The sequence below is a fragment of the Hypomesus nipponensis genome, chromosome 17, assembly GCF_054491055.1.
Source record: "Hypomesus nipponensis isolate SF chromosome 17, ASM5449105v1, whole genome shotgun sequence".
Lineage (NCBI taxonomy): Eukaryota > Metazoa > Chordata > Actinopteri > Osmeriformes > Osmeridae > Hypomesus > Hypomesus nipponensis.
Window position 1 is genome coordinate 16,651,681 of NC_140377.1, and position 62,054 is coordinate 16,713,734.

The 62,054-nt window shown below is 40.3% G+C and overlaps 1 protein-coding gene and 1 pseudogene across 1 annotated transcript; one reads left to right on the forward strand and one right to left on the reverse strand.

The window, feature by feature from the left end:
- Positions 1 to 10,429: 10,429 nt before the first annotated feature.
- Positions 10,430 to 59,894, reverse strand: gdpd3a (glycerophosphodiester phosphodiesterase domain containing 3a). Its single transcript, XM_084678179.1, has 11 exons — positions 59,582 to 59,894; positions 59,208 to 59,375; positions 58,641 to 58,683; positions 52,927 to 53,062; positions 52,637 to 52,682; positions 52,203 to 52,321; positions 33,216 to 33,305; positions 31,006 to 31,139; positions 11,336 to 11,395; positions 11,147 to 11,198; positions 10,430 to 10,938 (listed from the first exon to the last, which is right to left on the reverse strand). Exons 2-11 carry the CDS (start codon positions 59,353 to 59,355, stop codon positions 10,810 to 10,812), a joined length of 957 nt encoding a protein of 318 aa, XP_084534305.1. The 5' UTR covers positions 59,356 to 59,375; positions 59,582 to 59,894; the 3' UTR covers positions 10,430 to 10,809.
- LOC146253733 (uncharacterized) lies at positions 53,227 to 56,323 on the forward strand (annotated as a pseudogene).
- Positions 59,895 to 62,054: the final 2,160 nt, after the last annotated feature.

Genomic DNA, 62,054 nt, shown 5'->3' on the forward strand with positions numbered 1-62,054 from the left:
CCTTTTGTGCTCGTCCCCTGTTTATATCCGCGATCACGTTTCCAGGCAACTTTTCTTGACGTAAGCAAATAAATGGGGTGCTAGTTTACCCATTTCGGATTGGTTTCAAACTTAGCAAAAATCAGGAAAAATTCTTCTATGAAAAAGCTAGTAGTATGAGCCAGGTTCGAGAATCGAAAGAAATGTATTGGGGGAGATGGTTTTAGATATGTTGACTGGAGTTAATAGCATAAAAACGACCGGACGAGTCGGGTAGCAAATCGGAAATGCAATACCACCTACATCCACCGGGGCCATTGCTTCAAGACGAGGGGTGGGGGCTTGGTCGCGTCGCATCGCTACCCACAATGCACCACGCAAGCGTTTCGCCTGGCTCCATAGAAAATTAATGGAAAACATGAAGTCACTCGCATCGCTGCAGTGGACATGCACCATTAGGTTTAGGTGAGCTGAGACAACTGGTTACCTCGGGCAGATATTAAAGCACTTCCAAACATATTTAGCAAGGCTTTTTACCGAGGCTGCGGCCAGACACCACTGATGCATTTTGACAAAGGCAAATGTACGTTTTGTGACCAATATAAAGTAATGATCGTACTGTGAAAAGATAGGCCTACTACAAACATTGTAGTTAGTGGTAACTGATTTAAATTCTTGTAATCGCTGTGAAATATTTGTTACTGTTGCTTGCTTTTCTACAGGTACGGTGATGGTCATTGATCATAACAATGAGATAGCCCCAAAACATTGCGGGTAGCCAAAACATGGAGCATAGCCTACATTGTGAACAACCTAAATAAGTGCCAAAGGGAAGAAACAGCATGTAGGCTAGTTAAACAAGTTACAATTAAACAACATGAATCGCAAAAAGTGCAAGAGTGTACTACAAACATTGTAGTTAGTGGTAACTGATTTAAATTCTTGTAATCGCTGTGAAATATTTGTTACTGTTGCTTGCTTTTCTACAGGTACGGTGACGGTCACTGATCATAACAATGAGATAGCCCCAAAACATTGCGGGTAGCCAAAACATGGAGCATAGCCTACATTGTGAACAACCTAAATAAGTGCCAAAGGGAAGAACCAGCATGTAGGCTAGTTAAACAAGTTACAATTAAACAACATGAATTGCAAAAAGTGCAAGAGTGTACCTGTAGAAAAGCAAGCAACAGTAACAAATATTTCAGTTCCAGCCGGGCTAGCTAGCTAGTTAGTTACTACAAAACGAAGTTACGTAATGTCACAAGACTGAATTAGAAAGTACAAGCACCAACAACTTTGGCAACCTTGCGCCATGCATCGTTTTTTTATTAGTAACATCTCTGTACAAATACAGCTATGTATCGTACGGGACTGGGTAAGCATCCACACAAACCATTAGTTTCTCCTCCACCTCGTAACCTAGCAACCATGGTTGCTAGGTTACGAGAAACAAGAAAACACTCCGATTGGCCTTCGCTAGCAAAAATCACTCCTCATTTGCATAAAGTTGAGAAAATCTCAACTCGTGTCGCTACCCACAATGCACCACGCAAGCGATTCGCCTGGCTCCATAGAAAATGAATGGAAAACATGTTGTCGCTCGCATCGCTGCAGTGGACATGCACTGTAAATGACTCAATTTCCTTTACTATTCGTTGGCTCTATAGGATAAGCCACCGACGTTTGCTGTATTACTGTTTTGCTCAACAGGGATCGAATCCTGGTCGTTGCGATCTTTCTATCAATATATTTTCTAAAATGTGTTTCTTTATACGTTGTTGGGATGTAGTGCTCACTTATACAGTCATGATCGCCGCAATGGATTTGAAATGTAGCTTGAAGACATCCAGTAATATGTTTGTGAATGTGTGACGAATCTGGTGACCGAGACAGACAACCGCCGCAGATGTGAAGGGAACACAGCATGGGGGAACCAGTTGGCTTGAAAACCAGTTGGCTTGTAACCATACCTGTCAACTAGGGCTGGGCGATATGGGTAAAAAATTATCGATATCGATATTTATATTTACATTCGATAACGATAATTAAACGATAGACCACAGATCTATAGTAGTAGCTAAATAAGTCTCCTCCTCAACTTTTTTCCCTACACTCGGCATAAGGTTTAAGCAGAGCAGTGTGAGAGAAATATTTGCAGCCAGGGAGCGTGTACCTGGGGTCAAGTAACTTAAGCTTTATAAAACCTTGCTTTTTATCAATAAACCAATTATTTGTTTGTAAAAATTCGGGATGCGCGCGCAACGTGGTTGCAGAAAACTGGGAACGGATAGCATTTTAAATGTCAAAAGGAACACACGGATAATACAAATAATTAGATTTAAAAAGATCAAAAAGGGCAAGGAGGACAGCCTTTAAGAGAGAAAGCGATTACCCATTGATCTGTCGCATCAGAATTTTGATTTGGGTCACGAAAGTCTTGAAATTTGAGTGAGAATGTCGCCGGTACAGACGCATAGTCGAGCGGCAACCATGTCTTCACGTCATGTCACAAAGTTCATAATTTTACAGTTTTACATTCAATCAACAAGAACTCAACATTTTCTGTTTGTCGTATTACCAGATTTGGTAACCACCTGTTTGTTTACTACACCAATTTGCACCAAACATTGCCTGCTCTTTGTCGGATTTAAAAAAGCCAAACAACTTTCAAATTACTGAACAAGACTAACCCTTTTTATGAACAATTTCTTCATTGGAAGTTGCTCCCTCGCCATGGCTATCGCTGCCACTGTTTTCGGCAATAAGACTAATTGTCCGCGGTTTACATTAGCTACTCCACTCGACGTGCTCAGTATATTTTAGTGAGCGTAGGCTATTTCTCCGCAACTTCCTGCTGCATCACAGAAATGAAATGGACTGCTGTTCCTAATTATTTTCTATCGACATTATTGATATTATTGAAAATGAATTAATGTTACGATATCTTTATCGAGGGAAGTCATTACTTCAATAGTTATTTTTATTGATTTATCGCCCAGCCCTACTGTCAACAGTCCCGTTTTCCCCGGGAGTCTCCCGTATTTCACACCCATCTCCCGCCCCCCTCCCGTTTTGTCATTTCTCCCGTGAAACTCCCGTAATTTGTATGGCCAAACCTCATTATATAAATATTCACAGCAATATATTATTTCAATGTTGTCCAGTTGCCAGATCTTGTATGAAACGCATCCTACTCACATACTACATAGGCTATTATACAATTTTCAACCCATTTGTAACCGCAACCAGAGCCCGTCTATATTAACTACATTCTCTGCCGCAACCTTCAACCCAGTTGCGCTGTTGATATCTCCGCAGGTAGGCGGGAGAATTTGAAAAATACATGGTTGATTTTTGATACAGAATAACTTGTAGAAATGGCAACAGTCTCAGATGGTGCTACGGCAAAAAAGCCGCATCGACAATTCCCCCGAAAAAAATAAAAAAAATTGGTACTCCAATGTTGACAGATATGCTTGTAACACCGTTGTCAAAAGTGGTAGAGCTAACGTGAAACGTCATTATGACACAAAGCATACGCACTTTGAACACAATTACTCCCAGAACTCTGAGGTAAGGGCCAGAAAAATAAACCATTACTGTTCCGGACCCTTGACTGAATGGAAATTTGGTGAGTGGACCTTTTGAGTTTCTAATTGAGTACCCCTGCTATAGAGCATTCCAGATGCATGAATCCCCATCAAGAAAAAGTCTAGGCAGAAGCCAATAGGTACACAGCAGAGTCAAGTACCTGTCGAAACACATGCAAACTCCATTTATGTACAAATGTAGTTATTAATAACTATGTTGAAATTCACAAATATACATGTACATTTTTGACAAGGTCTTTACAAGTAGATGGATACAGTTCAAACATTGTAACTATACAGTATATATATATGACAGAAAATTCGTAAAAGCATAATGGGTCCCCTTTAAATGTACTTCCAACACAATTTTTTTGTGCAATAGACCAATTTTTTGTTTGCAAACATTCGGGGTTGCGCGCGCAATGTGGTTGCAGAAAACCGGGAAAGGATAGCATTTATAATCATAAGGAGCACACAGATAATACAAATAGTTAGATTTAAAAAGACCAAAAAGGTCAAGGAGGACAGCCTTCAAGAGAGACAGCAATTCCCAATTGATCTGTCACATCAGAATTTTCATTTGGGTCACGAAAGTCTTGAAATTTGAGTGAGAATGTCACCTGGTAGACCGCATTGTCTTAGGCGGCAGCCAGTCTCTTGTCTTGGTCGCGTCATGTCACAAAGTTCATAATTTTACAGTTCGGTCAATTCTTCATAAAAAGTTTTACATCAAAAAAAGTCAAGCAGGGCATCATTCAAGAGATATGGGAATTCTGTTTTAAGACAGCTGGTTTGATTATTTGTGTGATTTGTGTAAAACTGGCAATCTGAGTGAGACTGCGTCTCACGGCGTTATACTGTTTTGACGTTTGCCTCAGAGTCAGACTCGGGTCGCTCACTGGCACAATGTTGTATTTCACTCCACCAAAGATGTAAGGGAGGACTGCCTTTTGTACATACGAGCCTGCTGAAGATAGCCAGAATCCCGGATTTCTTTAGCCGAGCCTGTTTGATTCGTCATTTGCCTGAGAAAGCGACCTCCGTTAACCAAGCTAGTTTTGCCCGATCACTTGGTCAGGCTATTTAAAGGTATCGTGGTCAAGTGACTTTTGTGCATGGACAAGTGAAACGTAAATGTACTTGTCCAAATGACAAGTGCCTCAAAAAGTTGATGTCAAGCCCTGCAATCCAGTGGCCAAAGGTATATGATGACCTGATTGACACTCCAAGTGTATTATACCCGGGAGAGGTTCGTCTTTTGCAACCGACATGCGCAGTTGAGCCTGCTTGACAGTCGTGTGACGTAGGGTGAAAATTGGTCTATACAAACATATATATACACAAGTGTCCAAATGTATCTTTCTCTCTCTAATTTTTAAGGACTAAAATGTTCCCTGCTTCATTCAAATCTAAGTGTTTGCATCTCTTCTTGTGTGTGGGTAAAATTGCTACACTGTTTAGCCTTTCTGCAGTCATAGTCGACCTGAGTAATTTTTCAAACGTCTTAGGATTAAAAATGTTCTCTGCAGTACCTGAGGACACAGGGATGACCAAGTGTAACAGGGGTGTAACAGACGTGGTCTTGCTCCGTCAGAAGGTTTTATGGAGCATTTGTTCTTCCCTGCCCTCTCGAACACGCCACCTCTGAACTGCCAAGCGCAAGCGCAACCACTACCAGCTACGCCAAAGAAAAGATAGCTATTCGTTGACGCTGGTGGCCAGTTGCATACCTGAGGAGTGAGTTTCACTGATCCACACCGGTTACACAAGTACAAATGGATTAGTTTTGCGACTTGACTGTACAATTTCCCTGCCAGACCAAGATCTTTCATCTCTCTGATTACATCCCTCACTGAGCTTGTATGTTTCCCAGCCAGCTATTCAGGAAGGAACATAAGCTGTTTCTTAAAACGATCAGAGTCTAAAGCATCTCCAAAGTGACCAATGACAAATTTCAAATCTTGTACATTCAAGCAACTTCTACTTACAGCAGTTCAAATAAGCCATTCTACTGTCACAAATGTCGAAAGTCTTTTGACTAAAACAGGTCTCATTGTTACTCACAAGGAGATCAAGAATTTCAAAGTAACTCGTCCTGTAAAACTCCTCTATGCTAAAAGAGTAAGCTGTGCTAAGCATAGTCTTTTCTTTTGGAAACATGTCTTGGGACATTAGATGGGCTAACATCCCACTCTGCTGATCTGTCAAGGCAGTTTTTCCAAAGAGAAAAAAATTCAGCATCTGACCTTTGGGGGCTCGAACCATTTTAGTTCTTCATGCAGTTTTCTTCACGTTTGCCTGCTGCCAAATGCAACAACATTTTTCCACAGGGTCTAGAGCCCTCTGGCACACAGACCAAACAAAAAATGAAATTTCAACATAAAATTCAGTGGCCTTGAGTAGAGCAGTCTTCAGAGGCACAAGTGCTGAGCATTCACAGATTGCACCCGCACAGCCCACTGTGTCGGGCAAAGTTTTTTCCATGTTCCCATCCTCTTCAACTCCAAGATTCAACTGAGCTTGTTGCAAAACACTTTCCCATTTGGCAGAAACTGTGATGAAGGAACTTATGTCTTCAGTGTACTCTATTGAGTCTCTGGCAAGAGTCACTGCCTTTGTAATGCCCTGTTGTAATGCAAGAGTCAGTGAATAAGCGGTACAATGAACAAAAAGTGCTTTTGGCTGCTCAGCCAACATCTGGGCTTGAACACCATTAATGCTACCAGCCATGTGGCAGCACCATCATAACACTGTCCTTGAAGATTGGAAGAGGAAAAGTTGTAACGGACCATGGCATCTTTGATCATCCTCACAATGCTGTTTGAGTCTTTGGCTGCATTTTCATAAAAGCCAAAGAACTCTTCGTGTATGTCAACATTTTCACTAACATGTCAAATGACAATTGAGTGTTGCTCTTTTGGTAAAATATCAGTAGTACTATCAACAATTAGGCTGAAAAATTGGTCAGTTCTAACCTCGTCCGCAAGTTTCCTAAGTACTTCATTTGACATAATGTTCTCAACAGCTCATTCTGGATGGCATGAGGGCAGAACATATCTTGTCTGCTCAGCCAAGATGCTAGTGATTGACTGTCTTTAGCTCTCAGTTGTAATATCTTGTGGAATGTGCTCTGCTCATCTAAACTATGTCGAAAAGGCAAACCCTGCTCTGCTAGTAGCAGCATTGATTCCAAAACTTTACAAAAAGCTTAATGGGCAGCTATTTGCTCTTTTTGTTTTGATGAGTGCATCTGGGCAGTAACCGACTGGCTTTTTTAATAGAGAAACTACTTAATTGTGGCTTCTGTGTGACATGTTGAGTGCTCATATTTTAGAAAAAAAGGGTCCATGTGCCATGTATCAAAACTTTTCAAAAATAATGCCTCCTTGGCATTTTTAGAAAAAATGAGCAAGTTAGCTGCCTTGCAGTTCTACGTGTATGGCAAAAACCCCTATTGGTCTCACTTCACCGATCCAACCACTCCCATTTCTTAAACCTAGCCACCTGGAAACATCGCTCATCTCCGCTGTTTCATGGGACACTCGCAGGCTGGTATGGCTGCATCCAAATCTGGTTTGGTACTGAAGACCTCTCAAGTGTCCGTCTACAATTAAAGGAAACTAACTATTTACTTGGACATGTAATATTCGCTTATTACAAACCATTCTGTCAATTGTGCTACCCATTACAAATATACAATATTTGTAGAATCTTCACTTCACATCCTCAGCCATCACTGACTTGCTTTTTTATAACACAACCCAGACCGAGTTTACTGTTTCAAACCTTGTTGCTGTGCATTCACAGCTATTTCTGTCTGTTTTTACAATACAGACAGCTACTAACCTGAATAAATCCTCTACAGTGGATCTATGCTCTCTTCTGTACCTCCATGATTGTCCTTTCTGTTTGCAAAAACACCATTACTCATATGCATTCTCATAACTTTGGCTTAATGGCACCCACTGCTGTTATATTTTGTAGAAGGCTACACTTAATTAAGCTGAGTACTTCATGACATTACCCTAACTTACAGTACGAGCTACTAACCTGTTGGTACCTTCTCCCACAACCTGGGCTGGGCAAACTGCAGCGCATCCATACTTATCCTGCCTGTTTGCAAAGACATTTGACCACAGAAACTTCAGACCTGTTGCACAGTCTTCTACTACTAGCTAAGCAGGATTCACATACCCCTAAGTTATGTGAATCTACCTAAGTAGGAAGTCAGGTGGCTGAGCGGGCTAGTAATCAGAAGGTTGCCGGATCAATTCCCGGCCGTGATGTTGTGTCCTTGGGCAAGGCACTTCACCCTACTTGCCTCGGGGGAATGTCCCTGTACTTACGGTAAGTCGCTCTGGATAAGAGCGTCTGCTAAATGACTATATGTAACCTTTGGTTTGGTGATAAAGTTGATTATTGATTACCAATAGCCAATAAATCAATTAAAACACCAATATTTCAGTGTTTCCTAAATATCTTTGTCAAAAATTACCCCAGAAAATTCAAACGTGTTGCACATTCTTCTTCTACTAGCTAACCAAGTTGTCCAACCTTTGGTTTGGTGATAACGTTGATTATTGATTAAACCATAGCCAGTGTTGGGGAGTAACGTAATACATGTACTGGCGTTACGTATTCAGAATACAAATTATGAATAACTGTATTCTGTTAGTTACAATTTAAATAGTTGGTATTTAGACTACAGTTACATTGTTGAAATCAATGGATTACATTCCGATACTTATCTGTTTCACAAGTTTATTCACCCTCTAAATAAATTAAGGCAACTCCATGCATTTCCCAGAACTTCTATCTGGTGGTTTCTACACTGTACGAACACAACTACATCTATCGCTCCCATGTGATTGCCTCTCGTTCTTTCCTTCTGCAATGCTATTGGCTAAACCAATAAACTCAAGTACCATGGTTGGCCAAAGCATGCCTCTCATCCACTCTCAAGTAGTTCTTAAGAGACACATACGAGGGTTCGTTTAGGGAAGGGCTTTGTTCTTGTAATACCTACAAATGGAAAAACAAGGGGAAAATATAAACTTTCAAATTAAAGTAAATACATTTTTTTTTTTCGTGGAAGGATCCTAAAATTGTGTGATTTTGTACTGTGGGACATTCAAACCGAGGATTTTACCTAATTGTGGTATGTGGTAAACCTTACCAGAGAACTGAATTGCTCCCGACTATAATCTTATACAATCATACATAGTTAGGGTTCCTTCGGTAGTAGGGAAACTATTCTTATTGTTGTCTTTTTCTTGTGCAATGGGAGTCAATGGCAGCCCCAAGACCAGTACTGTAAAAAGTTGTGAAATGTGGCATGTTGAAACTGCAGAGCATTAGTAACTACCATACCAAACATGGGCCACGTGAGACAATAGGTGGTGCTGCAGGCCACGCCCTAATATGTCAATTTTCAAAGTGATACCATTTGCATCCCATTTCTCTCAAAATTCTTAAATTCATTACATATGCCTTATTTACCATGAGGAACAAAAAAGCCTCAAGAACCTATAACAGCCGCCATACTGGAATTTATGTACAATAAAGATTTGTCCAAAACTACAAAATTCTTCTCCTTGTGAACTGTAAGTCCGATCGACTCAATTCTGAGCCATACGTGTGTAGAATACATGTCTTTCTATAGTTTGGGAAGCAATAAGGAATATATTACAGAATTGCCAAATTATTAACATTTCCTAAAACTTTACACCTGTTGCACATATTTCATGTGTCCATAAATAAGTGCCACATTGAACTAGGGACTTGATCTGTTACACATACGAGGAAGATACAGCAACATGTTACCATGTCCAAAGGCAACTTCATATCTCCAAAAATGATTGAAATAAAGCAAATCTAATTTATCGCTAACGCTAAAATAATGCTTTGAACATCCGCCGGTCTAAAACTGATTCTCTGATTCAATCAGGTTTATATGAAGACTCTTGAGAATAAAATCTAAGAAGTTGAATGTAAGATGAAAAGTAGATTTATTGTGAAAATTAGAAATATGCATGCTTGCCTAATTGCTAGGGATATTTCCAATGAAATGTCTCCCCTTGATCCTCAGCGCTCACTCCAAATTATCACAGATTTAGGCCGAATCCCAATACTCAACCAGTGTCCAATACATTTAATATTTTCGGCTTAAATAATTGATTAAAAAAATGATGACAGTCGTGTTTTGTGTCCTTACACAGTCCTGTAAATATGTATGTGCAACCATGTTCTGAATTGAAACGTTTTAAAAAATCGCTAGTTTGCTACGCTAACGTTACATTGCTGATTTGCACAACAGTCCCGCATTTCTCTGATTAGCCTTAAATGGACTCCATAAGAGAAGAAACCCTAAACCTATATATGTCTACAGTTTTAACTAAACTCCATTAAGAAAAGGTGAAGCTGTAAATAAACAATTTTTGTGTTGTGCAAGTGAAAATGAATGTGTTGTGCAAGTGGTAGGCCTGGGGCTTATTGAGGGCAATGTTATTACATTGTGGTAGCTGATTGTCAGGAATACACATGGATGTACTTGTCCTTCAAGTCCCACACAGATATTTTGTGGTGTATTTTACATTATCCCTTGCTATTGGAAGTATAATAGTTGTGCATACACTATTAGTCTTCATAACATTAGTTGTGAATAATGACACATCTAAATCTGGTTACACTAAGAAATGTAGTGTGTAGCATTTCAAAAGTTTAATTCAGGGTATTGGAAGCTGCTTGTAATTCTCTTGAGTAACCACAGGAGGAGGTCAAACCAAAGCGTATCACTAGAATAGTGCAAACAAAATTTACCTCAAACATGTCATAATTCATATGTTATTTAACCTTTATTTAACCAGGCAGAATCATTAAGAACAAATTCTCCTTTTCAGTGATGGCGTGGCAAAAAAGCAGTATTTATTATGTCTAATGTGTATAATTCTGATAGGTATATCTAGTGTGATTACATTTTCACTGCTTATTAGAGAGAAAAGAAACCAAATGTATTTTTAAAAGACAAGAACTCTAAGAAACGTCCTTTTTTTTCTTACCCCAAAATCTCCATGGTTGGGATTTAGTCAGACAATCTTTTCATAAATGAACTTAGAAGCAACACTCAACAATAAGGAAATACGTTACACTATGAAACCATGTCATGTGATGAGTGTATCAGACTGCCAGTAAAACACCTTGTTTATAGATCAGTAATTTGATAGTTGATTACATTCTGTTAGTCTTGATTTCTTTGTCTGGAGAGGTAGTTTGACAGGAGGGTGGGATAGTCAGTCATGACTCCTGTGGCTCCTGTTTTAAACGCTGCAGTTATATCTTGCTCCTCATTGCAAACAAACAAGTGTACCTGTGAGATAAGACAAATGACAAACAACCCAATGAGTTATTTTTACTATCTTCACGTCTGTCACAATAAATGCATATAATTCATCTATCTTCCCTAACATGCCAGGAGGGAACATTTTGGTCATCAGGTCTAAACTAATAGACCTGTCAATAGAAGTCAAAAGCACCACTTAAGTCAGTAATAGTGTTGATGATGGTGATTGTAATACCTGAATCCCTCTTGATGCAAGATGTTTGAAAAGGCTCTTTCTCATAGTTAACCTAAAATTAGGTAAAACCATAATTATTAGTATGATGTCCATCTCTTCATAAACCCACATCTGGGCTTCATCAGCTGAAAATCATTCTTGACATGTTGAAAACAGCCATCAATAAAAAAAAAGAGGGAAAATACCAACTTCTCTATGAAAGAGATAACCAGTCTGCTCTTCAGTATGCGTTCCTCTGGAATGTATGTCCTGCACAATATAGATAGATGCCCAGTAGAGAGTGAGAAAGGTATTTGCTCTTTCTCTGTTTACACCAACACATATGTAAATATTAGATAAATACTGTAACATTTAGGATCCAAACACTCATATAATAAAAAAACATAATATATATAGCTGCAAGCAGCAATAGGGTGGCCAAGCAGGTCAGATGACCCAGACAACCCTCTTCCGCACTCTGAGTTCCGTGTACACGCAGCAAGTTTGGTGTGAATCCATCAAAGATCTGGTGAGGTACGACACGACTTTCTGTTTGGTGACTCTGCCGCCGATTTTGATTGTACCGGGCAAACGGTTTTTGAAAAACCGAAAATAATTATGATAGTTTGTGTGAGGATTGCTTTGACTATATACAGCCAGACTACAGGTAGCCAGCGACTGCATTGTACCTAGCTTCCTTTGCAGTGGCTTAGAGTCTCGCTAAACAGATAACCAGTGACATGGCAGGCTTGTTGGCTTTGGCTGGATTCGAACCTCTTACGTTGCCCTTGCCAGGACATCAACTTGTTCTAGTAAGCCATTCTCAGTGCTGGAAATTACTGTTCAGGGACTGTGTAATATAGACTGTGTATATAGCTGCAAGCAGCAATGGAGGGGCCAAGCAGTCCAGAGCAGGACAAGGCCTCCATAGCACTTGCACAACAATTAAGTCACAGCAACCTATTGCACTCATGCAACACACCAAGTTTGGTTGAAATATCTGTTTGCGTTCAAGAGTACTGAGTGTTCCAAAAAAAATTTCTGGTATAAAACCACAGGCCTCCTCTGCTCCTCGTGGGAACGAAGGAACCGAAGTTTGGTGATGATAGTACACATTTTTTCTGAGTTATGCTCTCACGTGTCTTTTGCGTCTTTGCCGCCGCCTTTGATCAGTTCTAACAAACAAACGGTTTTGAAAATGGAAAATCCATGCAACATCTTTGTGAAACTTGGTCTGAAGATCATCTGTGCAAAATGTAGTCAATATTGGACAAAATTTGGGGCGTGCAAAAGGTTTTTACACCTTTCCATGAAATCCAAAATGGCGGCCACGTCAATTCGGTTGTTATGAAATATTATCGATGGTTAAGCTTGATATCTCACAATACATCAACAGACAAAGAAATTACTTTATTAAGGTAAACACTTCAACAGTTATTAGCCAAAACACGTTTATGCTTCCGGCCACGCCCCCTTTTACTCACATACCACCCTTTTTGGAGGACATACTGGTAATAAGGTTGCGAGTAGGCATACCAAATTTGGTGTCACTGCCTCAAAGAACTACTGAGATATGACTTCATTTCCTGTTTGATGGCTATTCTGCTGAATTTGATTGGCTGTCACGGACAAACGGTTGTGGGGATCAAAATGCTCTACCATAACTTTTGTGCGGCTTGGTCTGAAGAGCATATCTGGTCATTTTGAAGGAGATTTGACAAAAATTGTAGGAGGAGTAGGCTTTCAAAGTTTTTTGATAAAACCGGAAATAGCGGAAAATCTATATAACCGGAAATTGACGCCATGGTGTGCGCTGAACTCGGCTTGATCCAGGGAATCCAATGGTTTTTTAGGTCATACGGTTCAAAAGTTGCGTGTGTAAACACAAGTCCAACTTTGACCCATTGGTGGCCCAAGTATGGGACATGAAACTTTGTGAATTGGACCAGGGGACTGTCCCAAATGAGTGTGCCAAATTTCACAACTTTCGACCAAGCGCTTTAAGGGCCTGCCATAGGACCCCATGGCGGAATAATAATAATAATACTACCAATTACAATAGGTGCCTCGCAGCTTTGCTTAAATATAGCTGCAAGCAGCAATGAGGTGGCCAAGCAGTCAAATGACCCATACAACATTTTAGAAAACCTCAGAACAGGGTTCCGAGTGCATGCAGCAAGTTTGGTGTGAATCCATCAAAGATTTGCTGAGATACAACCCAACTTCCTCTTTCCTGGCTTAATGGCACATTTTGACTGCCTGTACCGGGCAAACGGTTCTGAAAATCATAAAATCATGTGAAGGCCTTTGTGAGGCTTGGTCTGAAAATACTCTCTGCCAAATTTGGTGAAGATTGGACAACATGTCTAGGAAGAGTAAAGAAAAAACGTTTTTCAATGAATTCAAAATGGAGGGCCGCATCAATTCGGCTATTATCACAAGTTATCATGTATCACACACGGGATGTCCCAACAAATCATGAGACAAAAGAATCACTTAATAAAAGCAAACAAATCAACAGTTATTGGCCAAAACACATTTTCGCTTCCTGCGGGCACGCCCAGTGATCACATGACACCAAATTAATTGGACATCCTCATACGACGGTTCCGAGTCAACATACCAAGTTTGGTGTTGATTTCTCAAAGAGTTGCAGAGATATGACCCAACTTCCTGTTTGGTTGCTTTGTTGCCAATTTTGATTGGCTGTCCCGGACAAATGGTTTTGAAGATCAAAAATCTTTGGATAACTTCTGTGAGGGTTGCTCTGACGATGATGTGTGCCAATTCTGGGGAAGATTGGAAAAAAAATTGTAGGAGGAGTAGGCTTTCAAAGGTTTTTAATAAAACCGGAAATAGCGGAAAATCTATATAACTAGAAATTGACGCCATGGTGTGCGTTGAACTCGTCTCGATCCAGGGAATCCAACGGTAACTCACTTTTGAAAATCGGTCATACGGTTCAAAAGTTACGTGTGTAAACACAAGTCCAACTTTGACCAGTTAGTGGCGCTAGAGTGCTCCAATGGGTGACATGAAACTTGGTGAATATAAAGAGGGGACTGTGCTTACTGAGTGTGCCAAATTTCACAACTTTTTACCGTACGGTTCTATGGGCTGCCATAGACTACAATGGGAGAAGAAGATGTGTAATAATAATAAATATAACTGCAAGCAGTAATGGCGGATTCCTCCAAACACTGCGAACCATTGAAAAATGTTTATTTTTGACAAATTGTAACTGTATAGAAAAATGTATGCTGCAGAATTACCAATGGCATACCAAATCTGAAATGCAATACCATCAAGATCCACAAGGGCCTTTATTTCAAGCCAGTAAGTGAAGGAAGGGGGCTTGGTGAGCTTATCCATTCCAGAAAGCCTTGTATCTTTATGCATTAAGGCGTGGCCTGTAGCGCCACCTATGGGTAATGGTGGGCCATTTGTGGTGTGGTAGTTACTCTTGGCCTATACTATTAATGTTTCAGGATTTTAAAAACTTTTTACCATTGCATATAAAATCGGAAATGCAATACCAACAGGATCCACATGGGCTTTGGGTAAAGTGTGGTAGTTACTCTTGGCCTGTACTGTCAATGTGTCAGGATTTGGAGACCTTTTTACTATTGCATACAAAGTAGGAAATGCAATGACACCAAGGTCCTCAAGGGCCTATGCTGATATTCAAGGAATGAGTGGGGGCTTGGTCAGCCCACACAGTCCTGATATGTTGCGTGTGTGTCTTGCCAAGCCCGCGCGTGTCAAGGGAAGAATGAGTGTCTGAGAATTTGGAGCATGCGCGGGGAGGAGCAGGGGACACATTTCATTGTAAATTTCCCTAGAAATTAGCCAAGCATGCATGTTTCAAAGATTCACCAAAAATCGACCTTTCATCTTAGAGTCAACTTTTTCTCAGATTTGTGTACTAAACATTCTCAAGAGTCTTCATATGAACTTGTTTGACTGGCTTACGTGTAAAGCATTGCGAACCATTGAAAAATGTATATTCTTGACAAATTGTAACTGTATAGAAAAATCAATGCTGCAGAATTTCCAATGGGATACCAAATCTGAAATGCAATAACATCAACATCCACAAGGGCCTTTATTTCAAGCCAAGAAGTGAAGCGCTTTAATCTTCACAAGAAGTGAAGTGCTTTGTGCTTTAGGGCGTGGCCTGTAGCGACACCTATTGGTAATGGTGGGCCATTTGTGGTGTGGTAGTTACTCTTGGCCTATACTATCAATGTTTCAGGATGTTTTTAACTTTTTACCATTGCATACAAAATCGGAAATGCAATACCAACAAGATCCACATGGGCTTTTGTTAAAGTGTTGTTGTTACTCTTGGCCTTTACTATCAATGTTTCAGGATTTGGAGAACTTTTTACCATGGCAAACAAAATCTGAAATGCAATACCATCAAGATCCACATGGCCTTTGCAAAAGACCAAGGAACACTCTCCTGAAATGTTGCGTGTGCGTCTTGCCAAGCCCGCGCGTGTGTCAAGGGAAGACCTATGGGTAATAGTGGGCCATTTGTGGTGTGGTAGTTACTCTTGGTCTATACTATCAATGTTTCAGGATTTTTATAACTTTTTACCATTGTATACAAAATCGGAAAAGCAATACCAACAAGATCCACATGGGCTTTTTGTTAAAGTGTTTCTTTGCCTATACTATCTATGTTTCAGGATTTTGAGACCTTTTTACCATTGCATACAAAATCGGAAATGCAATACCATCAAGAGCCACATGGGCCTTTTTTTCAAGCCAATAAGTGAAGGGAGGGGGCTTGGTGAGCCTATCCATTCCAGAAAGCCTTGTATATTTGTGCTTTTTGGCGTGGCCTGTAGCGCCACCTATGGGTAATGGTGGGCCATTTGTGGTGTGGTAGTTACTCTTGGTCTATACTATCAATGTTTCAGGATTTTTATAACTTTTTACCATTGCATACAAAATCGGAAATGCAATACCAACAAGATCCACATGGGCTTTTGTTAAAGTGTTTCTCGGCCTACACTATCAATGTTTCAGGATTTGAGACCTTTTTACCATTGCATACAAAATCGGAAATGCAATACCATCAAGAGCCACATGGGCCTTTGCTAAAGACCAAGGAATGAGTGGGGGCTTGGTCAGCCCACACTCTCCTGAAATGTTGCGTGTGCGTCTTGGCCGCGCGTGTGTCAAGGGAAGGCTGAGTGTGTGTGAGATTTTGGAGCACGCGCGGGGAGGAGCAAGGGAGACATTCATTGGAAATTTGCCTAGAAATTAGCCAAGCAAGCATGTTTCAAATATTCACCAAAAATCGACCTTTCATCTTACAGTCAACTTTTTCACAGATTTGTGTTATGAACATTCTCAAGAGTTTTCATATGAACTTGTGATTGAATCAGAGTATCAGTTTTTGAATGGCTGATGTGTAAAGCATAATTTTAGCGTTAGCGATAAGTTCAATTTGCTTTATATCAATCATTTTTTGAGATATGAATTTGCCTTTGCACATGGTAACATGTTGTAGTGTCTTCCTCCGATCTACCAAGTTTAGTGTTGATATCTCAAAGATTTGCTGAGACATGACTTCACATCCTGTTTGGCGGCTTTTCTGATGAATTTGATTGGCTGTACCGGACAGACGGTTATGAGGATCAAAATTCCTTTGATAACTTTTGTGAGGCTTGGTCTGAAGATCATCTCTGGTGATTTTGAAGAAGATATGACAAAAATTGTAGGAGGAGTAGGCTTTCAAAGGTTTTTGATAAAACCGGAAATGGCGGGAAATCTATATAACCGGAAATTAACGCCATGGTGTGCGTTGAACTCGGCTTGATCCAGGGAATCCAATGGTACCTCATTTTTGAAAATGAGTCATACGGTTCAAAAGTTGCGTGTGTAAACACAAGTCCAACTTTGACCCATTGGTGGCGCTAGAGTGGTCTAATGGGAGACATGAAACTTGGTGTAGGTATAGAAGAAACTGTCCTTAATGAGTGTGCCAAATTTCACAAAAAGTTGTCGATGGGGTCTAGGGGCTGCCATTGACTCCCATGGTACAAGAATTACAAAATATAACTGCAAGCAGTAATGGCGGATTCCTCCAAACACTGCGAACCATTGAAAAATATTTATTTTTGACAAATTGTAACTGTATAGAAAAATGTATGCTGCAGAATTACCAATGGCATACCAAATCTGAAATGCAATACCATCAAGATCCACAAGGGCCTTTATTTCAAGCCAGTAAGTGAAGGAAGGGGGCTTGGTGAGCTTATCCATTCCAGAAAGCCTTGTATCTTTATGCATTAAGGCGTGGCCTGTAGCGCCACCTATGGGTAATGGTGGACCATTTGTGGTGTGGTAGTTACTCTTGGCCTATACTATTAATGTTTCAGGATTTTAAAAACTTTTTACCATTGCATATAAAATCGGAAATGCAATACCAACAGGATCCACATGGGCTTTGGGTAAAGTGTGGTAGTTACTCTTGGCCTGTACTGTCAATGTGTCAGGATTTGGAGACCTTTTTACTATTGCATACAAAGTAGGAAATGCAATGACACCAAGGTCCTCAAGGGCCTATGCTGATATTCAAGGAATGAGTGGGGGCTTGGTCAGCCCACACAGTCCTGATATGTTGCGTGTGTGTCTTGCCAAGCCCGCGCGTGTCAAGGGAAGAATGAGTGTCTGAGAATTTGGAGCATGCGCGGGGAGGAGCAGGGGACACATTTCATTGTAAATTTCCCTAGAAATTAGCCAAGCATGCATGTTTCAAAGATTCACCAAAAATCGACCTTTCATCTTAGAGTCAACTTTTTCTCAGATTTGTGTACTAAACATTCTCAAGAGTCTTCATATGAACTTGTTTGACTGGCTTACGTGTAAAGCATTGCGAACCATTGAAAAATGTATATTCTTGACAAATTGTAACTGTATAGAAAAATCAATGCTGCAGAATTTCCAATGGGATACCAAATCTGAAATGCAATAACATCAACATCCACAAGGGCCTTTATTTCAAGCCAAGAAGTGAAGCGCTTTAATCTTCACAAGAAGTGAAGTGCTTTGTGCTTTAGGGCGTGGCCTGTAGCGACACCTATTGGTAATGGTGGGCCATTTGTGGTGTGGTAGTTACTCTTGGCCTATACTATCAATGTTTCAGGATGTTTTTAACTTTTTACCATTGCATACAAAATCGGAAATGCAATACCAACAAGATCCACATGGGCTTTTGTTAAAGTGTTGTTGTTACTCTTGGCCTTTACTATCAATGTTTCAGGATTTGGATAACTTTTTACCATGGCAAACAAAATCTGAAATGCAATACCATCAAGATCCACATGGCCTTTGCAAAAGACCAAGGAACACTCTCCTGAAATGTTGCGTGTGCGTCTTGCCAAGCCCGCGCGTGTGTCAAGGGAAGACCTATGGGTAATAGTGGGCCATTTGTGGTGTGGTAGTTACTCTTGGTCTATACTATCAATGTTTCAGGATTTTTATAACTTTTTACCATTGTATACAAAATCGGAAAAGCAATACCAACAAGATCCACATGGGCTTTTTGTTAAAGTGTTTCTTTGCCTATACTATCTATGTTTCAGGATTTTGAGACCTTTTTACCATTGCATACAAAATCGGAAATGCAATACCATCAAGAGCCACATGGGCCTTTTTTTCAAGCCAATAAGTGAAGGGAGGGGGCTTGGTGAGCCTATCCATTCCAGAAAGCCTTGTATATTTGTGCTTTTTGGCGTGGCCTGTAGCGCCACCTATGGGTAATGGTGGGCCATTTGTGGTGTGGTAGTTACTCTTGGTCTATACTATCAATGTTTCAGGATTTTTATAACTTTTTACCATTGCATACAAAATCGGAAATGCAATACCAACAAGATCCACATGGGCTTTTGTTAAAGTGTTTCTCGGCCTACACTATCAATGTTTCAGGATTTGAGACCTTTTTACCATTGCATACAAAATCGGAAATGCAATACCATCAAGAGCCACATGGGCCTTTGCTAAAGACCAAGGAATGAGTGGGGGCTTGGTCAGCCCACACTCTCCTGAAATGTTGCGTGTGCGTCTTGGCCGCGCGTGTGTCAAGGGAAGGCTGAGTGTGTGTGAGATTTTGGAGCACGCGCGGGGAGGAGCAAGGGAGACATTCATTGGAAATTTGCCTAGAAATTAGCCAAGCAAGCATGTTTCAAATATTCACCAAAAATCGACCTTTCATCTTACAGTCAACTTTTTCACAGATTTGTGTTATGAACATTCTCAAGAGTTTTCATATGAACTTGTGATTGAATCAGAGTATCAGTTTTTGAATGGCTGATGTGTAAAGCATAATTTTAGCGTTAGCGATAAGTTCAATTTGCTTTATATCAATCATTTTTTGAGATATGAATTTGCCTTTGCACATGGTAACATGTTGTAGTGTCTTCCTCCGATCTACCAAGTTTAGTGTTGATATCTCAAAGATTTGCTGAGACATGACTTCACATCCTGTTTTGCGGCTTTTCTGATGAATTTGATTGGCTGTACCGGACAGACGGTTATGAGGATCAAAATTCCTTTGATAACTTTTGTGAGGCTTGGTCTGAAGATCATCTCTGGTGATTTTGAAGAAGATATGACAAAAATTGTAGGAGGAGTAGGCTTTCAAAGGTTTTTGATAAAACCGGAAATGGCGGGAAATCTATATAACCGGAAATTAACGCCATGGTGTGCGTTGAACTCGGCTTGATCCAGGGAATCCAATGGTACCTCATTTTTGAAAATGAGTCATACGGTTCAAAAGTTGCGTGTGTAAACACAAGTCCAACTTTGACCCATTGGTGGCGCTAGAGTGGTCTAATGGGAGACATGAAACTTGGTGTAGGTATAGAAGAAACTGTCCTTAATGAGTGTGCCAAATTTCACAAAAAGTTGTCGATGGGGTCTAGGGGCTGCCATTGACTCCCATGGTACAAGAATTACAAATAATAAAACCACCAATAACAATAGGTTTCCTCCTTACGGAGGAATCCTAAATATAACTGCAAGCAGTAATGGCGGATTCCTCCAAACACTGCGAACCATTGAAAAATGTTTATTTTTGACAAATTGTAACTGTATAGAAAAATGTATGCTGCAGAATTACCAATGGCATACCAAATCTGAAATGCAATACCATCAAGATCCACAAGGGCCTTTATTTCAAGCCAGTAAGTGAAGGAAGGGGGCTTGGTGAGCTTATCCATTCCAGAAAGCCTTGTATCTTTATGCATTAAGGCGTGGCCTGTAGCGCCACCTATGGGTAATGGTGGGCCATTTGTGGTGTGGTAGTTACTCTTGGCCTATACTATTAATGTTTCAGGATTTTAAAAACTTTTTACCATTGCATATAAAATCGGAAATGCAATACCAACAGGATCCACATGGGCTTTGGGTAAAGTGTGGTAGTTACTCTTGGCCTGTCCTGTCAATGTGTCAGGATTTGGAGACCTTTTTACTATTGCATACAAAGTAGGAAATGCAATGACACCAAGGTCCTCAAGGGCCTATGCTGATATTCAAGGAATGAGTGGGGGCTTGGTCAGCCCACACAGTCCTGATATGTTGCGTGTGTGTCTTGCCAAGCCCGCGCGTGTCAAGGGAAGAATGAGTGTCTGAGAATTTGGAGCATGCGCGGGGAGGAGCAGGGGACACATTTCATTGTAAATTTCCCTAGAAATTAGCCAAGCATGCATGTTTCAAAGATTCACCAAAAATCGACCTTTCATCTTAGAGTCAACTTTTTCTCAGATTTGTGTACTAAACATTCTCAAGAGTCTTCATATGAACTTGTTTGACTGGCTTACGTGTAAAGCATTGCGAACCATTGAAAAATGTATATTCTTGACAAATTTTAACTGTATAGAAAAATCAATGCTGCAGAATTTCCAATGGGATACCAAATCTGAAATGCAATAACATCAAGATCCACAAGGGCCTTTATTTCAAGCCAAGAAGTGAAGCGCTTTAATCTTCACAAGAAGTGAAGTGCTTTGTGCTTTAGGGCGTGGCCTGTAGCGACACCTATTGGTAATGGTGGGCCATTTGTGGTGTGGTAGTTACTCTTGGCCTATACTATCAATGTTTCAGGATGTTTTTAACTTTTTACCATTGCATACAAAATCGGAAATGCAATACCAACAAGATCCACATGGGCTTTTGTTAAAGTGTTGTTGTTACTCTTGGCCTTTACTATCAATGTTTCAGGATTTGGAGAACTTTTTACCATGGCAAACAAAATCTGAAATGCAATACCATCAAGATCCACATGGCCTTTGCAAAAGACCAAGGAACACTCTCCTGAAATGTTGCGTGTGCGTCTTGCCAAGCCCGCGCGTGTGTCAAGGGAAGACCTATGGGTAATAGTGGGCCATTTGTGGTGTGGTAGTTACTCTTGGTCTATACTATCAATGTTTCAGGATTTTTATAACTTTTTACCATTGTATACAAAATCGGAAAAGCAATACCAACAAGATCCACATGGGCTTTTTGTTAAAGTGTTTCTTTGCCTATACTATCTATGTTTCAGGATTTTGAGACCTTTTTACCATTGCATACAAAATCGGAAATGCAATACCATCAAGAGCCACATGGGCCTTTTTTTCAAGCCAATAAGTGAAGGGAGGGGGCTTGGTGAGCCTATCCATTCCAGAAAGCCTTGTATATTTGTGCTTTTTGGCGTGGCCTGTAGCGCCACCTATGGGTAATGGTGGGCCATTTGTGGTGTGGTAGTTACTCTTGGTCTATACTATCAATGTTTCAGGATTTTTATAACTTTTTACCATTGCATACAAAATCGGAAATGCAATACCAACAAGATCCACATGGGCTTTTGTTAAAGTGTTTCTCGGCCTACACTATCAATGTTTCAGGATTTGAGACCTTTTTACCATTGCATACAAAATCGGAAATGCAATACCATCAAGAGCCACATGGGCCTTTGCTAAAGACCAAGGAATGAGTGGGGGCTTGGTCAGCCCACACTCTCCTGAAATGTTGCGTGTGCGTCTTGGCCGCGCGTGTGTCAAGGGAAGGCTGAGTGTGTGTGAGATTTTGGAGCACGCGCGGGGAGGAGCAAGGGAGACATTCATTGGAAATTTGCCTAGAAATTAGCCAAGCAAGCATGTTTCAAATATTCACCAAAAATCGACCTTTCATCTTACAGTCAACTTTTTCACAGATTTGTGTTATGAACATTCTCAAGAGTTTTCATATGAACTTGTGATTGAATCAGAGTATCAGTTTTTGAATGGCTGATGTGTAAAGCATAATTTTAGCGTTAGCGATAAGTTCAATTTGCTTTATATCAATCATTTTTTGAGATATGAATTTGCCTTTGCACATGGTAACATGTTGTAGTGTCTTCCTCCGATCTACCAAGTTTAGTGTTGATATCTCAAAGATTTGCTGAGACATGACTTCACATCCTGTTTTGCGGCTTTTCTGATGAATTTGATTGGCTGTACCGGACAGACGGTTATGAGGATCAAAATTCCTTTGATAACTTTTGTGAGGCTTGGTCTGAAGATCATCTCTGGTGATTTTGAAGAAGATATGACAAAAATTGTAGGAGGAGTAGGCTTTCAAAGGTTTTTGATAAAACCGGAAATGGCGGGAAATCTATATAACCGGAAATTAACGCCATGGTGTGCGTTGAACTCGGCTTGATCCAGGGAATCCAATGGTACCTCATTTTTGAAAATGAGTCATACGGTTCAAAAGTTGCGTGTGTAAACACAAGTCCAACTTTGACCCATTGGTGGCGCTAGAGTGGTCTAATGGGAGACATGAAACTTGGTGTAGGTATAGAAGAAACTGTCCTTAATGAGTGTGCCAAATTTCACAAAAAGTTGTCGATGGGGTCTAGGGGCTGCCATTGACTCCCATGGTACAAGAATTACAAATAATAAAACCACCAATAACAATAGGTTTCCTCCTTACGGAGGAATCCTAATAATAAAACCACCAATAACAATAGGTTTCCTCCTTACGGAGGAATCCTAATTAGAGAGGGTACAATTTCTGGGGAAATTGTAGGGTGTGCTTGCTTGCCGGTTGTCGGTTGCACAGGGGTCCGTTTTTTAATGACATTTTTACAACTGATATTTCTGTAGGCTATATTTTATATAAAAAATGCATAGCCTACTTATTATCTATAAAGATTAAATAGATTTAAAAGCATATTTTTTTCTGCTCATTTACAACTCAAAATATTGAGAGTGAATAGTAGAATGAAATAGTTGTCTTCTCATTTCCCCTGCAAGAGGGAGCAGCCTCATAGTTGAATCAAAACAAATACATTTGGCAGACCAGTGTAAAACTGGACCTAATCTCTATGATTTAAACATAATTTTAAGTTTTTCCCTTCTTGTGATATTGTCAGGCATTTAGCCTACTCATGTTGCATTCATTCCTTAATAAAGAACCCCCTTTGAAGCTTATTGTAACAACGACGTTACCGGGCATATAGCTATCTCAGATTGGATCGCGATTCAAACAGTACCATCTGCTAACTGAAAAATATGCCCCCATAAACGTCCCTCATTCAAAAAGCTCAGTGGTAGCGATCATTGTCAGTAAAAACGCAAAATAGCCCTGTGTGGAGAAGCTGCCCTGGTAAATTGTAGTACTACTAGCTACAGTACAGTACTACCGAGTACTTCGTCTCGGTAGCGATTGCGTTGGTTGAATTCGATTTAACGTTCCGTTGTACGGTTTAGGTTGAAATGCATTATTTTCATGAACAGATTGACAAGTTTAGACTGTGGCAATGGAGTTTAGGTTAGAAGTCACTAGTCAGATAGTTTCACCTATTGAAAGACTTTTTAAGTAAGGCTAGTGTCGATTATGAGCCGCCGTTTGACTTCCTGTAAACGGCTGTGCCTGTATGTTTTTGTTAGCTACTAGACTAGGCTACAGCGTTGCAGTGAGCTACTGTACACTGGTTTGAAACCACAGGTAATGATAATTTCACCCGCACATCGTTTACTTGTAATTTAATGTTATAATAAATCCTACAACGAAAATGTATTTGTGAGGAATGTTTATTCAAACGATTGAAAACAGATGCATCATAGACCGCTCTAGTATGTGTTGCCTGGGCAACAGAGGCTAATGTCATGATGCTAATGCTTCAGTGAAATAGTAGACTACTGTTTCCGAAAGTAGATGTACTTCCTTAATAATATTACCTTATATTGTACATTACTCATCACAATAGTGTGTCATATCACGAAGTAAAATGAGCAAATAGTTATCACCCAGGCCTCTTTGCTTGTGGCGTTTCTGCAGTTGCCTTGCAGTAAAGCAGTTAGCCTAGCCAATGCAATGGCCATCTCCCAGAAGTAAACAAGCTGCTAAACTAATGTTCTGCTAGAGATAGTCACGCAAGTTTTCGTGACGTTAGTGGCGTCAGTGACTGTGGCTAGCAAGTTAGCCACCGTTAGCTTCACTTTTCGCCACAAAAACGTAATTTCTACTTAAACCGTGCAACAGAACGTAAATCCCAATACAAGCAACTCAATGGCTACCAAGACGAAACGTTTGACACCTAGGTTGTCTATGTAGTCCAAATATTAACAAAGTTTTAGGGGGGCATAAAGAAATAATAATAATAATATATATGTGAGATAACAATGGTTGTGCCCTTGCCGAAGGCAAAGCACACCCAATAATAGTAAAGAAAAGGTAGAAACACTTAAGTGGCTTCGCCGCTTTGCGGCTTGGCCACCAACAATAGGTTTCCTCCTTACGGAGGAATCCTAATAATAATAATAATAAAACTAACAATAACAATAGGTAATAATAATAATAAGAAAAGGTAGAATCACTTATGTGGCTTCGCGGCTTGGCCACCAATAATAGAAAAACTAACAATTACAACAGGTGCCTCGCAGCTTTGCTGCTTGGCCCCTAAATATAGCTGCAAGCAGCAATCAAAGGGGCCAAGCATCATTCGATATGGAAATTCAGTCGCTAAAGCAGCAAGGCAAAACTTTTCATAAAAAACATTCATGTCATTTTAAGACAAAATGCGCTGGCTACATGTAGCAGCGTTATATCTATAAAGCACAATAACTCTGCTTCTTCTTGACTATAAATCCCCTGACAATGAAACGTTATCGTTACCATTATGATTATACTGCGAGACAGCTACTGTGGCATACCTGGCTTCGCCAAACAGATAATCCAGTGTCACGACATGCTGTGTGGCTGGATTCGATTCTACGACCTTGCATTCCAAAGCAGCCTGTCTTATCCCAGTGAGCTATTCTCGCTGCTGGAAAATGCTGTGTTCGGTTACATTATTAAAAAAAGGAAGCCGTTTCTCCCGTGGCGAGCTTTCTCAGATTTGATCCAAGTATAAACAGCTGTAATTCAGTCATATTTTGACATCGCAAGGTTATTGTGGTAAGAAAATGATTAGATTACATGCTTGTGATGACATTTCCAAAGTTTCGACTCCATACGGTAAACCGTCACAGAGTCAAGGCCTCATGTCCGCTTTGGCGTCCTCTTTGTCAAAATCGTTTGTCCGTCATTCGTGAACGGTTTGACTCATCAATACAATTTTGATAACTTTTTGTCGGCATGGTCTGAAGCTTTGCAGCTTCGCTGCTGCTTGGCCCCTAATAATAAGCAGTTTGTTCTGTGGCAAGCGGTTGTCAGATTTGGCCCAAGTCAATTTTGACATGTCAAGATGATTGTGGTGTGAAGATCATTTGTGCCAAATTTTGTGAATATTTGATAAATTTTGTAGGACGTGTAGGGGAAAAAGGTTTTATTAATTCATTCAAAATTTGGCTGGTGTCACAAGTTAACATGTGTCAGACTCGGGATCGCCCCCTAGAGGTTAGATGACACAACCTTTTTTGGACCTCTTGAGCACCTGTACCAAGTTTGATGTCAATTCGGCAAATATTTCCTGAGATATGATCTCACTTCCTGTTTTGCCGACTTTGATTGTCTTCTTTTATGGTGGCTTGGTTGACAACTTTGATTGGCTGTACCGGACAAACGGTTTAGTAAATAAAAAACCGTGATATATTTTGTGAGGCTTGGTCTAAAGATAATCTGTGCCAAATTTGGTGAGAAATGGACAAACTTAATAGGAGAAAAAAATGTTAAATTCATTCATTCAAAATGGCGGCCACATCAATTCGGCTGGTATCACAAGTCGACATGTGTCAGACACGGGATCTCCTAAGATATCACGAGACAAAGGAATCACTTAAATAAGACAAACAAATCAACAGTTATTGGTAAAAACACAATTTTGCCTATTGTAGCGCCCCCTAGATCAAAAATGACACATTTTCGGACCTCTTAAAAACAGGGTCCTAAGTCCATACTAGGGCCGCACAATTAATCGAATTTTAATCACGATCTCGATTTCGGCTTCCCACAATCAAATATGCGTGATCGAGCGATATTTAAAATGCGTCATTCCGTTCATAGAACGCTCCGTTTAAAAGTTTTTTTTTTTGCAAAGCCAATCTAGCGTTCCGTAAACCAATAGGTGCGTTTGACATCGGCTGTGGCTGCATGAAACGACCAGCGAGAGTTGCCGCTTGCTGTCGGGGAGGAGTTATAAACGTCTCCTTAAGTCGGCAAATTTGTCATTTTATGTATTGGGCTATGGTCAACTCTTTCTCCAATCTGCAGGCTGCAGCCGGCTGCGGTGCTGCATGGAGTCGAATACACCTAAAGTCTGATCACGTGCCTCCATGAGCCAGTTAGAGTTGTTCCCTGCACCATGCAGCTCAGTTTCTAGATGTAGACGGTTACAGACAAGAGTAATGTGAGGAAAATTCTGCAACAGATAGCAGTCGGTCATAAGGCTGCTATCTTAACAAAGAAAACAAAAAAACTACCTGTGACCTGCCTTTACTAATCCCTAAAGCCTTATTTTAGATACAGTATAAATTTAGATAGCTTGCAAATACAGAGGATAGACCGAAGTTTAGTTAGCCAATGTCGTTAGCGATGCTAGCTAACGTTAGTTTGCTAGCTGTATAACATTTAACTGGGTCTTGCAGCGCTGCTTGATTTACTGAAATTATTCTGAAATGTTATGTTCTACTAGCCATTAGCCTACTTGAGCTAGGCACAGTTTTCCAAAGCCCTAGTGTAACTGAGACGACACAGTAAATAATTTCTCTTTCAAGCAATAAGCCCCCGTTCAATTGTTGAGCATTAAATTAGCTGCAAGGTCTGTAGAGATCTTGGGACTAAGCCACTCGAGCGAACACAGATCTGTGTTTTGCTAATGCAGAATTCGGTCAAATAAAATCGGTAAAATAAAGTAATGAGTGGAACATAACATGAAGTAACGTGGCATTTTATTTTGTGTGAGTTTTAACTTGTCCAGTGGGGCAAGTCAATTTCTCTTCCACTTGCCCTACAAAAAAATCCACTTGTCCCGGACAAGCGGACAAGCCTTAATGTAGAGCCCATCCATTATGCAGGTACAATGCATTGTGACCATAAAATTTGATTAGGTTAAAATCAACAAATAATCGTGATAATTAATCGTAATCTCAATATTGATCAAAATAATTGTGATTACCATTTTGGCCATAATCGTGCAGCCCTAGTCCATACACCAAGTTTGGAGTCAATGCATCAAAGATTGGCTCAAATATGACCTCACTTCCTTTTGTCGGATCAGTTGCTGAATTTGAAAGATCCATCCACTTTTGTGAGGCATTGTCTGAAGATCTGGCAATTTTGAAGAAGATTTGACAACAATTGTAGGGGGAGTAGCGAAAAAAAGTTTTTCCTTCAAATTCAAAATGGCGGGGAATCCCCTCATCTTTTGACATATCAAGGTGAAATTGCGTATGGTTCTTCAGAATGAAGTCATCCTGGTCAACTAAACAAAAAATCTGAATTATGCCAGGCCTAAAGGCTGTGGCTGGATTTGAACCTATGACCTTGCATTTTGCAGTACACCATTGACCATTGAGCTTATCTCAGTGTTGGGCATTACTGTGGTCAGTTACTGTATAAAAAAGTAAGCTGTTTCTCCTGTGGCAAGCATTATTAGATTTGGCCGAAGTTTAACCAACTCTAATTCAATCATATTTTGACATACCAAGCTGAATTGTTTATGGTACTTCAGAGTGACATCACCTTGAACCCAATTAGGTTTAAAAAAAACAGTAAAAATTATATTTGATTTATTGACACAAAGATATTGAGGCAATGTGGACAATTACATAAATACACCCCTTTCAGCCATTTAGTGTTCATGAGGAGAATGGTTTTGAAGGTTGTATCAAATTTGGACAGTACAGCAAAATCTATCATGGTGGACCTTATGGGTCCTTTTTGTTCCCCATGAGAAAAAAGCCATGTATACCAATTTTCAGGCATTTTGGAGTAATGGGGCGCTGGGGAAATCACATAGACTTTGGGTATGGCTTATAGTGCCACCTATGGGCATATGTGGACCATTAGCAGTCAGGGAATAGTGAGTGACCTGTTGTATCATTGGGCCAAATTTGAAAAAATCTATTGAGCCATTTCACAGACAAATATAATAATAAGAATACTAACAAAAAAATTGGTTCTCTCCTACCGGAGGAACCGTACTAAAAAGTTAGAAACACGGCTCTACACTAACCTTTTACACTGGTGGCACTTGCACTACTAACTTTTTCAGTTACTGGCACAAAACAATATTTCGTCGCACAGATTATTTATAGTAAGCCGCTCTAGATAATAATGAATAATAATGAACCTGTATTGCATACAGATGTGCACTTTGACTACTTGCCATCTTTCAAACCACATGCCTTCTTGTTTTCTTTAAAGGTCCAATTGCATGCTGTTTTTGAATGCTTTTATAAAGGCCTTAGTGGTCCCCTAATACTGTATCTGAAGTCTATTTCCTGAAATTCAGCCGTGGTGCAGAATTACAGCCACTACGAGCAGTCCCACAATGAGCTTTCCTTGGGGACGTGCCATTTCTGTGTCTGTAGCTTTAAATGCTGAGGAGGAGAGAGGCGGGGCTAACTGTCATGCTTCGGTAGTTTGCAATCCATGATGTCTCTCGAGTAAAAAAAAATATCAGGCTCGCACGGTCGTAGCTCATTTTCTCATAGGCGGGCTAAATTATCTGTGCGTCAAAGCAGAGAAAGGGGAGGTAACCTTTCCTCTTATGACGACATAAGAGGAACATTTTCAAATCGGAGCATTTGAGCTTTCATTTTCTCAAAAGCGGAGAAGAATACCAAGGGCTTGGTTTACACAATTTCTGGGTTAGGGTTAGGCTAACCCTAAAGTGAAATATTCATGTCATGGGACCTTTAACATTGATTGGGATAGATTTATTGCAATAGAAAATACAGTGGGCCTACATTATGAAGTGCATAATGAATTTATTTTAGATTTTAACATGCCATGGTTGGCATAAATGGGCAGACTCCTGAACTCTTAAGGAAAAATAACACCGAAATACAGTCTGGAGTGCTGCTGCGTTACGGGGTATGTAGGCCCTACCTGTCTCTACACGTGCTTCATACTGTAATTGAAGCTTCAATGTTTTGTGTTTGAATTGTTTTGACGCTGTTACAAATTTGGAAAGTCCAGCAATTGAAGGCCAACAGAATTTACAGTGCTCCGTCTTGGTACCTTAACCACTGGCACTGCCGCCGCCGTCAGTATTGCCATGGAAATACCAGGCCTACTTTGAAACAAGTACTGCCTGGCAATAATACTTTTTTGCAGACCTTATGAGGTTTATTTAATTTAGAAGACTTAAGTGAACTGTAATGACAACCACATTTTATGTAGTAAGGAATGTGAAGCGTTAAGAAAACATTCGACTTTTCAATAAGCTGTTACACGTTGCGCCGGCAAAAATGTTTGTCAATAAGCTACTACTTATACGCTGGTGATGGTACCTATGACCACTGGTATTATTCGAGCCACTGGTGTCAAAATTCATATATCCGTATCGTTTTTCCCATGTTTGTTTTCCCTGACAAATCCTTCTCAGACTCATCATTCTCATTCACTGGCTCCATTTGACATGGCAAATCGACATCAAGTGATGGTTTGGTTACACTTGAACGTCGCTTCTTAAAAAAGGAGTCAATTGTCCGTTCAATTTTAACAGATTTGAGTATATATGGGATTGATGCGTGCATCTTAACGAGAGTTTTACATTTTTTTTTTTTATCAACGTTAGGCTACACCATTCTGGGAGGGGGCGGGGGGGAGTCGCCGGGCTAAGCCAACTTGATGTGTTGAAAGCTCAGAGCATGTTATAAAGCGTATTCTTAAAATACACATTAGTGTTTTAATGAATGCTCATAACAAATCATAGCAGATTGCCTAAAACCTAACATAAGCACACAAATAATCAGTGATACATTTACATTTAGTCATTTAGCAGACGCTCTTATCCAGAGCGACTTACAGTAAGTACAGGGAGGGTAGGGTGAAGTGCCTTTCCCAAGGACACAACGTAATTTGACACGGCAGGGAATCGATCCGGCAACCTTCTGATTACTAGCCCGACATTTGCGACCCATTATTAAATTACGGTCGCAATGGCATTTCAAAATGTCCCAAATGCGACCATTTCGGTCGCAGTATAGTGCCCTGCAATTGGTGGCTTTGCAGCTTCTCTGCTTGGCCCCAATAAGAAAAGGTAGACATGTAGTTGGTGGATTTGCAGCTTTGCTGCTTGGCACCCAATAAAGTCATCAATTACAATAGGTTTCCTCCTGATGGAGAAACCGTAATTACAATAGGTTTCCTCCTACCTCCCCCTAACAATACCAATAGGCTTCCTTCTGACGGAGGAATCCTAATGACACCACACACAGACAAACACAAACCTGTTGATGATACGGGGCAGGTAAAACTGCAGGAAGCTTTCTCCTAGTGGTACAAAGGGTAGTAGGCCACTGTAGAAAAGGAGGAGAAGTTGCATGCCTCGACTAATACTGAAGCTGTATGGCATGTTGGTGTTCTAGAAGGGAAAAAAAGGAAGATATAGCAAAGGGAAAGAGAGTGAAAAGAAAAATAAGAAAACATTTAAGGGGCAATGGTGGATTCGGAAAAAAATATTTAGATTTATTGAGTTTAAGAAATAATGTACAAAAAACAACAAACATTTAGTGCTTAAGTAAGTAAACAGTGGGAAGAATAGAATGATAAACAATGGAAAAGGACATAAGAAAGGTTAGCGGGATTAAAAAGTACTGACTAATTAATTTGAGCAATGTGTGACAGGGTCTGGTAAAACAAGTGCTGTTGTCGACATTTAGCATTTTCCGCAACAAGCCAATGTTTTAAATGTCCTTTTTACAGTTTTCCTTTTCTTGCACATTACAAAAGTTTAAGTGTTGAGAAGTCACTCAATATAATATACAACATGTTTAGGATCACTAAATACTAAATTTGTTGCTAGCTTAGCTAAGCTTCCAGACGAGTTGTGGGAGCCTGGGGCCAGTTGCACAAAACACCTGAAGTTATTTCCTTAATTATGACACTTACATACATTTCTCCTTGGCTAAGGGATTTACGTAAGGGTTTTGCACAGAATCCCTTAAATGGTTTCCTAAGCTAAGGACAAACGTTAAGGGATTTACTACATTGAACGTCATTTCACAGCAGTAAAATTTGACAGTTTCAACAGAGACCATGTTTGTTCAGTGGTATCGCTAGTGCATCACCTTACAAAAGCTAGAGCTTGTAAGCTGTAGCTTATAGTTAGCTTATAGTTTGACCTACGAAAACATTTTTATGAAAAGGCAAGAAAACGAAATTGGTCAGAGGAGGAAAATGTTGTGCTTCTACAGGAATACAACAAAAGAAAGCATAAACTAAAAAGTAATTTTGATCCACAGATAACTAATTAGCAAATGTAGGATTCGTTAAAATTGCCACAAAAATAAACTCAAGAAGTTTGGTGAAGTGGTCAATTCAAGAAATTAAAAAAATATATTATAACTTGACTGTTATGTCCAAAAAAGAGATAACCAATTGCAGGAGGGAGTGCAATAAAACTGGTGATATCAACTTTACTTGTAGGTCTAGTTGCTACACAGTAGCTAATGTTTAAGTTACTTCTTCTAACTGTAAATACAAATGAGATCAACAGTTATTCTGCATATACCGTTAGTCTAGGTACTTAAACTAGGCCATGTTGTGGTACAGAATAATTCAGAGGTACTTTAAGTTTTCTTCATTACTTCATTAATTACGTAGGGAGGTGTTTGATTAGCATCTTTGGTTTTTATCTGCTATTGTTTAAAGTTCCAGTCAAGAGCCCTTTCCATAAATAAACCCAATAACAATCACACCCTGTATGAAGGCATGAAAAGGTTTAGAATCTCAGTTAATGGATTACAGGTGTACCAACATTTAAGTAGGCATATCTTCAACTATTTTCAGATTTCAATGTATTGTAAAGTTTATAATCTGCAATTTCAAAATCTGTAAAATTTAGAAATGACCTTGCCCGACAGCAGCACCATTTTACCAGACCCTGAGGATTAATATTCTTCGGGTTAGTTTCTTATTTCTTTTGAACACAATTCATGATTTGTTCTGGGCGATATGTTGCCCCACTTAAGGCCGATTTATACTTCTGCGTTTTTAAGGACACGCACACAGGGAACGCCCTCTCCGTCAAGGAACTCCCTCTCCGAGCCCCTCGCAGAGCTCTGCGTGCTCCTCCTGATTTTCCTGACTATCCGTCCGTCATTTTACGGATACCCCTTGGCTGTGATTGGTCCGTATTAAGAACTGCTTGAGTCAGGGGCGGAGGCGGGGTTGCCATGACCAACAAGAATCCTTTGACCGCCATTGTTGTACGTTTTTACAAATTTGCTTATTTTATTGATGAAACGGCTCATTTGTAAATTTGCTCTGACTTTTCGATAACCTAGCTAGCATCGCAGTGCAGCGCTATCTACTGTTCTCGCAGTGAATTGCTTTCAGCACGCAGAGCCGTCGGAGTAGTATAAATTCAACCAATCTGTCCGTGCGTCTGTCCGTAATGGAGTTGGAGAAGTATAAATCGGCCTTTATGGCCACATACTATTGCACAGCAATTCTTCATGATGCTGGAGTTCTCTGTTGCCCAAACGGTAATCTCCTCCCTGTCATATTGCTTTACAAGGTCTGAGACCTAAAATTTGACAGAGAAAGAAGAACATTGAAGTAAATTGTAAAATGACAAACTTGAATGAATTGTTTTTGACAAATTATGTAGATTTTTGGGGGGATGCACATCTATTTCCTTGTTTTGTAATCTAATAAAATATGTACATTGGGGGGCAAATATTTGGAATAGTGTACAGAGAAAGTGTCATTCAACTGTTGACAAAGTATGGTCAGGATACAGATGTGGAAGATGATCGTCAAGTTTTTCTATCCACAATCCAGAATACAATAAATACATTCCTGTGTTACCTTTTCCGTTGAACATAGAAAGGTCTGCTACAGTAGGCTATCCTCAGGACTTGCAAGCTAGCTAAACTTATACTATATCTAAAATAATTTTGTAGACGTAACAATGGATTTTGCCACTAAATGAGTGACTTGGCTTTATTTCTAGACATACTATCCACAATGTTACACAATTCTGTAAGATCTCCTATACTGCTATATATCGTGCACTGCTTGGTATTGTAGCGACAATGCTCTCGGTACCCAGAATGCACCACGGCAAGCTGAAAGCTACAAAGTTAAGGGCATTAGCTTAGTTAGATAAGCTTTGTTCTGAGTTTTATCAGAGAATGTCTAATATAGGGAGAACTGCCTGTAAAGGTAAGATTTGCTCATATACATAGTATATGGCTCATATACATGGTTTCTCTGCTTTTATTGTGATAACTTCCTGTTTTGAGCTGAAGTAATGCTATACAAACGTTTGCGTGGAGAAGAAGAGAAGAAAAGAAGAAAGGTTAAGAAAGTGACGGCTAATGGTAGAAAGCATAAATTATTGTAAAAGGTTCACAAATTCTTAAATGTCTAGCTACAATCAACAGGGGAACAAGGTTTGTGATATAAATGAATGTATTTTGAGCAATTTGAAATGTGTATGTATGGAATGTATGGTAATACAGTTATGCTAATGTATGGAATGTATTCTAATGTGGTTGGCTAATGTAAGATCTAGCTAGAAATACAGAGAAAATGTACTAAATGGTAATTACGGTGTATTTGTTCTTGTCTAGCTCTTACGTTGGTTGAATGACACGGATGGAAGGAATAAAAGTTTGTTTAACCATGAGTTCTGGCCTTCTCAGTTCGATTGAATGCTACAGTAAGAGCTTGACCCCCGCCGTTTTGCTGCACCACGAGGGCTCAAGGTTTCACAGCAATACCCGCAACGTCCAGCAAATGGCAGAAGCTTGTCCGAGAATACAACAGTTGAATGTGTAAGTCAAATAAAGTCAAAATGGAGGATTTAGAAGCTGAAAATGTAATGGATATTGAGGATCAGATTACAAGTTTGCAAGAAGAATTACATTTCTTAAAAGACTTGCTTCCAAACAAAAGTGAGAATAGACAAGACATAAAGGATGCAATCACAAGAATAATATTAAGTAAATTGCTAAACAAAGTCCATAGCACATTAGTAATATCAAGACGTTCTGAAAGAGTCAAAGCACCAACTGAAAAAATTGTAACTTATCAGAAAGAAGTAAAAGGTAAAAAGGCTATTAACTCTATATGAACAATGGAAAGTGCAAGTGCGTGAAATAAGAGAAAGGCTAAAGTTGGACATTCCAGAAAGGGAAATGGCAGATCTTGCAGACGTACTAGAACAAAGGAGAAATGATCTGTTAAAACTTTATAATGATGTGAGAAGTCACATGGCACCTTCCTCTGACATAAGAAGAAAAACTGATGCATGTTTAGCAGTGACACAGGACATTATGAAAATCATTCTGGAAAGGTTAAGTGGTATAGATGATTTTGATGCAGAGTGTGTAAGAAATCGTTTACGTGGACTATTACAGCATGATTACGCCCAGTCCATATATGGCTCAACTGCAGCATCAAATCACAGCCATCATTCTTCATCTTCACTCCTCGCTTCAAAACGAGCTGACGCAGCAGCCGAACTTGCAGCAAGAGAAGCGGAGTACAAGATCATACAAGAAGAACAACGACAAAAGGAAAAGATCAAAGCTCTAGAAGAGGAGCACAAGAAACATATGGCAATTCAAACATCAGAGCTGGAACGCTTAAAGGCTGAGAAGGATGTGGAAGCAGCTCGTGCCTATAACAGAAAGTTATCACAGTTAGGCGATGCACAGTCAAAGGTGAGCAGGTGAGCCCAGTGCGCACACGCAGAAAGATTACACCGACATCTTCCCCTAGTGTCATACAACTTACACAAGCTGTACAGGACAGCGTTTGAATAAACAGACTCCCCACACCAGAACCAACAACATTAAGTGGTGAGCCGATAAAGTTTATTGAATGGAAATCCACTTTCAGGTCACTTATTGAACAAAATGGCATCTCACAAGCAGATAAACTATACTATCTTAAAAGGTGTGTGACCGGCCCAGCTCGAAAATGCCTTGAAGGGACTTTCTTTAGAAATGATGAAGAGACATATAGAGACGCCTGGGAAAACTGAACCAAAGGTACGGCCGCCATTCGTGATGCAAAGGGCATTTAGAGAAAAACAAATCCAATTGGCCCAAAATACCATCTAAAGATGCGGATGGACTAATGCTGGGGACACACCACAGGATAATCGGGCCGATTTCGGCCCTTCTGACAATCCTAGGTAACATATGTCCTGATTATCTTGATGGTTCCACAGATTTTATCAGATGTTCCTTTGGTGTGAGTTGTGTTAAGAGTGACCACACACTGTAGGAGCAAAAAACTGTAGGAGGATTTTTTGTCCTCATGTTTGTGGTCTCTCACAGTTTGAAAATCTTATAAGATTAAAAAAAAATGATAGTGTGTGTTGAAGCCATTTCTGTGGAAATAATAGTTTTGAATAATAATTGTAAATTGAGAATTTAAGATTGAATAGTGTTTATGAAATGTAGAAATGAAAAATATTGATAGTTTACCAGTGACGCTAAGAATAACGTAATTTGATTTGCTGTTTGATTGATATGAAAGAACAAGAAACACCGCAAAGCAGTCAGAAGCTATTGGACCTTGGAGCAACACAATCTTTTTACCCACACCAGGGGTCCCCAAACTTTTGTCTGCGAGGGCCAGATAATTTAGCCTGGCTCTGCCCTCCTACATACTTCCGCTCAATTTGGATTTCGCTTCAGTAGTAGGTCTGGGCAGTGCTTGAAGGGGAGAAAAAAAGGTGCCTGTACTCTCTTGCATTGGCAAATCATTATGGAATTTTAGATTTCTACAGTGAAAAACTAAACTTGGTGGTACAACATTTATTGTTAGCCTATTTATTAACAACATAAATGCACAGCCTCAGGAACAAATTTTATCAGGGGGTGGCTTAATGTTGCAGGGCGGCAGGGACTTGGAGTAAAAAAAGGCCCTGGACTTTTATCCCAACCAGCCCACCAGAACCGGCCCCCGTATAGCTATAGGCATATGCCACCACAGCTGCCTGCTAATGCATGCATAATCTGTGTTTGATGTGATGCTAGTTTGGGAATTCGATACTTAAAGGACAACTTTTTTGGCCTTTATTTGAGCGCAAAATAGTTTTTTGAGCCTTGTGTAAAATAAAAATGGCTGTTTTTAATTGGTAAAACCTTGTCTAGTGAAAGTCATGTGTTTTTTCTCTTTATTTTTCAGCCCAACCCTTACGTTCCTTATCCTCGTTTTCCATCGTTATTCCTTTCCCGGTGTTCCCGATGGCCAGTCTGCTACTGCGGGGCTATTCCGCAGGGGTGCTTTAAAGTCATATCATTTTAAATTCTCGTGCTGTCAGGACACAGCAAATTCTCGTGCAGCACCCTCCTAGTTCCCACAGCCATACATAGGGCCTGAAGTTATTTATTTAAACAAGTTTGAAGCTCATGATAGCCTACCCAATGTTTCTGGTTGGACTTGGACTTCTGTCAGTGACGTGCGGTGATGTCAGTAAGAGGGCAGGCACTGAGTTATGAAAGCCAGATTACCTAATTTATTGTTTAGGCTAATAGGCAACGTCAAAACAGTACGCACAAGCGCGGCACACATGCACGGTTGATATCAAGAAATGTCCAATCAGGATGACATATCTTACTCTCATGACATGACATATCGTAATCTCTCTCTCTTGCACACGCACGCACGCATGCACACACACCAATGTCCAGCATCAGAATGCAACCATCTTTATCCTTAATTATTGCACAGCGGCCAATTATGTTTGTCAGTCAGCAACAATGAGAACACACACTGCTCAATTGAAGATGAAGGCAAATGGCTTGCAGTCGGCATTAATTCAACCAATTCAAAATTAAACCCAAAATAGTTTCTGACTCACCAATCGGTAGATTATTGTAGATAAAATCCATCCGCCGCTCTTTCCTCGCTAGCACATCCACATAGCCAATATTTTTGTAATACCAGTCCCTTTGAAACGAGCGGACAATTTTTGGTCCCTTTTACTGGTGTAGATCAGGCAAGGTTGGCATAGGCCTCCTTCTTGCTAGCAACTAATTTTTACCATTAAAATCGAGCTTTGAAAAATGTCTTAGTTGTACGATATGGGAAGATACTGCTGCCGTCATTTTTACTTTGAATTTCGCGGGGATTACGCTTAGCTGGTGTAATGACGTCAGCTGCGCAAATGTCCAGTAATATCTCGATTTTAATTGGTCCATGTTTGATACGATGACGTTAATGTTGTGCACTAGTTTGAGTAGTTCAGTAATGGCGGCGGAGAAAGATGCAAGCAAAACTATTCTGCGGTTGTGGCAACGCTGCCGAATATCCATAGGTTAAAGCCGGAGCAAGAACATTCTTTGCTGAGTTTTGTTGGTGGCCATGATGTTGTGGCCCTCCTCCCCACGGGGTTTGAGAACATTTTGATTTTCCAGCTACGGCAGCTAGCTCCGTTACAGTTGTGGTGAAGGAGTTGGCTAAGGCGAACGCTTGCGATTGGTTATGGCAAATCAGAGTGGCTCTGGGCCAATAGTTTTAAACTTCAACATAGGACCCGCCTTCAAGGAAGTTAACGTTTGTCAATGGAGAGATCCCAGACCTAGCCTGACGTTGTCATACTCATAATTCTAGTCAGAATATGAGTCTGAGAACTCTCCGTTGCGCTTTGACTACGGGGCGTGTTTCTAACGAGCCTGGAAAACAAATGCCTCTTCGCTCAATTGGATAGACCTACAACCAACGAGCAACGTAATATGTTGTTTGTTCAAAACAAATTCAACTTAAGCGCTCTTTTGTGATGTGGGTGATTACGTTACTGTTGATCATCTGTCCATCATCGTATAAAGCCTGCCCTGGCAATTTCATTGGTACGCCCAGATTCTGGTTTTCTGTAGTTGTTCCCCAATACTAGCCCCTCCAGACCCAACTTCCCGACCAAATTTTTTTGTGGGCGGGGAGAAGTTGGGCTGGCAGCCAGGCTATCCCAGACCCTTTGTACAAATGAAATGTACGAGGGTCTGGTTAGGACCAGGCTACAGATCATTTTCCTTTCTTTAATGAGGGGCCGGGTCGGAACAGAAAATAACTTGTGCTGGAGTAACTACCAGTATTATTGTGGAGATTTTATTATGATTTTAAATATAGTTATTATGCTAGATTAGTGTATTACTATGTTATGCACCGTACATTCATACATATCAAAGGATTTATACACCCTATTAAAAGAGCATTATTAATATTGTAAATAACTTTTTTCATATTCATTGCTATTGAAATCAAAACATCTACTTAATTTTTGTATTTATATATATCTTTTTTTCATTTTTTTTTTTTTTTTTACTGGCATTGTTCAGAGGGCCGGTCCAAATGCGTTGGCGGGCCGTATTCGGCCCGCGGGCCGTAGTTTGGGGACCCCTGACCTACACTAATGTCAGTTAACTTGTTAGAAAAGTATTATCCTGAATTTTATATTGTATTACTTAAATCATCAAGTAAACTTTCAAAAGAAGAATTTCGGATTACAGACTTTTGTTTCTGAACTTTGGTGTTGAGTAAGAAAGAACTTTGAGGTTCTAAGCTAATGGGCTAAGCTAGGCTTCACCCACATCCAAGTAAAAAGACTTTGCTCAAGTCAAAATACTTCGGTCAAGTCAAAAGACTTCGCTCGTGAAGCCGAGTGCACCAACGACACTGAGGCATTCCACTGGGCTACGCTACTGAAGAGCTAGCGAAGAGCAGTTGTGCTAAACTAGTTGCTAGCGAAGCAATAAGACTGAGACGCTGAAAATGGAATCGGAGATTAATTCATTAAGAAAATTAGACATCAATGCCAACCGTCGGCGGAGTAAAGCTTTCCCAGGAACAGGTCTGACATTTTCTTTTGACTGTATTAGCCTCCTGGCGATGCTAACGCTAACCCGCTAGCGCATCGTCTAAAAGTAAGATTAACTCTAGATACCCAGTCAATATTCTGTTCAGAAAGTCATCGATCTTTAATTCAAGTCCTACACATCCAGTAACTCTTTTCACAAGTGTCTGTGAATGTATTAGAAGAGTAAGAAGCTGTGGATAATTCGAGGAATTGTCACAGTTTGTGTGTGAAGATTTCTTAAGTTAAATGAAATGGCAGCTAAAAGCGGAGCTATGCGTGTCGAGCACAAGAGGGCGCCAAATCCCACAGGAAAGGCTGTAGAAGAGAAAATTAAAAGGCTGACATGCGAACGCAAGGGAAATTTGGCACAGTTAACCAAACAGAAAAATGATTTGGAACAATTTATGGAAAATTAACACAATATTAAATTCATTAAAGGTGAAGCATTACTGATGCTTGAAAGATACTTTGGAGAGTATGATCGCATTAATGAAGAATTGTGTGAATTGATAGATGAAGAGGATAACAAAGTGGATCAAGACACTTTTGTGTATAGATATTCTGAATTCAAGAGATTTATTGAAAAAGTAAATAATTGGATTGCAAAAGTCATGAAAGACCCTCAGGATGTTAGTCCACATGATAGTGTATCCAAGGCTAATTCTGTAGTGAGTCGTACTTCAAGCACTAGTTCTGCAAAGCTGAGAAATAAAGCAGAACGAGAAGCGTTGTTGGCAAGAGCCGCAGCAATGAAAAAGAGAGAAGCAATAGAGCAGGAAGAAACTCGCTTGAAGTTAAGGAAGGAACAATTGTAAATTGAAATCAAGTTTGCCGTTTCAGATGCCAAATTAAAGGTGTATGAAGAATTTGAAGATGTTCATGAGTCAGTGGATGATTTCATTAAGCCAACTACAAGATCTAGAGCTGAAACGCTGATATGTAGGAAAGAAAACCTTGGCAGTGTTGATGATTATGTGAGTTGTGGAGCTGGTAAGCCCTCTATTACTTTCATTCCAAAGCCATCTGTTCAAGTTGGTGCTTCAGATAGAAGAGAGCCATCATCAAGGCTTGTCACAGACAGCAATACTCCACTCCCTGAATGTCATTGTCACACCGGTCCTTCTACAGGCAGCCTGTTTGAAGTGCTACAGCGTCAGAATGAAGTCACTGAGATGCTCATCAAACAGCAGAGTTTGTCTCAATTGCCTCACCAAGACATACCAACGTTTGGAGATCAGGAGATCCTCTGACTTACAAATCATTCACAAAGGCTTTCGAGCATGCCATTGACAGTAAGACAGACAGCCATCAAGATTGGTTGTATTACCTCGAACAGTTCACAAGTGCAGAGCACTTGATCTCATTCGCAACTGTGAGCACATGAGACCTGACAGAGCTTATGAGGAAGGTAGAACGTTGCTTGATTGTCACTACGGAGATAAATTGACCATCGCCACAGCTTATATCAAGAAAGCAATGGAATGGCCTCAGATAAAACCAGAAAACAGGAAGGGATTGAACGCCTTTGCTTTGTTCTTGATTGGATGTTGTAACACAGTGAATGATGTGGATTACATGGACGAAATGAACAATCCCACCAACATGAATTGCGTCTTGTCCAAACTTCCATTCAAATTGAATTGATCATATAGAGCACCTCTTCTCTGGAACAAATTACCTGTCTCAATTAAGGAGGCTGATACTGTTTTGACATTTAAAACTAGATTAAAAACTTTCTTGTTAAGTCAATTCTATGATTGTTTAAGGTAAGTGTGTGTACTTTCTATGTAAACCTGGGGTGTGCGTTTGCCTGTGTGTATCACATGTAACTTTTAAATTGTAATTTTAGCTTATGTTCACACTGCCCATTTAGATGTTACAAATAAAGTAAACCTGTTATTGTACATTGTTACTGTAATAGTTCCTTTGCTGTATATTGTTATAGTTTACTAGTTGGAGACAACGGGGGACTGGTTGTTTTCATCCTTATTCGTATAAATATAACCTATTTTAGAGTTGTTTCCCCCGGAACAGATTTCATGTTTCAACCGAGGGGGGCTGTCGCTGTCTTGGTGTGTGGGGCTGCATCAAATACCCTCTTAGCTTTGTTAAATTGCTGCACTAGTCCACACTTGACCGGTGGGGATCTCATTCTATTAAAACTGTAACTGTTAGCTGCTCCTGGCATTCTCTAATCCCTGCTCTCCTCTCTCTGTCCCCCCCACACATCCCCTGTGGTGTGGGGGGTTTGAGCTGTCAGGACCTGCCTGGTCGTCGGTCTACCAACGCTGGACCAGGTCGTCAACCGGAAACCAGTCTCAATGACGGCCAACAGCGAGTTTCCGGGTCCCATCCAACGTCTATAAAGCCGAACAATGGATTTTGGTGTTTCAAAAGCCATTGACATTGTATGACTATGTTTAGCTTGTGTTCTGCTCCTCTCTCTTACCAACCGTCTCTGAAGGAGGGGATCCCTCTCTGAATTGCTCTTCCCAAGGTTTCTTCCATTTTTTTCTCCCGTTGGGAGTTTTTCCTTGTCTTCCTTGAGGATCTAGGTTGGTTGAGGGGCAGTTCTATGGGCATATGTGAAGACCTCTGTGACATGCTGGCGTGTAAAAAGGGCTATACAAATAGATTTGATTTGAATGAAAGAAGGAGAAGTTATGCGTATGACATCCAAGAAAGAAGAAAAAGAGCCAAATTTCCTGATCTTGTAGAGTTTGTCAATCGTCAAGCAAAAGTTGCCAATGACCCATTGTTTGGAGACATCCTGGACTCCACTGCTGATAGTCAGAAGATCTTCCAGAAGAAACTCAGCAGTGCAAAAGGTGAGCCTAGGAAAATCAGCTTTGCTGTGAACACGTCTGCAGGGGAGAAGGACGTCACTGAAGGCCAGCCTGAGAGGAGAACTCTTTCAGTTAAGTCGTGAGTGTTTTCCAAAGTCCTTGTCTGTACTGTCAGAAAAACCATGCACTTAACGTGTGCAACAAGATCCGTGAACAGCCTCTGAAGAAAAGAATACAGTTCCTGAAAACAAACAGTCTTTGCTTTGGATGTTTGACAGTAGGTCATATGTCCAAGGACTGTAAGAAGAAGGCCTCATGCTCGGATTGTTTCACTCAAGCACCCAGCCATCTTGCACGTTGTGAAGGAAAAAGCTGCTTCAGAGCGGATTGGAGCAGACAATAGCTCGCAGGGCACAAGACAAGCAACAAATGCTCTTGTGTCTGCAGGATGTAGAGGAGATGAACATACCGTGGCCGGGAAAAGTGATGGTATTCTACTTATTGTACCTGTGCAGATAAAACACAGGAAAGGCACAGAGATTATGAAGACCTATGCATTTCTAGATCAAGGAAGCACAGCGACCTTCTGCACTGAAGACTTGGCTAAGAAGTTGAACATCCGAGTTCCTGCTACAAACCATATCCCAAGAACAGAAAGTGAATAGCTATGTACTATCCGATCTGGAGGTGTGTGGCTTAGAGGATCAAGAATATATCCAGCTGCCCAATGTGTATACTCAGCCAGACATACCTGCAAAGAAAGCCAACATACCACAGAAGAAAGATTTGGTGAAGTGGTCTTACCTGAGTCAAGTCCATCTCCCTAAACTAGCAGCGGAAGTTGGTCTTCTCATTGGCGCCAACGCATTCAAAGCCATGGAGCCATGGGAAATCATCAGTAGTAAGAATGACGGACCATACGCTGTGAACACAGCTCTTGGTTGGGTTGTCAATGGGCCAATCAGCAGATGCCAAGAAAACGAATCAGGTGATGGCAGCCAGCAGAGTTTCCTTGTCAATCGAATCTCCGTGATGAACATTGAAGACATGTTGAAGAAACACTACAATGCGGATTTCCCAGAAAGACAGTGTGTTGACCGACAAGAACATTCTCAACATGACAAGCAGTTCATGCACACAACGACAACATCTGCGCAACTCATGGATGTTCACTTTTGCATCAAGCTGCCTTTGAAAGATGACAAGGTGAAGATGCCATGCAACCGTGGTATTGCTGAACAGAGACTTAACTCCTTGAAGAGGAATCTCAGTAGGACTACAGACTGCTTTGAAGAGTACAAGGCTTTCATGAACAACATACTGGAGAAAGGCTATGCAACAAGGGTTCCAAAAGAGCAGTTGAGTCGCAGTGATGGAACAGTATGGTTCATCCCACACCATGGAGTGTACCATCCGAAAAAGAGGAAACTGCGAGTCGTCTTTGACTGCGCGGCAACATATCGAGGGGTGTCGCTGAATGACTAGTTGTTGCAAGGGCATGACCTAACAAACACACTCGTCGGAGTGTTGCTGAGATTCAGACAGGAACCTGTCGCCATGATGGCGGACATCGAATCCATGTTCTACCAGGTGCGGATTCCAGACTCTGATGCAGATCTGCTACGCTTTCTCTGGTGGCCAGACTGCAATCTGAATGTGAAAGCATGACCAGGGTGAGAAACACGTATCCTTCCTAATGGGAAAGTCCAGAGTCGCTCCACTCAAACAGATCACAATCCCGAGAATGGAGTTGACAGCAGCAATGATTGCAGTCAAGATGGATCGGATGGTGAGAGAATAACTTGGGAGAATAACTTGAAGTTCCCCTGATGGAGTCAGTCTTCTGGACAGATAGTACAACAGTGCTAAACAGTGCTAAAGTACATTGAAAACAATGCCCTTCGTTTCAAAACGTTTGTGGCAAACCATGTCTCTTTCATTAGAGAGGCTACAACACTGTCTCAGTGGAAGTATGTCAACACCTCTCAAAACCCGGCAGATCAGGCTTCAAGAGGTTTGAACATCAAGAGCTTCATGGAAGGTGAGAGCTGGTTTGAGGGGCCTAGTTTCCTGCCGAATGAGAGCAAGTGGCCAAAACAACCTGGACAGTGTACTTACCTGACAGATGATGACGTTGAGGTGAAGACATCTGCTTCAGTGTCATGCACGAATCCGGACGAGTGCACAGATCCATTGGACAAGCTTGTTGAGTATTACTCTAGGTGGCACAAGCTGAAAAAGGCTATAGCGTGGATTTTGCATTTGAAAAAGATGTAAAACCTGACCGAGAAAATAAGAGTTGGAACAGAACATACAGCAGGCAGAGAATGATCCAGAAAAGCGCAAATCCATGGTTGATCAGCAGATGGTGACATATAAAAAGAACCTGGAAAAAAGGACACTTACTGCGTGGAAGATCTATCCAGAGCTGAAATAGAACTGATCAAATTCAGTCAGAGACAAACCTGTGCTGAAGAGATAAAGGCCTTGCAACCAGGAGGCTCCCTTGTGAAAAGGAATAGTCACATTTTCAAACTGAATCCATACTTCCAAGATGGTTTGTTGAGGGTAGGAGGGCGTCTGAACAGATCGGCGATGCCTGAGGAAGCTAAACATCCTGTCATTCTGCATAAACAGCACAGAATAGCCCACCTCATTCTCCACCACATCCACCAAGAGACTGGACATGGAGGCAGAAACCACCTGTTAGCCAGACTTTGACAACGGTATTAGACCTAATGCAGCAGCAAGAACAGTGATTTCAGTGTGCAATCTCTGCAAAATACTGCATGCAAAGACAGGTGAGCAGAAAATGGCAGACCTGCTGCAAGACCGTCTTCTTCATTACAAACCACCCTTCACCAACACGGGTGTGGATTATTTTGGACCTATTGAGGTCAAAAGAGGACGTGCCAAGGTGAAGCGTTATGGAGTGCTCTTCACATGCTTAACTGTGAGAGCAGTGCATTTAGAAGTAGCCCATTCCCTTGACACTGATTAGTGTATTAATGTTCTGCGGCGTTTCCAAGCCAGAAGAGGACAAGTGTCAAGTGTTCCGACAACGGCACAAACTTTGTTGGCACTGAACGAGAGTTGCGAGTGGCATTAGCAGAACTAAACCAGTCTCGTTTCAATGAAGCCATGATGAAAAAAGGTGTACATTGGATTTTCAACCCACCTGCTGCATCCCACCATGGCGGCGTCTGGGAGCGTCAGATTCGCACAGTGAGAAAAGTGCTCAGTTCCGTGGTAGAGCAACAGCTGCTAGATGATGAAGGACTACAGACTCTCCTATGCAAGGTTGAGAGCATCATCAATGGGAGACCTCTAACCACGAACACAGATTCCTATATGAAGCAGCTGCAATAGTAAACAGCTGCCCATTGACAACAGATAATCTTAACGATCCAAACAGTTTAGAACCATTAACTCAAAATCACCTTGTCCATGAAAACCATAACGGCTTTGCCGCCTCCAGGACAATTTGTTAAAGATGACTAGTACGCACAAAAACAATGGCGTCAAGTACAATATTAAACAGAACAGTTTTGGAGCAGATGGAAGAAAGAATATCTTCAAAACGTTATGGTTCGACAAAGATGGCACATGCCTAAAAGAAACATGCAAATAGTTGACATAGTAATGGACAAAGATGAAACTCAACCACGATCCCAATGGAGACTTCGAAGAGTCTTAGTCATTGTAACAGATAAAGATGGTCTTATGAGAAAGGACAAAATCGCCTTTGCAGACAGAAATCTTAACAAAAAGGGTTAACATTTGCATAAAATGTCTATAGTAGAACGCCCAGTTTCTTAAGTTGGTTCTGCTATTAGAAGGTTGTTAAAAGTAAAAGGTACAAAATTTAAAATGTATTTTTTGTAAAATTGTGATATTGATACACGTTTACAAGTTTGTTATGGTTAAGTAACATTAAGAAATTATTTGTGTTTCATTTGTATTTGTAAACACCCTCACGGCCCACATTGCTGCAGTCTCCCGGTCGTGTAGATTCACCCTCTACAACATCCGGAAGATCAGGAGATACCTGTCTGAGCACTCCACCCAGCTGCTAGTCCAAGCATTGCTCCTCTCTAAGTTGGACTACTGCAACTCGCTGCTCGCTAGTCTCCCAGCATGTGCAACCCGCTCTCTTCAGAACGCAGCGGCCCGCCTGGTCTACAATCTACCCAGACGCTCCCATATTACCCCCCTCCTCATCTCTCTCCACTGGCTACCCATCAATGCCCGTATCAGATTCAAGACCCTTGTACTGACCTTCCGAGCAGTAAATGGGACTGCACTCGACTACATCAAGTCTCTCCTGCAGCCAAACATCCCCCCCCGTCACCTGCTGTCTTCTTCAGACAACCGCCTGGTGGTCCCACCGCTCAAGACCGCCCGGTCCCAACACAAGCTCTTCTCCTGCCTGGCCCCCCAATGGTGGAACCAGCTCCCCACCTCCATCAGGGACACTGACTGTCTCCCCACCTTCAAGAAAAGGCTCAAGACGCACTTGTTCCAAGAGTACAACGGCACTTAGGAATGCTTGCTTGATTGGATCTGATGTGAGTTTCCTCCAGGATCACAAAGACTCTTATTGAGAGACTTGTTGCTCTTGTAGGTTAGTTATAACAACGTTAACTCTTATACTCGCTGTGAAATATTTTACTGTTGATTGTTCTTCTACAGGTACAGTCTTGCACTTTTTGGGATTCATGTTGTTTTAATTTGTAACTTGTATAACTGCATGCTCTTATGGGTCTTCCCTTTGGCACTTATTTAGTTTTTCACAATGTATGCTTCATGTTTTGGCTGCTTGCAGTGTTTGGGACTACCTCATTGTTATGATCAGTGACCTATGCTCTTTTCTAAAGCTCGCTCTTGGAAGTCGCTTTTGATAAAAGCATCTGCTAAATGCATAAATGTAAACAGTCAATAATTTGATGGGAGTGTAAAGGTCAGATTTGCTCATATACATAGTATATGGCTCATATACATGGTTTCTCTGCTTTTATTGTGATAAATTCCTGTTTTGAGCGGAAGTAACGGTATACGAACGTTTGCATGGAGAAGAAGAGAAGAAAAGAAGAAAGGTTAAGAAAGTTACGGCTAATGGTGTAAAGCAAAAATTATTGTAAAAGGTTCACAAATTCTTAAATGTCTAACTACAATCGACAGGGGAACCAGGTTTGTGTATGTATGAAATGTATAGAGGGTTTTCACGGCGCGTCATCAGACCGGAAATCGCCATATTGGAGGCACTCCGCATCACAACAAAGCACAGGCACTGAAGTATATACTGAACGTTGTCAAGGAAAATTGTTAATTGTTTATTATTAGGGTTAGGTTAGGTTAATACATTTATTATTTATTATTTACTAACCCTAACCCTATTGCATTACTTACTTTGGCCTTCTCAACACAACGGTCGTTGATAACTTGGTACTGCGTCTCCCTCACCATCCACACACCATCTGGTTATAGGCCTCCAAACCTTTGTAGAATTTAAGGTCTTCCACTGTGTATGGGCTCGGCAACAAAACCAGGTAGTTGACTATATCGGGATATGCAACTGAAGGAAGAATCACCGGGTCGTCACGGATCCAAGAGGGAGCTAACTCGTAGGGATCTGCACCGCCAATAAATTGTAATACGAAATAGCTTCATGGAACTCGACTCTCGAATCTGAGCTTCAGGGACGCTTGACAAAAAAAGACAACATGTGGCGTGTCAAGCATTTTAGAATTGATAATGTGATGTGTTCCCATCGTATTTAAGACAAAATACTTTACAAGCAAGAGGTCTGTTAATGTAACTGTATCCATATCTCACTCATACTGGCTAATCAGATAACATGTTAAAGTAGTTTACATCCAATGTCGCTGTCGTAAAACTAGGCTCTTTTTCACAAACGTGATTAAGGAAGTAGCTTCGAGGTCAAATTAAAACGTCTACATTTAGCAAATATTGTTGATATTATTGTGCACACGTATTGTAAGCATGTCATTTAATTCCATAATTTCCCCAAGAATAACTAACAAAAATGTATTTCAGGAAAAATGCTCAAACGGGTTTCTCCTCCCTAATTGTACTCCGTTCAGTTATTTACACCAAGTGCCTCCACAATGGCCACGCATCCGGGTTACTGCCCAGAACGTGACGTCGGTGAAAACCCTCTATGGCAATACGGTTGTGCTAATGTATGGAATGTATGCTAATACGGTTGGCTAATGTAAGATCTAGCTAAAAATACATAGAAAATGTACTAAATGGTAATTACGGTGTATTTGTTCTTATCTAGCTCTTATGTTGGTTGAATGACACGGATGGAAGGAATAGACCTAATCAGAATGTTTGTAAACAAAGGTTGCCAATACACTTCCGGGTGGATAACTGTCATCCTGTCAACAGCAGTTAGTATGGTAACATAGCATAGTAGTTCATAGTAGTTATTTTAAAAGATTAGATCAAAAAGATTAACGTCATGCCGAAATCTTGTTGTGTTTGGGGTTGTAATGTCAAATGTACACAGGCATGTAAAGGATAAGGCTTTTTCTGTTTTGCCACAGTTAAATTGAAATCGACCCAACGGAACCTGTGGATAACGTTAACACAGATCCAGCTAGTAGCCTAGTCTACGTTTACGGGCGGTCTTGGTACCAATGGACAGGCTGGCAACCAACCTCTCATGACCGGATTTAAGGAAGACATTTCCTCACAGATCATATACTAAACGTTTTTGTTGGGTAGCATAACGTTGGGTAGCATATCGTGCAAGCTTGCTAGCGTGAGAGTACTAGTCCAGTTGATGTAAATAAACAACCACACACAGTGGCGTGATCTGGCTTGAGTTTTTCATTTACAGGCCATTCTATTTCAGGCCTGAGCCTAGACCTCAGGTCAAATTACAAACATCTTAAAACACTCAAGGCTCTAATAGGTATCAAGCCCTATGGCTCTATCATTTGTTTTAAAAATGTGGGGAGGAAGAATATCAGGGGCAAGGAGATCAGTGCACAGTCTGACCTGTACACAAACATCAATTCAGGATATCAAGTTATGGCAGACAGGGTTTTTTGATTGTTGAAGGACTGGCTAAATGTGGTGCCACACTGGTCATGCCTTCATTCCTCAAGGGGAGAAAGCAGCTAAAATGTAGCTAGGCCAAACACTGTTATAAAATGGCCATGAAAGCAAAATACAAATATTTCATTATTTACAGTAATTTGTACAGTACACACACAGTAAACAATGTATTTACATTAAGTACAGTACACACAGTAGTTACAGTAAACACAGTATTTACAGTAAGTACAGTACACACTGTATTTACAGTAAACACAGTAATTTGTATTGTGTTATTTATAAATATCTGTATATTTAGGAGGTTTACTTATTTAAGCTTAGCATAGATGTAATTTATGTTCTGTGTACTTATGTTAAGCATATGTAAATGCCAGGTGCTTGCGTTAACAATATATATATATGCTATATACAGACGTATACCTACTATATGAAACAATCAGTATTTAACTGATAAGAAATCTTAATGTTTGCTTTATCCAACATTTACTTATCTACTGTTAACTCTGCTTGCTCATAGATCCACAAATCCTCAAAACTGCTCATCATTAAAATGATAAAATTTCCATAGTCAATAAGATAGATAGGTACTTAATTAACCCCCAAAGGAAAATTATTGTGTCCAGACAGATAGCTAGAAAGTTCACGCAGTCCAGAAAATCTTTAATCGTTAAGTTGGATATTGTAGCTACAGCAGTAGCTAGCGATCTCAGTCACTACGAGTTTGATACACCGTTACAATATTACCGTTATGCGCTAACAATATCAACAGCAACGACATCGGGAACGTCTCGTTTTTCCGTTCACAAGCATAATCATGAAACGTGTTATAATCATAATAGTCCTAAAACGTGTTCGTGGTTAAATGACATGGAAAATCCTGTTGGCTTCAATGGCTTGTTCAGGTTAACTTTCGCCAGCCAAGATCGACGTTATCCACCCGGAAGTAAAATAGAAGATTGTTGTTGTGAAGTCAGGCTGAAATGTCCTATAAAAGTTTGTGTTCTTGCCTTCTTAGTTTGATTGGATGCTACACTGCCACTCTCGAGAAACTTTGGGTTCTGAGCTGGTTGCAGTTCCACTCAAGTTCCATATGAGGGTGCTAACGGTGAATGCAGAATGAATGGAGGTCTATGGAGCTATACCCCTCAAAATCCACTTTTCTCAGGATATAATTTTTTGTCTAGTAATTTGAATTCTGAATTTGAACATACGACCAGAGCCGTTGCTTGACGGCAAGCTCTGGTTACTTCCACCAGAGAATGTCTAATATAGAGAGAACTGCCACTCTCGGGAAACTTCCAGGTTCTGAACTGTTTGCAGTTCCATGTGAGGGCGCTAACGAGCGAGTGCAGAATGAATGGAGGTCTATGGAGCGGTACCCCTCAAAATCCACTTTTCTCAGGATATGATTTTTTGTCTAGTAATTTGAATTCTGAATTCGAAAGAGGAGGCAAAAAAATACACACTGCTAGCTGTTAGATTGTTTTAAAGTCGCCTTTCTGTTCTAAAAAGCCTTTGAAAATGTCATTGACGTCATACACATCGTACGACCAGAGCTAGTGCATTACGGCAAGCTCTGGTCACTTACTTTTTTCTTTCAAGGCATCGACAACACAGCTGACAGGTTAGGCTCTCCCTGTCAATACACATGCTAGAACGAGTTATGGCTCGCTAATGTTGTTGCTAATGCTCTGACATTCTGATTCCGCTTCGGATGCCATCAAGCAGGAGCTCTGGTCGTATCAGTCCTTCACTAACCAATCAGCATTCATTAGCAGAATGCTAGCGTGTTATGGGCAACAACGACTCACCCTGTAAGAAATCAAAAGGTTATAAGTACTGGTTCATTCAACTTTTGACCTGTAATCCATGTTTAACATGCAAAAACTACGCCTGATTTCTCAACGACAATCTGGCGAAAGAGACAAATTTAGCCGTTTAGCTCCATAGACTTCCATTCATTTTGCACTCGACTGCGATCACTCCCAGTGGAACTCTGGTGGAACTGCAACAAAATTCTGTACAATGGGGCTTAATAGGGAGTGGCAAGGCTCTCCTTAAACAGGCTCTGGTTTTATTGTTGTGTTTGTTCTGTTTTGATATGTGTAATGCTATGGTCTGTACCATTACTTTGGTTATGTAGCTAGAACCATAAGCCACCTTAATGGAACGGAACTCTTGCTGAAAGAAGCGAGACTTGGCGAAATAAGTCTCGCTTTTCCATAATCGACGTTGATGGAACAGGACTCAGGTCTTATGAGAAGAATTGCAAAGACCATTTTGTAAACAGGAAAAAGAAAAAGAAAAGTTTACAGTGGGCAAAGAAACAGACATTGTCAGGACTACAGGATGGACTGGCTGGCACAGTCGCCTGAAATGTCTGATGAAATGTCATCCCAATGAGTATCTGGACAAACTGTCAGCTTGAATGCCAAGGATTGGCAACACTGTCATTGCTGCACTAAGATTTCTTTATAAAAACACTTAAGTATTTTAAAAGTTAAAAAAAAAGAAATTCAAATATTAACAGTACTTTTTTACGTTTTTAATGTCCTGACTATCCATTGTGATCAGATAAGTATCCTTTAATTATTCATTTTTCTTTTACATAACAGCAAAATATGTACATTATTCCAAACTTTTACCTCCCAGTGCTAGTCTAATACAAAAGAGACTATGTAATTTGGTTTGTTGTATTTAACATTGACATTAAAGTGGTCAGAAACGTTACCTTTTGTATCAGCACAGTGTTTTCCTCTTTGATCTCAATGTTAATTGGCATGTTGGGAAACTTCCTGAACACATCCTCCAATAGGGCAAACTTCCTGTCTGTCCCGGTGCTGTAGTGTCCTGGCATGGCAAAAAAAAGTAAGGGCATGAGATGGAGGGGTGGGATGGAAGGAGGTTAGCCTTTAATATTTGTTCATAGACACACATATGCATGACAAATGCTCACTCAGGCACAGAGATACGCACATACCAGTGTGAAAACTGGTCTGGAACAGACTGCCTCAAGACTTACTTCTATCATGATTTTTTGTGAGTGTGTGTGAGAGATTGAGCAACACTTTTATCCAAAGACGGGGGGCTGGATTTGAACCTGCAACTTCTTAATCTGAAGTAAAATGCTCAACCACTGAGCTATACCCAGAGCAAATTACACACCTGCAAAAAATGTAACTTCCATTCTCTCTTTATACAGAGGCATCTCCTGAAAGAGATAAGGATTAATTAATTCACCTTTCACAATTATGGGATTTCTTGAACACCAACTATTTAAATATTTTTCGACTCTACTGTTGATGACTATTGGTTAATCATCATTATTTAAAACTGACACTGCTAATAAGACTGTTACATATTAAAGGTGATACAGTTACTGTAAATTCTACATTACTTGATTTTGGTAACTTTATCAAGTGGCCAAACTTAAGTTTAGTTAGTTAGTTTCTGACCTCTAGACTCAAGGAGGAGATAGTGACATCTTGTCCCGTCTGTCGCAGGAGGTTCTCATCATGTGACACAACCACGTGACCATCCCGGGTAAGGTGGCAGTCCATCTCCAACATCTCTGTACCCTGCTCCACTGCACTAGGGGAGAGAGGGAGAGGATGACAGTCATGTTGGTGAACTAACTGGCTAACACTGCATTTTTGTAGACCTACACGTTTGTCACATAAGTACTATAAGCTTATAATCACATAAGCTATTTCGACCACAATCAAACAGAGTAGTTGTAACAGGAAGGTGCAGGGATGACCCAGGCGCAAGGAAACAGGCAAGGCAGGAAGAAACAAAAGCCTTCATTTGCAAAAGACCATGGCAGGAATACTCATATAGACAAGGACAAATTGAAACCAAGACTGAACACAAAACAGGGACTTAAATACTAAACCAAGCAAGACAGGTGAAAACACTGTAAGGCTGGGTGTCAAACCTGCCCCCACCTCTCATATGCTCAAGTCTGAAGTTTCTGGACAGTCTCAACTTGATGGCTCTCACACCCCATTCAAGATGTGGTCTGATTGGTTGTTCTTGTGTATAAAGGGAATTGTAATGCATTGTTCTTTGGATTCTTGATCTCCTGAGACCTTCTCCTCAGTTCTCCCTTGTCCCACTGTCCTACTCCTTGCTCACCTCTTTCTTCTCTCTGATTTAAAATGATCATTTTGTAACATGTTTGCCTCGTAATTGATTTCATTCATTTGCAATGTTATTAAATGCGTATTTCATTTTAACCTTACTTTGACAATTTTTGCTCTGATTTAACCCATAGAGTCAAATAACTGGAATTCTATTGGTATTGGCATTATTTGGTTCATGCTATCAACACTGTTCAGTTTCCATCTTCCTTTCAACCATAGGGGAATTAGTTTTGGTTGTTTGGACAATATTCAACCCCCTACAGTTTTGGTGACCCCGATGTGATATGTTTCAAGCAATTCAGTTACAGTTTGGTAAACCGGCGTTTCAAACCAGGTGCGGTGAGAAAGCATTTACAAATGTACATTTAGTAATTTAGCAGATGCTCTTATCCAGAGCGACTAACAGTAAGTACAGGGACATTCTCCCCGAGGCAAGTAGAGTGAAGTGCCTTGCCCAAGGACACAACGTCATTTGGCACGGCCGGGAATTGAATCACCAACCTTCTGATTAATAGCCCGACTCCCTAACCACTCAGCCACCTGACCCTTCGCAAAACTCCTTGTCATGCTTTAACTGACATTGTTTCCTTGTTAGACCTGAACAGGTGGTTCAACTCCACCAACATGAAAAATATTCATTACGCTGAGTTAGTGTCCACTATAATGATGTATGACAATAATGAATGTGAAGGTTGTATTGGTTTTTATGTGACTTTTCCATTTATACACCCCAACCAAGTTTTTCCAAATTCTGCTACCATACGCTCCCTGGGCATCATTGTTAAAGACCAAATGATTAAGTTGGACCATATTACCGGCTATATGACTGTTAAGGGTAAATGACGTTTTATTTACCATTCGTTCTTGCTGTCATGAGACTTCAAGTTATGTTATTTGTACATATAGCACATTACAGCCTGTGTCCTTTAATGACACAAAATTGATCAATGTTAATTCACTTCATGGTTATTCTGATGCTATTCAAGTGTCTAACACACAGTGTTGTGTGGTCAGTGAAATGACTTCCTTCTCATACGGAGGTCTAACCTACCCAGCTAACCACACCTTCTGCCTGAAGGTGAGGGATGACTTTACTATGGGTGAACTGAACATTCTGGGAAGGATGCCCATGGACAGTGACGTTTCTCCTTGGTGGGAAGACACATTTTATGAGGAAGCACCAGAAATCTTGCTGACACAATGCAGGTGCTCCAGGAACTGATCCAGGACACAAACTACCACTTTGCTCAAGCAAACCCTGCTAAGCAAAGCTTAACCTGGCAAAGAAAACAGCAAGGATCCTGTGAAGTGCGTCAACCCTCTATGCTCAGCAAGCCTATGTAGGGCTGTTTTGGCAGCCCCTTTGTCACTGGTCACCCAGACACTTGTATGGGACAGTTGTTGATTTGCATGAATGCTAAAATGACAATCACACCTTGATGACACACCTCTGGAGAGGTGGTCTCAACAGTTGAAGAGAAAGGTGGACAGAGGAAGACTCTGAAATTATCATTAAAAGTTGTGTTCTTGAAAATAAGGTTCTAAACAGCTTTAAATGTCATGTTTGATATGCTTTTGTTTCTTATTTTGTGTGTTACATTCTAATAATAATTTTAACACTGTAACATGTACATGTACAGGGTTTACAGAGTTTGTGCCTGCAGCAGACCAACATATGTTTAACATATTCCCTTGTCTTGCAAGGGCACCACTTGGTCTACTGCAGTCTTGATTAATGATCCAATTTGAATTTGTATGCGTTCGACAACTTTTCTGTCACATGACCGGTGTCCCCATTTTAGTCAGGTTTGGGTGTATATAGGAAGAAGTTTTTACCAATCACTTGGAGTTCTGTTTACGATACAGCTCCGGTGCGTTAGGCGCCTAGTCCTCATTGTGAATACCTTCGTTAACCATTGCTCTGAAGGTATGTTTTGTATTTGATGATATTTCATTATCATTGTATTGATTATCTTGCTATTTAGATAATAAACTATTAATGTGTGCATTTTAAAGTTACTTGTTCTCCTTGAAACGTATCTATCAAGCTACGGCGGTGAAAACTTTGATCTAGTCTGGTTGATGCGGCTAACTGATTATAAACATAGACTTTTGGAGTAGGTTTTAACTTAAGGCCTCTGAGTCACTTACAGTGGATCTCCACGCTCCGAAGGAATTTACCGGAGCCTCTGAGTGATCGATTACATATCCTACTAGGTCTACTATGGTTAAAATCCATATTATAGTAGAGATAAACGACTGTTTAGTGAACACGCATACTTTAGGGTCGGTGCTCTGATCAAGCAGACGATTTTTACCTACGTCAGAGTTTCATGTCATTAACTGTTTAGCGCTCAAGGTTACAGGTAACGCACTTGTGCACATTGTCAAAAATTGGAGTCAGATATTAACGAGTCAATTATCTCCCTGAGAATCTAACTAAAGGTGACTTGTGGTTCCCAAGCCAGGGACAAACACAAAGCGCGTCTCTGGCCTTTCGATTCACAGCCTACACCTACTACACCTGGTGGGACTGGGTGTTCTGTGGGTGTGTCATCGCCAGCCTCCTCATTTTAGCTGTCACCATATTCCAGTGTTGCTATTTCAGCATCTCATCAATTCTCTCCAAACAGCCATGGTCACTACTTTAACTCTTGTTCCCCTGAAACTTTCTGTGTTCCATGGGAACAAAAGGGGGAAACTGTAGGGCTGTATTTGGCAGCCCCTTTGTCACTGGTCACCCAGACACTCGTCTGGGACAGTTGTTGATTTGCATGAATGCTAAAATGACAATCACACCTTAATGACATACTTCTGGAGAGATGATCTCAACAGTTGAAGAGGAAGGTAGACAGAGGAAGACTCAGAAATTCATTCATTAAAAGTCATTAAAAGTTCTTGTAAATATCGTTCTAAACATCTTTTAATGTCATGTTTGATATGATTTTGTTTCTTATTTTATGTATTACATTCTAGTAATAATTGTAATACTGTAACATGTACATTTATAGGGTTTACAGAGTGTGCTTGTAGGGGGTTAAATATTGGCCAAACAACCAAAACGAATTTCCCTATGGTTTAAAGGAAGATGGGAAACTGAACAGTGTATTAGCATGAACCAAATAATGCCAATACCAATATAATTCCATATATTTGACTTTATGGATTAAATCATAGCAAGAATGGTCAAAGTAAGGTTGAAATGAAATACGCATTTAATAACATTGCAAATGAATGAAATCAATTTCAAGGCAAAAATGTTACAAAATGAAAGCTTTAAATCTTACCTACTCTACCATGATCATTGTAAATCAGAGATATAGCAAGAGTAGGACAAGGGAGAACTGAGGAGAAGGTCTCAAGAGATCAAGAATCCACGGAACAATGCATTACAATTCGCTTTATACACAAACACAACCAATCAGACCACATCTTGAATGGGGTATGAGGGCCATCAGGTTGAGCCGTCCAGAAACGTCCAGACTTTAGCACATGAGAGGGGGGGGGGCAGGTTTGACACCCAGCCTTACATGCTTGCAGCAGACCAACATGTGTTTAACATATTCCCTTGTCTTGCAAGGGCACCACTTGGTCTACTGCAGCCTTGATTAATGATCCAATTTGTATTTGTACGCGTCAGACAACTTTTCTGTCATATGGTCAGTCCACATTTTTGTCAGGTTTGGGTGTATAGGAAGACGTTTTTCCCAATCACTTTGAGTTCTGTTTACAATACAGCTCCAGCGCTTAGTCTTCATTGTGAATACCTTCGTTAGCCATTGCTCTGAAGGTATGTTTTGGTTATGTCCCAACACAAGCTCTACTCCTGCCTGGCCCCCAATGGTGGAATCAGCCCAATCACCCCACCTTCAAGAAAAGGCTCAAGAGGCACTTGTTCCAGGAGTACTACTTGTTTAGTTTTTCACAATGTATGCTTCATGTTTTAGCTACTTGCAATGTTTTGGACTACCTCGTTGTTATGATCAGTGACCTATGCTGTTTTGCATAGGTCACTGATCATAACAACGAGGTAGTCCCAAACATTGCAAGCTCTAAATGCATAAATGTAAATGTTTTGTATTTGATGATTTGTCATTATCATTGATTATCTTAATATTTAGATAATAAACTATTATTGTGCATTTTAAGTTACTTGTTCACTTTGAAATGTATCTATCACGCTACGGCGGTAAAAACTTTGATCTAGTCTGGTTGATGCGGCCAATACTGAATATAAACATAGACTTTTGAAGTAGGTTTTAACTTAAGGCCTCTGAGTGACTTACAGTGGATCTCCATGCTCCGAAGGAATTTAGCGGAGCCTCTGAGTGATCGGTTTACATACTAGGTCTGTGGTTAAATCCATATTATAGTAGAGATAATTGACTGATAAGTGAACACGCATGCTTTTGGGTCGATGCTCTGATAAAGCAGACCATTTTTTACTTACGCCAGTTTCATGTCATTAACTGTTAAGCGCTCAAGGTTACAGGTAACGCACTTCTGCACATTTCTAAAATTGGAGTCAGATATTAACGAGTCAATTAACTCCCTGAACATCAAACCCGAAATGAATTGAGTTTCCCAAGCCGGGGACAAACACGAAGCGTCCCCGGCCTTACAATTCACCACCTACAAAACTAACCAGAACACTGACAGATATTCAACAAGACACAGGTGAACCTAATAGCACTTAACACATGGACACACTAGAGCAGTCAAACATAGGATAACAGTAATATGACAGTAGTACAATGTAGGATGACTCTGTGAATAGTGCAGAGAAAATAGAAACATACTATTTTGTGTTACATAAAATACTTTTTAGTTTACATAAAAGTAATTGACAGGTATGAATAACTATATATATAAAAATGTTGATCATATCAGGCATTTGCTGTAAATTGTATCTATCTTGCCCCTAAGCAAAGTGTAATAACATCACCTCACAATTCATTTACTAACAGAAAACCAACACACTTGGATGATTATACTGTTGGATTATTTAGCTGTTAGTTACTCACTGACTGAATGCCTCCATGGTGCTCTCTATTCTCTCCCCGGATCCTGGCAATCAACAGCAGAGTAGAAAAAGATTAACTTCAGATCACCTTTCTGAGCTTTTTGTGTATACACTACTGACAAAGTGAACATGTGCCAATATACAGTATGAATGCTCTCTGAACAAATGGATGTTAAGTATTTCTCTTGTACTTTCTCTAGGTACGGTATATACTGTACTCTATGCTTTTATGCGTAAAAGCAAATATATCTCTCTCTGATTTAGTCAACTACATAGCGAAATAAGTGTTCATTTGGCATTTGTCCCCCTTAACCCTGAGGTCCTTTCCTCTGTGTCTACTCATTGACTAAAAAACGAGATGCCATTAAAAAATGGCATTTATCTTAAACCTCACTGAATGTTTTTTTTTTTTACCCTTCCCTACCGAGCTTTAACGAAAAAAGTGATGTCAAAAAGCTTTCTTGTCTCTTTCAATAATTACTTATTGGAGAGGAAACAATTGAGACAATGAAGCTAATATGAGGCTATAGAAACTGTGAAACAGGTCCCTGGGTTTCTCCATGCTTACCTCCTCTATGAGAGATGTGTGTGCAGTGGAAAGCTGTCCTTTTTTTCCTGTGCAGGATGTGGGGGTTCTTTAACAAGTAAAGTGATGTGAGGGTATAGCCCCCTAGGGCCGGTATGATGAAATACAAGGAGCTACTCATATTTTCCATAATCCTTCCCAAAGCAGATGCTGAGGAAGAGTTAATGCAGTATAAGAATAGCAGAAGTAAACCGGATGGTCCTTAGGAAAGTTCCATCAAAGCACATGATGGAACAAATTCAAGTTCAAATGCATATGGTGGGATCTAAACTACCTGCTTACATTAACAATTTTTTTCTCAGACACATTTCTCCATTAAATCATCTCTTGCAAACGCAGGTCACTCAATCACTTACCCTTCTGTTTTCCCTCTTCTCCTTGCTCTCTGTTACTCTTTTATGATCCCCTTTCTTCTTTTTTTACACTTTCTCTGTTAGTAAATGTGTACTTTGAGAGCCAATAGACAAGCTGAAACATTTCAAGTAAAAACATGAAACAAAACTTGACAAACAGGTAAGACCAAAGGTGGAACTCAAGTCTCTAGCATTTTCCTCCTTCCACCAAAAACCGTGTATCTGATGCCAACACTTTTGCCACTTTCCCACAGTATATTTTGCAGTGTCCATTAGTTTCCATTTCTAATCTCACTTGCTCTCTCCATTTCTGCTTCATCACCCAAACTATTGAAACCCATTCATGAGTGTACAAGTTAATAAGCAGTAGGCAACTCACCTCTGTCGCTCGGTGGCCTCCCTTCCCTGAGGCAATATTGCTTTTCACTCTGGCTTGACTTGTTTTGAACTACAATGAAACTGACATAATGAGTGTGTGTTGGAGAGTGTATGTGTGTGCACAATAAAGTGTCAACCCGTTCCAAAGTCCCCCTATAGAAAATGGTTGCAGAACATATTGTGCAGCCTGGGTTTGTCAAATGAATTGACAATTGACTAATCAATTGTATAAAAGATGTTTTTTGTAAAATCCAACGTCTTTCATGTCACATTTCACTGTTCAATACAGTATCATACATTGAAAAGAAAGATTGGGCTTTTGGAAGAAGAGAAGAAAAGAGTCAGAGAGTGAGAGAAAGAGAGACATGACTTCCAAAAGGCATGCAAGCATAGATGTAAGGCAGGCTATCTGTTGATTTCACAAAGGATGGTGTGCTGAGGTATGGAAACATAGCACAAATCACAGTGTTTTCAACAAAGAATCTGTGTTAATAGGTATGTGGGCTCTAACATAAACACAGAGTAAGCTGAATGCTGTAGAATGGTATTGTTTACAGTTTCAATAGAATTGCTGAAATGAAGCAAAAGGGAGTGGCAAAGCTCAAAGGTGAAAACATCCCAACTCATATGTTATACCGTGCCTTGCAAGGTGTCCCCACCCTTTTGAACTCACCCTTTTCAGCGTCTTTGCCAATCGCCAATACCCCTACAAACCAAGTTAAAACATGTTTTTTTTTAAATGTTATTTTATTAAATACAGACACCTGTCTACAATCCCTACTAACATCCCCTCCTATCTCAGTGGGATGGGCTCTATAGCTAAATTAAACAGTTGGTCATTGTGTGTGCCTTGTGTAAACACAAGACGAAACCTAGACAAAATCTAGACGAAACCTCGACTTCCCCTTGAACGTGACCACTTCACATTGTTTATATTATAACATTTGTATTTCTTTAGTTTCCAATATTATAAGTTAGTAAAATGCAGTACAGAAACCTTAATTTCTAAAGCTGTTTTAGCAGATAAAGATAATAGGTGTTTGACATCGGCTGTGGCTGGATGGACCAATCGGCGAGAGTTGCCGCTTGCAGTCGGGGGAGGAGTTGAAAACTGAGACGTCAAGTTGGACATCCTACTTCCCCTGGTTTTCTGCGTTTAGTTCAGTCATATGAGTTTATATACAATTTCCAACTCCTACAATGTATTTAAATGATGTAGTCTGCTTGGAACCAGTCAATCTTTTTATTTATTAATTTGTGTTTTTGTATTAATATAGGCTAAGATGCATAGTTTTTAGGGTGACTTTTTAACATTCTGTCAAAGGTCTACAGATGAAAAATGGTCCTTTTGGCTAATTCTGGCACATTTACAGTCATGTTCATTAATGTGCACTGCCCCTGTAAACAAATAAAAAATAAAATGAAGCACTGTTTGATCACTTTATTGCTGAGAACTTAAATTAACCATCTATGTCAAATTGGATCTCCCGGCTTTAAATCATTATGAAGTCACCCATTTGCTAATGTCATGGGCCACTGCCCCTCAAAATGTCTTTACACGTACTGCTTAGCACTTTCCAGCTAAACCATGAAATGGCACCACACAATTTGATTGTGCTAGGTAATTATACATCCTTTTTTGTTAAGTAATAATGAAAAGTGAAGTCATGGCACGATGATTCATTAACAAGCCATGAGCAAATTATTAACAGAGTGTGCTTGACAACATTTAAATAATCTATTTGAGTTAGAATCCTGCATTAGAGAAGGCTGTTAGCAAAAGTTTTTTTATCCAACTCAAACATGACATGGCAAGGCAACGATAAAGTCTACTCTGAGTTTCGATCAGATCTTCATCACTGTGACGTATCCATCAAAGTACTGTGGGATCGATTCAAGAAAAGCACATTTTCTGCACGGGTTCATTGTAAGTCAGAGAAAAGGCAGGGCTGATGGTAGCGGTAGCAGAGAATCCGGGGGAATGCTGGACTGATAAAACAGGACTACACTAGATCTGGCAGAGGCAGGGGCAAATCTAGGTTCACACTTTTGGGGGGGCTAAGCCTCTAGATAAAACCTATTATTTTTCCTGTGACCC

Excerpts from the sequence above, each read along its gene's own strand:
- gdpd3a (XM_084678179.1), bottom strand. The coding sequence starts at position 59,355 with ATGGAAAATATGAGTAGCTCCTTGTATTTCATCATACCGGCCCTAGGG. Across the intron at positions 52,683-52,926 it reads TCTCCTCCTTGAGTCTAGAG|GAGATGCCTCTGTATAAAGA; the intron begins GTCAGAAACTAA and ends TATCTCTTTCAG. Across the intron at positions 11,396-31,005 it reads CTGCCCCGTATCATCAACAG|GACATACATTCCAGAGGAAC; the intron begins GTTTGTGTTTGT and ends TATATTGTGCAG.